Source organism: Saccopteryx bilineata, chromosome 11 (genome assembly GCF_036850765.1).
Source record: "Saccopteryx bilineata isolate mSacBil1 chromosome 11, mSacBil1_pri_phased_curated, whole genome shotgun sequence".
In the NCBI taxonomy this organism is placed as follows: Eukaryota; Metazoa; Chordata; class Mammalia; order Chiroptera; family Emballonuridae; genus Saccopteryx; species Saccopteryx bilineata.
Window position 1 is genome coordinate 2,415,399 of NC_089500.1, and position 72,089 is coordinate 2,487,487.

Sequence of the window (72,089 nt, forward strand, 5' to 3'; positions counted from 1 at the left end):
GGAACCCCTCAAGAGGAAGGTCGCCTTTGCAACCGGGGACACGCATGTGAGCAGGAAGGACGCTGGAACCTGCCATCCTTCAAGACAAGTGCATTTCAGTAAGCTCCTTGCACTGGGAATGCCCTCCAGGCTGTGTGGGGAGGGCTTCTGCATCAGATTTCAATGGCAGGAATTGTTGGGTTGACCATCTGTCTCAGGGCAAGAGTTTAAGTTCCAGAAGTGCAGGGTTCAGTCTGACATCTTCATTGCTATACACCCCAGGCCAAAATAAAATAAAAACATATTAAAGACAATTGTGAATTAATTAGGTAGCTAATAAGGTTTTTAAAAAATGTTGAACCTATGAGAAAAACCTGATTAAAAAATATTCAAGAACTCCGGTTGGCTCAGTGGTAGAGCATTGGCCTGGCGTGCAGGAGTCCCGGGTTCAATTCCCGGCCAGGGCACACAGGAGAAGCGCCCATCTGCCTCTCCACCCTTCCCCCTCTCCTTCCTCTCTGTCTCTCTCTCTTCCCCTCCCGCAGCCAAGGCTCCACTGGAGCAAAGTTTGCCCGGGCACTGAGGATGGCTCTGTGGTATCTGCCTCAGGCACTAGAATGGCTCTGATTGCGGCAGAGTGACGCCCCAAGATGGGCAGAGCATCGCCCCCTGGTGGGCATGCTGGGTGGATCCCGGTCGGGCGCATGCAGGAGTCTGTCTGACTGCCTCTCCATTTCCAGCTTCGGAAAAATACAAAAAAAAAAAAAATACACACACACACACACACACACACACACACACACACACACACACACACACAAGAACTAGCAACAAATATCTTTTTAAACTTTCTATTGTAGGAAAATGTAATAAATATAGAAACTCAATAAAAAGACCCTCAGAAATAAGTTGATAAAAGATGTGAATGCAGGAACCCGAGGATATCATATCATCCCTTTGACTGTTTCCACATAGAATAATAGACATTATATGGAATAATTTTATATTAGCAACCCAGTGAGTACAAACAAATTTATCCTCAGTCCACACATGTTCAGATGGTTCAGCTGAGTTACAGTGATAAATTGTTGATGTCTGTTTTGGAAGGTGTTCTCAAAAATTGTAACATTTAATTAAACTAGTAAAACTTTCTCTTAAAATTTATGGTTTTATTACTAGATTACTGTCAGGACTGTAATATTCATCTTTGTTAATTTTATCTTGAACTTGCACATGGGACATGCTGGATCAGAGACAGATTTCAGATTAAATGTCTCATGGTAAATAAGCTCAAAGCTCCCCCGCCTTCCATTTTTTGTACCTAGTCCTCATCCCTAAGGCAATGCAACAAGAACTGATGGGAATTCTTCCTACACAAATGGCCAGACAGCCCAGGGGTGTGTGCGACCGATGGTTTTATGTGACAACGTGGCTAGACTGCAGTGCCCAGTTCTTCAGTGAGACACTAACTCAGGCATTGCTGTGAAGTTATTTTTCAGTTGGCTTTTTTTTTAATTTATTTTTATTTTTTTATTATTTTTTTTTACAGAGACAGAGAGTCAGAGAGAAGGATACACAGGGACAGACAGACAGGAACGGAGAGATGAGAAGCATCAGTCATTAGTTTTTCGTTGCACGTTGTGACACCTTAGTTGTTCATTGATTGCCTTTCCATATGTGCCTTGACCGTGGGGCTACAGCAGACTGAGTGACCCCTTGCTCGAGCCAGAGACCCTGGGTCCAAGCTGGTGAGCTTTGCTCAAACCAGATGAGCCCGCGCTCAAGCTGGTGACCTTGGAGTCTTGAACCTGGGTCCTCTGCATCCCAGTCCGACACTCTATCCACTGCGCCACCGCCTGGTCAGTCGGCTTTCAGTAAAGGAGATCACCCTCAATAACGTAGGTGGGCATTATCCAATCAGATGAAAATAATTTAGAAGCGATACTGAGGTTTCCTTGAGGAAAATAAAAATTCTACTTGTGGATTACAGTGTCAGTTCTGACTGAGTTTTCTGCCTGGTGCTGACATGGGTTTCTGACTTGTTAAGGCAGTCTTATCTTTCTGTCTAACAGTTTGTCTATCTCTCTGTCTGCTCCAATCTGTCCATCCATCCATCCATCATCCATCCAACTATTCATCTATAAAAATAATATTCTCTACTTTCTTATTTATTTTGTTGTTGTTAACAAATCTGCTTCCCTTCTGTTCTTAGGCATATGTAAGTGACCTCTCTTTTTTCTCTGGCAGACCTCAGGGTTTTTATCTTCAAGGATTTCAGTTTTATTTGAATGTATTGAGAATAGGTTTCTTTTCAGATGTATAGTCTTTGTTTCCATTGTGCTTTCTCCATCAGTGGTTCTCTTTTATTCATTTCAGCAAAATATTGATTCTTTTTTTTTCTCCAAATAATGTCTCTTCTCCATTACCTCTAGTCTTCTGTCCATGACCACACTTTTGACTTCATCCTAGCTCACTTCCCTTCGTGCTTTCATATTTCCAACTGTCTTTTCTCTGTGTGGTGTGTTCAGGGTAACTTCCTGTCCAACTTTCAGTTCAATACTACTCTGTGTCTGTTCTAGGTTTAAGCCATCTAGTGAGGTTTAAGCCATCTAGTGAGGTTTTAACCTCAAAGGTTCACTTTTTCAATTCTAAAACATCGACTTAGTTTTTATTTTTTCCAAGAGTTCTAGGATATAGCCTGTTGTCTCTGATTCCTTTTTAAATTGTATTAATTCTCCTATCTCCTTAATCACGTCATACTTTTCTGTTCCCTGCTGACTCCTCCCAGAGATCCGAAGGCTCTAGAGGTCTATAGACTGTGCTTTCTGAAGCCACACTGTATTGTACGTGGTGCATAGAACTCCCAAATTTATTACAATTTCCTGGCAAGAATTATAAAGCAAAGCCTCAGATTAACTGGCCAAACACTCTGCTGCCTTCCTTAAATTGAGCATTATTTTCTATTTTAACAGGCAGAACTTGTTCGAAGTGAAGATGTTTTCCTTTTCTATCCACCTGTGTCATCCCACCACCATATTTTCATGTGTCTTCGAAGCAGGATTCAGGTGGCTCTATCTTATTTTTTTAAAATGGCATCGAGCTCTTCCGAGCAGAGCGATGTGATGGAGGTGCAGTAGGATGGGCACCCTCAAATGGGCTGTGGTCACTAACGCAGTGCGGGACGGCGGGGGAACACTGAGCGCTGTGGGGGACAGATGCGTTCATGTCTTCAGGCAATAAAGTGTAACAAAAGCCAGAAATGGACGCTTGTCATAAAAACTTGAGGGAACCCGGTCATTCGGTCCTTTTCTTCTACTAAGAAATAACTTCAGTTGTTGGTTGTTATTGGGAGGTATGTGGTTTCTTTTTTATTTTATTTTATTTTTAATTTTCCTCTCCTTTCAATTTGATTTGCTTGTGGCTGCGGAGTGTTTTGCCCGGTGAAGGATAGGTATTTCGGGAAATGACCCACATCGGTATTATATTTATTACTTCATAATATGGCTATTGAAGTTCCAATGTGCACACTCCAACGAGCTCGCTGCGAAGACTTCTGCCTGTCCGAGAAATATGAGGGAGCTGAAAGCCGTCCACAGGCGCCTGGCGATATAAGCCTCCCAGAAACGGGACACAACAGATGTCTTCTTTTTCTTTTCTTTTCTTAAAAAAAAAATATTTAATTTACTAGGATGACATTGGTTAATAAAATTCTATAGGTTTGAAGTGTATAATTCTATAATCTATCATCTGTATATTGTTTTTTAAAGACTTTATTTAATTTTTTTTCAGAGAGGAAAGAGAGAGAGAGAGAAAGAAAGAGAAAGAGAGAGAGAGAGAGAAAGAGAGAGAGAAAGGGGGGAGGAGCAGGAAGCATCATCTCCCATATGTGCCTTGACCAGGCAAGCCCAGGGTTTCAAACTGGCGACCTCAGTGTTCCAGGTTGACGCTTTATCCCACTGCGCCACCACAGGTCAGGCATGTATATTGTATTGTGTGCTCGCCACCCAAAGTTAAGTCTCTTTCCTCAAGATTTATTCCCCCTTAACCTTCTTCCACCTCTTTTTCCTCTGGTAATCGCCAGACTATTGTGCATGTCTATGAGATTTTTCTTTTTATTTTGGGTTTTTGTTGTTGTTGTTGCTTAATCACTTTGCCTTTTTTCAAGCAGTCCCCAGCTTCCCTCCCCAAATACACAAACAAAATAGAAACAGACTCCTAGGTACAGATGTCTTCTTGTTTCAGGAAATGCCTTCTTTATCTGTCCTCTCATGCAATGGTCAGGACACTGTTACAAAGTGATGGGTTCGGGAGAAACCTCATTTAGCCTGGTGTTGTCACGATGCTGGTGGCCATGCTGTGGCGAGGTTCGCATGAACAGAGGACAGCCATGCTGTCTCCGGAGGAGCTGGGGACTTCCGAGACTGTCGCTGTGACTAGCTGCTGCCGGCTTCTCGCCGGCTGCTATAATTGCTCCAGCAACTCTGCAAGGAGTCGACGTTCCTGGTGACGGGGGAAGTGTAGGGCCATGGGCTTATGAAAACTTAGGATTCTTGTGATGCCATGGAGATCAAATTAAAGAAAAAGGAAAGTTGAGAACCTGTTGCAACAGGACTTCATTAACTAAACATTGATTTAGAAAATACTGTGGAACTGACATATTTAAAGGTAGACTGCATGCTAGAAATGGTTGGCAGAGATAGCATGCCAAGTTGGTTAAAAAGTGATCATTTCAAATGTGGGTAATTTTAAGGTGAGTCTGCCTCTCTAAAATATTGGGGTAGGTGATAGCTCACAATGAACAGGAACAGCCTTCACCAGTAATTACTGTATTTTTTTCTGACTCTTTTTTCTTCTTCTATACTGTGCTGAGTGAGAGGGAAAAACTAGCGGCGACCACAAGAAAGGGTCATTTTTCAGCATTGTGACCCAAATAGGAGACGAGGCCCCACCTGAGCATGTGTCCTGAGCAAGGTCCGGTGAGCTGCCTCATTTTCTCCTTGCTCATTTTCTTCCCCTCCCCAGAACACGGTTTAACCTTGGCCTCCTTTTCCTTCTGTGTCTAAGGGCATGTTTCTGTCTTCCCCAGAAGAACTAGGACTGAGATTTCCTGGTAGAGAGACACTTTAAAGATCGCCCGTCTTCAAGCACCAGCTGGATATGCCCTGAATTATGAATCCCAGCCTTAGCTAACCCAGCGTTAGCTGGTTGACTAAGTGGCCTGCGGACCCTCCAGTGCTCCCTGGAGCCCAAACGCTTCCAGAAAGGGGCTGTTGTGTCAGTATCCGGCAGGTGCCTGCCATTCTTCTGCCTGGGTTGGCAGTCTTGTTTTTCTCCTATCAGCTAGACACCTGATCTTGACCCCTAAGTTGTCCTTGCAATTTGGAAGTCAAAAAAGCTATTTACCTTACGAAGAAGTAGGAAGTTAGTGGTTTACGCTATAACAGCTACCCACAAATTATTTTTAAAGCTATGCACACATCATCATTATTCAGATTCTCGTCCTAAATAACTGTCAGATTCCCCCCTTAGGAATCATAAAAAACAACCTCTGTGTTTGAAGTTTTCTTATATTTCAATTATGGCAACACTTTTATTTTCTTTCCTCTGTAAAGACCTAATGATTAAGAACTTTGAGGGGGAAGTGCACTTTTATAAACAGAAGAAAATAACATTTAAAACTCTATCTCCCTGTGAAAAATGCGCAAAGATTTTCTTTTCTCTTTTGATTCGTTTAATAGACCTTTTGACAGTGATTCTGCTCTGTCTTCTTTCAATCCAGGAAAATAACCTCAAACTAAGGACTTTTACTCTGCACAGTATAAACAACCAGTATTTGGAGATGCTTCTCTTAATTTATTTCTTTATTTAAAGTTATATATATACCTAGTAAAAGCTAATTCCAGCCATACATAAAATAATTAAATTGAAAAATGAACACCTTTCCATTTTCAATTCAGATTCAAAACATTTTATCTTCCGTTATTCTGGGGGCCAAAACCATAATTTAAATTAGATGCCTTCATAGACGGAATGTTTGGTTCCCTTAACGTTCGTATGGTGAATCCCTCACACCCCGTGAGATTGTATTTGGAGGTCGGGTTGAGCATTCTGAGCTGCTGTAATCCCTCCATCTCCAAAATTGGAGGGTGAGCCCATGACATTTTTATTAAGTATTATGATATTTGCATTCTTCCAATCCATCCCTGGGTTCTCTGTAAAAAAAAAAAAACCCCACAACTGAATAAGATGATAACAAACCTCACAGTTTGAATTATATAATTTTGTGTATTTCAAAATCAAATAGTCAGGACTGGTGGGGAAATAAAAAAAAGTGAACCTATTTCACTAAATCTGAGCCCCTTGAAGGAGAATGTTTAGAAAATCAAGGTCAAATTGATTTTTTCTCTCTGTGTCATTAGTTGTTTAAAGCGTGCCGTATTTCACTGTATGGAAAACGCGCCACGGTACCTATCGGCAGTGCTGTGAGAGCTGTGTGTGTGTTAACTCGTGCAGGGCTGTTAGTAAACCTATCTTCCAGATGAGAACAAGACACAGAGCAGGTAAACAACCGGCCAGGGATCCCACAGCTCTTCCTGAGAGCCGGAATTCAGACACAAGCAGGCTGGTCTCCAGGTCGGGGTTTTTAAACCATCATGTCGATACCAGGACCATGATTTCTTTGATGGCTTTTTGTAGGATTTCGAATTGCTTGACATGCTTCTTGTGAACTGAAACAACAACAACAACAAAAACTACAAGCATCCTCCTATCTCATGATGGCTTTCCAGATTCTTTCTCAGAACAATTCAATTTATGAAATCTATTTATCCCTTCAAGGCATTCCTTTCAAAACCCGGCTATGTGCTTTTTCCTATTTGGGCCAGAAGACAACACAGGCTTCCAAAGGGAAGTAGAATTCAATTCCAGATCACTGGAACGCTGATGCCCAGCCAGCCTAGAAAGCATTTAGACCGAGGGAGCATTTCTTAAGCCCCTCAAACATTAGCCATGAAGGCAAGACCGATAGATTTTTACACATCCATTTGAAATATCTATTTTTTCCCCCATGAAGGATACTAAGCATGAGGTCCACACTCTCCTCCATCCAGCTCTGTGCTCTGTGACACTAGTCCTCAAGGACTACATCTCCACATTCCTTAGTTCTCGACCAACCTGTAGATCCCTATAAGACACAGTGCCGGCAGGAAATGGGGTGGGAAGGTAAAGCTGGTGTGTGTTCCTTCCTCTCTCTTCTTTCTGGTGGACCACGAGCTGGCTGGCAGGCCAATACAGGAGTAAAAAGTAGACGTTGTTTTTCAAGAACATTTTTGCAAGCTAACTAACGTTCAAAGATCTCTGTAAAACCAGAGCTCTGGAATGCTGCAAGGAGTTTGAGCCACCTGAGCCCTGTGTGGTCAAATCTGTGCATTCACTCTTCTAACAGATATGTTCAATGGGTGATGTGTGTCCTCTCTGCCGTCATGATCCATCCAGTCGGAAACAAAGATGCCGATACCTGCAAGGGTTGCAAGTGTCAACCGGAAGGGGCGGTAACATGTCCTAAAAGGAAGCATTAATGACATCAGCTAGTGATCTTTTTTTTCTTAAAATGTATAAATGGGCTAAAGTTTTGTATAAACTATACAGCATAGCTCAAGTTAGTCATTTTAAAATCAAGTGTATTTAGTTATAATTCACAAAAGAGAAATTCTTCTTTTTAGTGGGAACTCTTATTAGTTTTATAAAAATGCAAACAGCCCTAAAAGCACTATTACAATCAATGTACAGAGTACTTCCTTCTGTCCTAAAGGTTCCTCTTGTCCCTTTGTGGTGAACCCCTCACCCCAGCCCCAACCCCTGGCAAACACTAAACTATTTATAGAATTTATATTTTCCAGAATGCTGTATAATATGCAGTCTTTTGGGTCTGGTTTCTTTCACTTAGCAAATGTGTTTAGGATTCATTCGTATCTTGGGCATAAGTAGTTTCTCTTCTTTATTGCTGAGCAGTATTTTCTAGTATGGAGTTCCATGGTTCGGTTATCCACCCATGGAAGCCTATTTGGGTGTGTCCAGTTCAAGGGATCAGGAACAACTGTGCTCTCGACATTTGTGTGAATCTTATCTTCTTTTCTCCAAGATAACGTCTAGGAGTGGGATTCTGGATTATAAAGAAACTGCATCCCTACCAACATAGGAAACCAGCAAAATGTTTTTCAGAGTTTCTGTGCCAATTAGCATTCCCACCTGCAATAAATAAAAGTTGTGAATTTTCAGTTTTTTCAGGGTTTTTTGTTTGTTTGTTTTGATTGTAACATTGTGGTGATGACTTCCATGCTCTTTATTGTCCTGGAGCTGTGACTGGAAGCTTAATTATAACTTGGGATTTACTTTTTCTTTCTTTTAGGTTTCTGAGATTTTCTTTATGTATTTTGAAGTTCTGTTGTTAGAGGCATACATATTTAAGATTGTTATGTTTTTAGGGTAAATTAACCCTTTTAGCATTATGGATTTCCCCTCTTTAACCTTATAAATATTCCTTCTTTTGAAGTTTACTTTGTATGATATTAAGGTAGCTACACTTTGTTTCCATCAGTGTCCATGTGGAATAACTCATTCATGCTTTTTTTAAAATTTAACCTTCCTATATTCTTACATTTAAAGTGGATACGCCACAGACAGCATATACCTGACTATTGTATATCTTTTTCAAGCTATCTGAATTTAAGAAGCCAAGAACTGGAATGGAAAAATGATACTGCATTCAAACCTCACGAACAGTCCACCACTCGGGCTTTCAGAGTCTGGGCCTTCAAGGGGTGCACAGCACATGTGGTTCTGAGCTGCACACCAATGTGCCCTCTGAGGTGCTTATAATGGCACTGCTCTCTAAAAAACAGGGCATCTTCCTTCATCTGGAGACTGCTTTGGGCTATGTCAGGAGAAGCTACTTGAGAATTGTAGGTGGAAATCCTCCTGAGCAATGCTCTGAACTCCACCAAACTTCAAACTTCAGCAGGGATGTTGGTTCAGCTTAAAAAAAAAAAGTGTATCCAAGTTCTGTGTTAGCAATGAACTTCTGAGGGTGAAAATGTTGTGTGCGTGCGTTTCTTTTTCTAATGTGTTTACCGAACCCCTGTGTGTTTCCAAGTAACAAGCTGGACAGACCACAGAGGGTTTTCTTTCTCCCCACCCTTCTTCATGAATCAAGTCCCTCGTATGAAACAAATCATTGCAACAAGGAGAGACAGTCTGACAGTCACGTTGGGGATTAGTGGAAATGACAGCCAGCCAATGGCAGGGTGTCTGTCTGAATGGCAATGTGTGCTTCGATGAATAACCGGGAAACTCAGAAAGTCCTGGAGAAAGAGGAAGAACAAAATCAAATGTACATTTCTATCCATCCCACAGTTCCCTGAAGTAATAGACAAGTTGAAGGAAAGCAGTGTTCACAAGTTTTCTCCTTCTTACTTAAATTCCACTTCTTGACACACCCAAAGGGTTTAAAAAATCAAACCAATAGAAAAGAAGCTAAAAAAAAAAATCTTTCTATTTTCCTCGTACAAGGCTTGGTACATGGTATGCTGCCCGCCTAATTATTTTACATTTGATTCCAGAGAGTTTCTCTCTTGGTATTGTCTAGAGGACAGAATAAAATCCAGCTCAACTAGAAGTATAACTTTAAAAAGTTACAATACAGTCCATAAGCTTAGATATTCTGTTTTGTATACCTCAAGGGTTTGTTGGGGTTTCTTTCTTTTTTTATTATTATTATTTTCAGAAAATTATATTCATATTTCTAGTAGATAGTTGTTCAAGTATTTTTCCAAAACTTCAATAGTTTCCCCTCCTTTTTCCTCCTGGAATTATGCCCGTTGGTGCTCTAGTAACTAGGAAGTTAGATGTTGAACTGCTGATTCACAGTAATCAGATCATAGTGCTGACTAAGGAACTGAATCCCGGACTTCTCGGGACTTTTGGAGGGGTTCAAGGGGTGGCCATCAGGGAGAGATCCGGACCAAGCGCCTGGAGAGCATGGGGCCAGTGGGGAGGGGGCCCTACTCATGCTGCTGGGTGTGCTAGATAGAGGTTGACGTGGAAATACGGATTGCGCACATAGCTCATGGGATGTTTATTTTTATTTTGGCTAACGTGGAAGCTAACCAATGCAACTACCATGTAACCTGAAAGAAAGCTGAGCAAGCCAGCTGCCTCAAACCTGGGTTCCCCAAAGCTCCCATGCCTCCTGTGAGCTGCGCTCCAAGATAGACAGAAATATTAGAGGCGCAGTTCCTGTTAAAGGGGAATGAAAGACTCCAGTTCAACTTCATATCCTGTGCAGAGCTACCAAAATATGTTTCCATTGGTGCAAGGCCGGGCACAGCTGGCTTGAAGTCATCACATTACCTGCATATCAAGCTGGAGTCCCAGTTCAAGGGTGAACAGATTTGGGAAATTTTCTCGCTCTCGCTCTTCTCTCTGTTTATTGGAACTAATGAAGAGTTTCCTAATTCAGAGAGAGAACACTGTCCAGAAGAAAAACACAAAAACAACTCTTCAAAAACTTTAATAATGCCTTGAGCATGCAAGAGTCCTGCCAAAATGTTGGTAAATGGAAGTTCAGAGTTCAACAAAAAAGTTGTATCAACTTTTTGTACTGGGAACAGAGTTGTGGCTTACAAAGACCTAACATCTCAGACATCTTCAGGGAATAGAACATCACAGCATTCATAAGTCCAGGGGGTCCTGTTATTTACCCCCCCCCAAACAGGAGAAGTTGTGTTTTTCTCTGAGTGGTCTGCAGGCAGTCATACATTGCCTTGACAGGGATAATGAGAGGTTCTCTCTTCCCGGCGATGGTGGAGAGTCTGCCACGATTCATCAGCTGTATGACTGTTACTCATTTCTGCTGATTCATGGGAGACTAAATGAGAGAACTTAAAAAATCTTGGAACGTATCTTTATTGACTTTGAAAGAGGAAAAGGGATGTAGAATATTTTTGCCTAGATTAAAAATAAAAACAAAAACGTGTATCTTTTATCCTGAGTTACTGTTTAGGATGGGTTCATAGCAAGTGGACAATGTGCATCATACAGAGACATAAAGAAAGAGTGAGAATTTGATCATCAGGGCTCTAACTTGACTGTGCAGTGTGGGTTTGAAGTTGGATCTTGTGCTGGAAATAAAAGACAGGTATGACAGGCATGAAGAAAAATAATGGAAGAGATTCTAAGGGATAAAATAATGATGGTAAGGAAGAACTGGTGAAAGTTTAAGTACAAAGTTTAAATTAAATGAATTTTAGCACAGCAAGGTATATACTGTCTTATAGATCTCACACAAGTCTATGCGGAAGGGTTCATAATTAGAGGAAGACTACTAAAAAGCAATGATCCCAGTAGGCGAAGAAGGGAAGAGTATATTTAATGTCATTGCAGGTGTCTGTGAGCTCAGATTAGGGGGATTGAAGGCATTCCCAAGGAAGGCTGTTCTGAGAAGGACCTTTGATCTTAAGGGCAAATTCTAATCCATCTCCACCCACTGCGTGTCTAAAGGAAAGTGATCTAGCCTATGTGATGGGTTTATAGCACCTGATGTACCTGATGGCGGTCATTAAGTGAATAAACTGTATAAACATATCTAGCATGGTTCCTGGTACATAGTAGGAACCCAAGAATCTACCTGGGAGGATTAAACCAGGGAAGATTAGAGCACCCTGTTCTGAGAGAACTCAAAATGTCGGCTGTGCTGTTTGCTATTTTGGGGGTTGCTTCCAACCCCAGGTCATCTAATGTTCTCAGTTCAGGGTATGGTTCTGCCTGCTTCTCTAGCCCCATCACAAAGCTCTGGTGCACCCTAAACTGAAAAGCAGTCTGCTTTCTGTGATCGTTAAGATGTCCAAAGGGTTCTAAAGGAATGTTATGGGTGCAAGAGTTTCTCTTTAGCAAGCTGAGGAGTAAAACCAAATAGCTGTGGTCGGAGAGAGGAATTGCTGAAAACAAGAGCTTTGGGTTCCGGATGCAAAGAGTGGCTCTTCCTACAAGTCGTTGTAACTGAGTAGCAACTAACTTTGTCCAAGCTGAAGATTTCAAGAAACTAAGAGGCAGAGATATTGTCAAAGTCAGTGCAAAAATAAAAGGTGTTGCTCCTAAGAGCTCCCGTGAGGGTCATGTGGCCTCAGCAAAAAGGCTGTTGGAAATGCCAAAAGGCTACTGCATACCCTAGAGTCATTCCCCTTACATAACAGTTGAAATGACAGGAGTATTGTAAAAGGGAGACTTGTGGTTTTCAGGCTTAGGAATGGGGTGGGAGGGACATGCCTGGGCTTATAAAAGGGCAATGTAGGGTCCTAGTCATGAAACTTGTGTGTTTCCAGAGGTGTCAGTCACACAGACCTACACATGAAGTATGACTGCACAAAACCAAGTGAGTGCACACACATGCGTGCATGCACACACACAGACAGTTGAATGAATACAGATAAACTGGCAAAATCCGAGTTACGCTGGTACAACAGATTGTATAAATGTCCATTTCCTGGTTGTGATATTGTGCTGTAGTCTGCAAGGTGTTCCTCCTTGGGGGAACTAGTGAGGTGTACACAGGACCTCACACTATTCTTTTACTTAAAGTGGAGTGTGATCATACAATTAAGTCAAAATAAAAAATTGTGGAAATGTAAAGAAAACATCGCAGGAGAGAAGCTTGCACAGAAGACAGGCGGGAAGTCTACAATACAGGGCACGAGGGCAGTGCCCACCCCTCTCCCAGACAGAGAACATGGGAGAAAGTTATGTGGGAACACAGGGCACAGACGGGCAGAATAGTGTTCTGGGGGTGAAAGGGGGAATCCATCTATTCTGACGTCTGATGAGAAATCTCATGCTCCTAAAAAAGAAAATACTTTATTTACCATGCTAACTATTTATTACTCTGGAGGGGAAAAAATCCTGGAAGAATAATGAGAGAAGCTTTTTCTAGAGGTTTAATTCTACAAATAATAAATAATTGTTGCAACACAGAAGTGATCGGAACCTCAAGAGGAAGCAATGTTGCAATCTATAAATTTGAAAAACAACAACAACAACAAAGAAGTGAAATGTAAGCACAGGTATATTTATAGCGTAAACTATAGAAAGGTCTATATCAAAATTTTCCGATGAAGCACTTCTTAGCTATAAAAAGAAACACATAGAGTTCTAAACACAAGGATAAAACAATGTCAAATTACCCAGATAATGAAAACAGGTAACGTGAATGCACTGTATATTCACAATAGATATAATAATTGCAAATGATAACTTAAAATTATTGAGCTTTGCAGAAGGCTCCTTGCTAACCTGTGTGCCTTACGTACTCTTTCCTCCTTTTCTCTCCTTCTCTTTTATGCTTGGAATAAACTTAATCTTGTCAACCAAAAATTAAACCACTGGACATGAAAATGATTTTCCCATTGGCAGTCCTAGTTTAACCTAGAAACCCCATATCACAATTTAATAAGCCCATATGTGTCTCCCTCACAAAAGAGCAGTGGGTACATTCTCAAAAAAAAGGGGGGGGAGTGTTTGCTGAAGCAGTCACGTGATGAGGGCTGTGTTTCTATCTGCTTGTAGAAGAATTGTGATTTTCTGTTTTATTTATTTTTAATAGCTTTTTCTGGCAGGAGCAAGAATCTTATTTGTAAATACCATGTGGGGCTTTCTGGAAACCCGTGGGACATCACTTTCTTGTCTCTCCCTTGTCCCAGGGAATGATTGGCATGGAGACGCCAAGCAGCTGCCGTTGGCCCCTCGGGCGGTGAGGGTTCCCAGCTGAACCGGAATCCCATTCTCCTGCCTTCACACAACAAACACCTCCTTGCTTCCAGGAAATCTTTTCTTTCTGGGTGTATTTTTTTTCTGTTTGTCAACATAAATTCTAAGCTAAAACAGACAAAACATGGAAAGACCATGGCCCATCTGTCACCATGAAAGTCTGCTTCCTGCTTGGTTCCCTCCACACTGTCAGCCAATCAGAAGACAGGCTGAAGCCACCTGGTTTGCGCACCGCGGTGGTCAGTGGTTGGGGACCAGTCTTCTTCAGATGCTGAAATTTTGCTGTGAAGATGGGGGGACGGGGTAGGTGGTAAAAGAAAGAAGTGTCTGAGATTTAAGGTGACAGGAGATACTCAGTTAAGTTACCTGGGTGTCTTGGCTCTAAGGACAATTCAAACACCTGTGTTTGCACCGAAAAGCTCGGTGTCCTGCTCCTTCTCTGACAGCATCCCTGGGTCCTCTCCGACCCTGTGTCACAGAACAGCAGCTGAGCCAACAGTGACCCAAATCACTCATACATGTAGCCAGGGCTCAAGGTGGCCAGAGATGCAATGACATGAGAGGAAGAGGAAAATCCAACATGATACCTTCAAAAAAAAATACAGCTCACACATGACAGGATTCTACCTAGAATGCCAACAAGGCAGTCATCCTTAGACAGACACAGGGTCACCTGGGAAGACAACGGAATGCGTCATCCCATCTCTGAAGCCTAGAAACCACAAGTCTCCCCTTTACAATACTCTTGCCAATTCAACTGTTACATAAGGGGGCATGCTTCAAGTCAGTCCCAGATTTTTCCAGTGTGATTTACTCAAACTTATTACAAAATACCCACCGCCTCCCCTGGCTCTTATTCACAGACACTGAGGTACCCATCTCAAACAAGGTGCTGGATTATTACTACTTTATAGTATTTCTGACCAATGCCTACAATGCTCATCCTGTAGGAGGGCCAGGTTTCGCCAGGACTCTGGGGAATAAGGACAGAGGAGCAGGGGTGAGCGGGCAGCCCCATACAGGTGCTCAGAAACTGTCTGTCTTGGTGTCAACACCGTTCCCTTTACCTTCCTTTCCCACTTTCCACCATTAATTGTATCCTACCTGCCTTCTGATCATTTAGATGTTTGTCTGATTCTTTTAAATAGCAGGTTCATGAAATAAATTGACCAAATCAATTAATCCATCAATTAAAGGGTCCGTCCATTTTTCAGCATGTGGAAAAGCTTGGCCTGCCAGAAAAAAATAATGTATGATGAAAGAGAAAGGTGGGTGCACCCCCTATAGACTCCATCATCCACATCACAGCTCAAGGCTGCCGGTGCCCCTGGGATGACAGCAGAGCTTTGTGATGGGTCCTGCAGTATTTGAACAAGACCATGCTAAACTTCATTTTCTTGGTGACACCTTAGTTCATCGTAGCTGCAGCTGCCTGTGTCAGGGTAAACGCCCTGGGCCATCCATCCTAAAAACATTCAAAAAGGGTCAAGAATGATCACAGTGGTAAATATAAAATGTTCATAACTAAAAGGAACAAAGTACTACCTATCAAATTTGCATGATTTTGCTTAACACCATATTTAGAGAAATGCACGATCTTAAAATTTTATGTTATGAAAGAACTGAATATTTATTCCATTCAATTAAAAAAAGAAAGACATTAAATGTGAACAGGATAAATGTCATGAGAATAAAAGGATAAAAAATAAAGAGCCAAACCAATAAAGAGGGAACATTACGGAATATTGTGGAATGAGTCCACAAAGCCAAAACCTGGCTTCATTAAAAAGTTATAAAACGCACAAAATTATCCAGACTTACCAGGAGGTAGGGGACACATAAACAATATTAGGCATAAAAAGAGGGTCATCATCGCAGAAATAGCAGATACTTTAAAAACTCAAGAGAAGATTATGAAGCTTTGTATGTCGACCTGTTTGAAAGTTGATAGACAAAACAAACCATTTCTCACAACAGCATAAATAAGAGGAAAATTTTTTAAAAATCTTCCTTCTATTATGTTTTTAGAAATCAAGTCAATACTTTCCTATTCCTTTATAAAGGAGATCATATCAGTCTTGACAATTTTTTACCAAACTTTGGAGAAATGTCACTCTCACACAAGGCCCTGTCAACAAAGGGCCCCCGTGCGCTCAGATGTGAAACAAGATAACACTATCAGAGGAAAAGAACGTGCTGGTCCACCTGGAAATGCAGAGGGAAAAGAGCGTGCCGGTCCACCTGGAAATGCAGAGGGAAAAGAGCGTGCCGGTCCACCTGGAAATGCAGAGGGAAAAGAGCGTGCCGGTCCACCTGGAAATGCAGAGGGAAAAGAGCGTGCCGGTCCACCTGGAAATGCAGAGGGACAAGAACGTGCCGGTCCACCTGGAAATGCAGAGGGAAAAGAGCGTGCCGGTCCACCTGGAAATGCAGAGGGAAAAGAACGTGCCGGTCCACCTGGAAATGCAGAGGGACAAGAACGTGCCGGTCCACCTGGAAATGCAGAGGGAAAAGAGCGTGCCGGTCCACCTGGAAATGCAGAGGGAAAAGAGCGTGCCGGTCCACCTGGAAATGCAGAGGGAAAAGAGCGTGCCGGTCCACCTGGAAATGCAGAGGGAAAAGAGCGTGCCGGTCCACCTGGAAATGCAGAGGGAAAAGAGCGTGCCGGTCCACCTGGAAATGCAGAGGGAAAAGAGCGTGCCGGTCCACCTGGAAATGCAGAGGGAAAAGAGCGTGCCGGTCCACCTGGAAATGCAGAGGGAAAGAACGTGCCGGTCCACCGGAAATGCAGAGGGAAAAGAGCGTGCCGGTCCACCTGGAAATGCAGAGGGAAAAGAGCGTGCCGGTCCACCTGGAAATGCAGAGGGAAAAGAGCGTGCCGGTCCACCTGGAAATGCAGAGGGAAAGAACGTGCTGGTCCACCGGAAATGTTTTCAGCGAAATTAAAGCAAATGCCATGCAGAGTGCATGAAACACCATAATAGATTATGCTCAAACGAAGTCTGTCTGGAAATGCCGGATTCTTTACCAGGCAGAAATCTATTAAGGTAATACACCGTATTAACATATCAAATGAGCCTATCCCCGTGATCATCTTGAGAGATGCAGGGAGAGTGTCTGATAAAATAATGACATTAATACATTTAATCCAAGCATGCCCGGCACTCATCTGAGCCTTTACATGTATCAATTCAATTAGTCTTCCTAACAACCCCCAGGAGATAGTGACTTCTATCACGTACCTCATTTTACAGCTGAAAACACAAAGGCACACACACACACACACACACACACGCACACGCACACAGTGGGGGTCACTTGCCCAAGGTCAAGCATAAACAAATGGCAGGGATTGGGTTTCCAATCAGGCTCTACATTAGCGACAGCAAATATTTCAATAAATCCACGCGGAAGTATGCACAAAAGCAGTCGCCGAATGATGGGAGATGTGGTTCAGAATGACACTTGTGGTTTGGCTGGTAAGTTCATTCTCTGATCCCCACAGAGCTTTGTCAGGACGTTTCAATCAGTTGTGGGACTGAATGAATACATTTCTCCTTTCCACTGACAGAAGAGTAGGCTTCTAGGACCAAATAGGATTAAATGATAATACACTTAAACATCCTCAACAATAATATTCTTTTAGCTTATTTCACCATACTGTGTCACCTTGTTTCCATAAAGGAGTGTTTCCAACTTCAATGGAGCATGACACTGATATCCTGCTTACTCCCCATGAAACTAACTGGGCAGGTCCCATAGCACTCTCAACCTAAAGGGCCCGAAATTAGGCCTGTGAGCTGTTCATTTAAAAGGATAAAGAAAGGACAAAAATAATCACAAATTTATTTGTATGTCTTGAGCATTGCTGTGATCTTCATGTCCAAAATAATAATAATAATAATAATATCTAATTTTAGTGCCTGTAGCTCCTTCTTTACTAGATAAATCGGATCCCAAATTTTATCTTACAGAATTGACATTGGAGAGGTGCTCAAAAATATTTCTGGAATGAACAAGTTGTCAAAGGAAGTGTTTCCAGCTCCTTCTGGACTTACCTTTTGCTTTTTGGCCTCTATTTCACAGCTGCTGTCCTGACTTGACCACATTTCCCCGGAGTCTCCAGACCTATGTCTCCTGTTTCCATTTGCATGGGGTACTTAATTCTTGCCTTTGTTTTTTTGCCATTTCTGCTGTTCCTCTCACTGTGTCTGTCACATGCACTGCTCCAAGCAACAGAGCTCATTGGCATGAGCTGAGGTCAGAGTCTGCCCACTGAGTGGCCAGCAGGAACATGGGGACAACCCCACAGGATTTGATTGTGGTTTGGGCTGCACTGTTCCAAAACCACCAATCTGATCCCAGGGCTAAGCTCTAGTTTAATCAACACTTTGAAAATAAAACAGCTGCATAATAATAATGTCATGTTGACCAAATCCTCAAAGACATGGTGGACTTGTTCACTGCCCCATGGACTGGACTCAGGTAGGGATTTCCGGCTTATGTCAGCCAAGTGATCAGCTTGGCAGTGCCCACTTTACACCTCGGCGAGCCGTCCTGCCAGCCACCCTCCTTGCTCTGTGACAATCCCATTGGCAAAAAGGAGTTTGTGTATGCCCAAGTCTCATTTCATTAACATGTGGCCATTAGCATCCATGATGAACTTCCAGGTGTTCATTCTCTGAGTGTAAAGAACACATGTAAGGCTGATGGCTACAGGGACCACCGATGCACATGGCAGAGAGACAGGACAATCATGGAGTGGCCGATACTATCCAAAGAAAGCCAAACACTCAGGCATTGTGGGCAAGGGACAAAAAGCTGTGCACACGACGGACCCAAGCCAGAAGTGTGGATGGGTGATGCCAGACCCTTTCGTGGGAGCCTCTGCCTGACCCATTGCGTGCACTATGCTTGAGAAAACTGGCACCTTCTGCAGTCTAAGCTGGGGATGATGGAAGAGAGATGGGTACATTGAAAAAGATGAGAATAAACCAGGTGATGCCAGTCTGTGGTGCACGTACCCTCTCGAACTCAGGAACTCCCATCTGATGGAGAAGCCACGCTTCCCAGCTTCCATGGAATGATTATGCAATTCGATTGCTGGCTTTTTTGCCTCTTTCCTCACACTGTTCCTTACAGACACGGTTAATCTTTATTGTCTGAACCGCAAAGGTTATATATGACCTACACAGCTCCTAAAGCAATAAAATCATTCAAAAGGAAAGCTAACTATCTCTGCTTCACTTCTCCATTTCCTTCCCCGAACCCTTCGCTCCGCCACTGCCAGCATTGCTGTCTGGCATGGTCCTCCGCGATCCTCTCAGGTAAATGTGAACTTCTCCAAAAAATGTGGGATCGTATCATTTGCTAATTCCACTTAAAAACACGTGACCTGGCATCATGGTAGCTCCTTCTGCAATGGTTGCACGGCGCTCTGTAGTGTGTCCGACTCGGACACAATACACGTAACTGGTTTCCATTAATAAAACTGTAACACGGTGATTTCCAACCGGTGCCACAGGCATTTTTAAAACATGCAATACCTGACTATTTAGTCAGGGGCACAGATCTCTTTTCCTTAAAATTGTCAAAAAAAGACCAGTCAACGCAATACCTGTCCAGTGTGAATGAGTCAAAATCACACCTATTATTTTTTTTATTGTCAGATTGGCAAAATACATGTTTCTTTGTTTTTTGGTGTGTCGCAGAATTTTAGTAATCAGGCGTGCCGTGAGAGGAAAGGGGTTAAAAATCACGGCTGTGGCACAATGCATTTTTAAACATTTCTCTTTTGATTTGTGTCTTTTTTTTTTCTAACAGAAATAATGTTGTCCTCAATCATTTTAGGAATACGTCCATAGGTGCTAATGCTATTACCTGTTTTCCTGTAGGATTCCTGGAATGGAATTGCCAAGCTCAAGAGTGTCGATATTTTTAATTTTAAGACGTACTCCCCTAACCTCTTTTGGGAATGTCTGTCCCTCCGTCATAGTGCCAACCCCTCCCGGCTGTCCGAGAGCGCCCTCTTTCTTGCCCTGAACAGCGTCAGAAGTTAGCGTTTTCCCTCAATAATTTCGTGCTGGTCAGATTTCAGGATGGCTTTAATTTCCACTTTCCTGACTCTCGGGAAAATTTACATTTTTCTATATGTTTATTGGCCCTCATGAATTGCCTGCTTACATGAACAGTTTCTTTAGATTATTTGTAATGTGTAAATCAATGTCAGGACATTCTTAGAGATGGGGATGTCCACCTTTTTTGTTAGAAACACCTTCAGCCTTCTAATTCTCTTGATCTCTGTTTATCATTCTTCATTGCACAGCAGGGGTTTATCTCTCTATGATGGAAAATTCCAAGTTATTCTTTTGTTTTTTTCTCTCACACACATTAAGTATTTAATTTACATGCTCTTTCTCACCACCTTAGTTTGCCAAAGGCTGACTGGTATTTTAAAGGACATAAAGTTGTCATTGTTCTCTAAAGCCTTAGGTAGATTCAGATGGCTGAGGAATGAGTCTCATCTATTTTAGTTGGGTTTATTTTCCGTTTCTCATTTCACAGCCTTTATGTATCAAATCTGCCAAGTCTATGAGGATGATTGTTTGGGAAAAAGTTCATCTGGAAAGTGAAAATAGACTAGAACATACAGAAGGTAAACTTTTCAGTTTCCCACTGAGTGAGGTAATTTTGAATCTGGGTCCCTGTTGCCTTGCACTTGACTTCCACTTCCGGGACAAAATCGTTAGAGTGCCCTGCGAGCCTCATTTCTCCAAAATCTGGCAGAAATCTATTCTCTTTCTCCTCCAGCTGCAGAGTCTCAGAAACATGGGCCCATGGAATGGGAGTCGCTGGGAGGAAACTGTGATTGACATAATTAGCAGAAGAATGACAATGTGTTGAGGGGGGAAGTGGAATGCTATTCTGTATAATATGAGGAAAATTTTCGTTTCTGTTGAGAGGAATGTATGTATATTCAACCTTGGTAGTGTTAAATAATTTAAATGTGATTTTGGTATGAATAGTAACAGTTATTTTATAACTATTGCTAATTATAGAAAGCACACTAGGATTCTTATATTTTCTTCTCAAGTGGCCCAGGTATCACACTGAAAGGTAGTGGAAAAGGTTGATAGGTAGGTAGATAGATAGATAGATAAAGATTAAAACAGTAAAGAAAAAGGAAATTATAAAACTCCTCTCTTTAAGACTGGCCTGATAAATTTCTGCCCATTCATATAAATGGTATAGCAATTTACCAAAAGCAAACCTCTTCACACACAAAGCTAGTTAAAATGAAATTAGTGGAAATAATGACAAGTTCATCAAAGAGACCATGGACTGAGTCAGAGATGCTGCTCCTGTTAGGATGACTTGGCCCACAGGGGCCACAGAACTGGAACGAGGAACGGACAGGGCTGGGCGTGTGGGTTCCCAGGTTCCTTCACAGGCATCCTGGGTCCTCACAGCCCTGCTCTGCGTGATTGCCCAGTGTGACTTCCCATCACCTCTCTCTGAACAGGTGGCCCTTGGCATGTTGTTTATTTTGATATTCCCAAATAAATACTTTTGTAGAATTTTTCTATCTTAAAAGTTAGAAACAGCCTCACCTAAAGACTATGGTTAACATGGAAGACTTCTAATCACTTTGAAATAAAACACTATCTACATGATGAGCCAATTGATTATTGTCCCTTCCCAGATGACGCGGTCCTCATGAGCAGCTGTTAGCGTTCCAGCTTTACGTCCCCCCTCCCCCGGTAGATTTTATTTCCCCTTCCTATTCTCATTATAATTATTTATGTTTATTTGTATCGTTTTTGCTTAATTACGTGTTGTGTTTCATAGATCTCGTGCTATTTCTGAAAAATGGCATTTAATGAAGTTAAAGTAAACAGGTAACTGTCAAGAAGAAATGACAGTCTGTTAATTTATGTGAAGTCATTGCCACCCAGATGTTCTAGGGAAACACTTCAGTCAGAAATAAAGAATTCTATGAACGCAATACTGTTGGGTTGCATGTTGTGATGAAAATAGGTTTTTTCGGGGCTTCTGGAGGTCAGTCTAGACCCCAGGAAGTCCGGGGCAGGAGTGGCAGGTGCAGGAGCCTTGAACCAGGTGGGTCCCTTAGGGGCTGGTGAGTCCAGGCAGGGGAATGTGGACAGGGGAGAGGGACCACTAGCTCGTCAGCCCTGCTCCCAGCATTGGTAAGGCTCAGCGTCTGTGAAGATCTGACCTGATACACGTAGTTGCTGTCCTACACAGAGAGCTTTCAGATTCCAGACTCTTGTAGACCTAGAGTGGACTCTATTTTTATCATCAGCAACTGGTATTTGTCTAACACGTACAGTGCATGCACAGCGTGGGAAAGAGGACAGACCCTGACTGCTGGCCTTTACTCCTTTGTAAATGGCACGTCACACTTCTGCATTGCTATGTCCTTGCTGAGTTCATGATTATAAAGTTTATTGTCCTTGTCAAATTTCTTCTGGTGTTAGCTGTACATTCTTCCTCTCAGATTATTCCTGGTAAGTTCATAACAAAATTCAGAAACCAATAGGTGGACCTCAAATTTGCAGTTCTGGTTGTAGGATTCGAATAGTTCAGTTAGCACCACTCCTAAGGGATTTTAACTCATTCCATTGTAACTAGAATCTTGGTTTCTTTGAAAAAAGAAAAATGCCAACAAAAAAAACAACAACAAAACAATAAATGAAACTTGCATTTTTGGTAAGAAGGTAAGTAGGCCGAGAACAATCGGTGACTTCCACTGCTTCTTCCACTCACAGTGTCTAGAGATTTGCTAATGAAGACCTGGTCATCACCACCAGAACTTGACAAATGAGTCAGTTTTTAATGGTCAGATGTAGAGTTCTTGATTGTTACTGTGCATTTTCTATGGCATTCCAATCTTCTGCATGCAAGGTCATTTACAGGTGGGCTTGAAAGACGGCCCACACTCACTAATAAGAAACATACAGCTACGTGTACTCTTGTCTTACGTTTACTCAGACTCTTTCTCTCTTTCTTTCTTTCTCTCTCTCTCTTTCTTTCTCTCTCTCTCTTTCTTTCTTTCTCTCTCTCTCTCTTTCTTTCTTTTTATAAATTATTCTTTCAAATACAATGGTGCCACTCTTCCAGTACAGAGATTTTTGGACCCTCACTGAAGTGATTGAGCAAGGCCTCGTTCTGTTGGAATGTCCCAGGCCTTCATATCAGGTTCCACAGCGTATGTATACCATGAGGAAAGGGTTGCGGCACATCTATATGCAAATGGTCACATCAGCAGCCTCTCTTGTCGAGATTGGTCATGTCACAATTATTAGCACAAGTCCCACTTTGCTGCTGGGAGTTTTACATTCATGACAGCTACGTGAAGATGAATTCTCTTTTCCCTTTCTCTCTCTCTCTCTCTCTCTCTCTCTCTCTCTCTCTCTCTCTCTTTTTCTCCAGGCATATGGTTTACCTTGGTCCAGCAGATGAGCCATTATAGACTAACTTACCCTCACAAGAAGATGAGGTACGATGGTAACAATGCCACTCAGTGATGAATATTTTAGAAGACATTTAAAGAAAGGTGCCTTGGAAGGAAAACCCAGAGCTGCTTGCTCCTGGCCAGCCAGCATGCCTTACCTCTTTGGTGGTGTCTCTCTCTGCCTGAGGTGACACACTGATAACTCTGAGATCAACAATGTCTAAGTCCCACACCGACACAGGAGGTGGCTGCCATGGGCAGAGCCTGCGTAGACCAGCAGTTGGTTGTTCCCTTCTAGGTGGTAATGACAGAGAGCAGGGGAGATGTAGCACCTGGTGTGTTTCCTCCCACAGTTCATACAGAAATAGTTCTTTAAATGAGCGTCACCTGTGACCTTAGCATCATTACTGAGCAATTGCATATCCCAGGGACAACATGGGTGAAGAGCAGAACGAGTTTCAAAGACGACACTTAGTTTCCTTGTGAATTTTTCTTCATTTCTACACACTTTGTTTATTTAAGCAGATTGATAGGACTATACATATTTTATAGATAGGTCTGTACACAATAAAATGCTTCTTTATTTCAAATTGATATGATTCTGGGTTCTTCTTGGCCCCTGACTTGAACACTACCTTTTCTAGATGTTTTCTTGGGTCCAAATGTGAACTTATTATTGATACTAGTCTTCTGTCTTTCTTTTTTTAAGCATCCATTTTTCTCTTTTACCCTTTGTCTAAGTGATATTGCTTTGAATTTGTCTCAGCCTAGTTTCCTAACTTAACCCACAGTTAGAAAGACATTGTGTTTTATGGAGCAGTATATATTTACGTGTAAAATAAAACTAAATTGAAGTTCACTTACCGTAAATATGATATAATATATTCTGACAGTTTCTATTCTATTCTGTCATCTCTCTTACTATTCTTTACTGTTCTGTTTTCTAACAAGAAAGAATTAGTCTCAACCCACAACCCACATTGTTGTGTTCAAAGCCCACTCTCGAGCTTATGGGGAGGAAGAAGAGGCAGAGGACACTGTGATGTTCCTGGGCTAGGGCTTCCAAAACCACAGCCACACAATAACATCTGTTGTTGGCATGTGGGTGGCAACATGTTTTAAGTAATCAAAGTCAAGAAGAGGGTTGAGGGAAATTACTTAGAGACTTCTGGCAAAAGGGCCATTTTCTCTCAAGTATTACAATAACAGACAGGGTTTGAAAGATTCTAAATATGGTAAAGATGGATGAACTCTTGATAGGGGATTGACATCTCACTGTTAATCAGCCACCTTTGTCTTGAGAGTGTGTGTGGTGATGGGATGATATCTGAACTATGACCTCAAGGAGTGGGCTAAGACTGAGTAAGACAGTTTCGATTTGAATCCTGACTCCACCACATACTGGATGTGTGACTTTGGCAAGTTTATCTGGATTTTCAGAGGGAGTATGGATTTTTCTGGATGTGACTGTCCCTTAGGGGTGGTGCCAGGAAATGCCAGCATCTCCTCAGGGAAAATACACTTGCTCAGTTCTAGATAGTTCTTTCTGGCCCTCATTCTACATTGATCACAGATTTTTTTACTCTGACCTCTAACAACCCAGATTCATCATAATTTAGTGAACTTTAGAGATCACCTGGCCAAATTTCGATTTTAGAGTTCAGTAAGCTGATTTTGTTGCTAAGTAGACTGAGGTTAAGTAACTTTCTCATTGGGAAGTTCCATTTTTAACCTCATGTACTAGGTATAAAAATATAGATTTCTTAGCATAAGAAAAACTAAGGGTTGAAATTTTCACAAAGTTCCCAATTAATATGATGGCTTCTGAATGTCCAATTTATTTTGCCATTCTACTGCGTAAGTTTTCCATATTTGGAAATTCCTCTTACGGTTCCCTCCTTGATGATCATGACCATCACTCTTTTCTATGTATAATTATTTTTTCTTCCAGATTCATATCTCAATTAAAGTGATTTGAAAAAAGATTGCAAAGAATTACTATCAACCAAATGAGACAATGTAATATGTAGTGAAAATATAGACAAAGAAGTTATACTGGATGTTGCTTTTTATCTAACCCTCTAAGGAAATCTGCTCTTACTATTTGAACACATTTTTCTTTCTATTTAATGGGCACCTTCTTGTACCGCTTTATATTTTTAGGTAACTGAAATTTCTATGGCCTTCCATTCTAGATTCTAAGGAAATTGTTTTCATTAGCCTAGGAAGACCAATCTGAGGATGGATTATGCTCTACTGTCTAAAACATTTTATTCCCAAATGTTGGTGAGGACCAAGCATTCTTAGTTCATAAAGCAGAAGAGACCAAGGAACAAATGAGCATGAAAACAAAAAGCTAAATGCCTGTCAGAATGGGGTTGGATTCACATCTTAGGCAAATACACAGAAAAGGAAGTCTACCTGAGGAAACAGCTGTCAGAACATCTTGACAGCAGGTGAATGGAAGTTTTATCAAGTGCTCACAGATAATCCACACATGTTCTACAACAAAATCGATGCCTTGGATTCACAAACTAGAACTACCTGAGCAAGACTAAAACTTGCCACGTTTTACTGTGGCTGGACCGTAACCCCCTTTGTGTATACATCAACAGTGTCATCTCCCTTTCTTCCCGTCCTTGGGCATGCATCCTTAATCCCTTCTGTCCAAAAACTAAAGTTTGGTTTGTTATTCACTAGTGCTTCTTGACCTGGGTGTGATTTGTTATGGCTAATAGACTATACTGGAGACACTAGGGTCATATACTTTGTGTAGCTTTATTGTTGTTACTGTTGTCATTGTTTTAGTTCTTTCCTTCCTGGATTGGAAATAAAGATAATGGCTTCTACTTTAAAAAAAATTCCTTCCACCATCTTATTTGTTGAGAAATAAACATGATCATCAATAATAAGTGACCTTGAATTAGCCACAAGTTTCTGACCTCACCAGTCCTTTAATACTTGGCAGTTCTTTTATGGTCAATTAAAAAAAAATACTAGCCTTTAAGATGTAATGTCTCATTTTGTTAACTGGGGTGGGAGGTAGAAGCAAAGAACAAGCTTAGGCTCCTGAAGTTTATGTCGAACGAAAAGGAAGCATGAGAATCTCTCTTCTTCTTTGTCTTGTATTAGCATGTTTACATTTAAAGATGTTTATGCATAAATTACCTTTCTAGCTACAAATCCAGTGTAAAGAGCACTATTATAGGATTTGTTTATCTAATTCATCCTATGACCCTCAGGAAACCAATGTATTTCATAAGCTTTCTCTGCAAAATCGGATGCAAGCCTAAAGGTCATGTCAACCAATGCCTGACTCTCAACATCCACAAATTTCGTCTTACTGCTCGGTTTACCTTTTCCTTTCTTTCTTCTATTTAGGTTAGGATCAATCAACTAAGATGGTTGAAATCTACTTGATAGTTGTTTTATTTTAATACTCAATCACTAGTTTCTGAGAACTTGCTTCTTTTGTGTTGAGCTTTTAGACTTTTTGTTCAGGCAGATGTTGTTATTTGCTAAGTGACTACAAATGGAAATCATGAAAAGTGCTTAATAATGTTAGTTCTACTTCTCTATGAATCAGTACCCCATCCACCGTTGTCAATATTTGTCTTCAACACTAATGGATGAGGGTTGTATGGTGCGCCCAAAGGAGAAGGATGTTCGACTTGTGTGCGCGATCTCCCCTCTTTCACCGCACTGTTTCTCAGCTGGCAATGAATGTTTTGTTTTTTTGGGTGTTTTTTTTTTTTTTTTACTGAACTCTGACTTTCTATGGCCAGGCCTTTGGGTAGATTAGCCCTTTCCTCAGACTCTGAGGTGACCTGCTGCCAATAACACTTCAGACCTTGTCGAAGGACTGGCTTCCTCGAACGGAGAAATATGACCGTTGGCTCAGAAAGGAGAGTGCTCTGTTGTTAGCACGGGCACCAAGGGAGTCAGAGCAGCATCAAAGTGCAGTACTTCTAAGTCACCCCTCAGAGTTAGGCTTTGGACAAGGTGTAGAACAAATCATTTATAAACACAGAGGATTATTGAGATATGTCGCTCTGTCGATGAAAATGTATTTATCGATTCTGAAGTCCATTCTGGGCCACTGGTAGAAACAGACATCCAAATGTCTTTCAATTGTTACTCAGATTTGGTATTGAAAGCCTCACCCTAACTATTGACTTGTATATTTGGATGTTAATGGTGAAGAGTTAGAGGAAGCGACTAGCCCTGGTCTCATCATCCTAAAATGCTGAAAACCTGGACTTGTTGGTGTTCTAATGGTGCCTCTCTGCCCGCGTCCAATCTGCTCCTCGTCTGGGGATGCTCATCCTTGCCCCTCCAAACCGCTTTCTTCTGCTTTCGCCAGAATCTCTGGGTCTCTACCAAGTGCTTCTAGCTTCTCTGCCCAGATCTCCTGCGCTCCAGGGAACCCACACCCCCTTGATGCTCCGTGGGGCTGGGGTCCTACGGAATCCAACGTCAGGCACCATCTGCTCTCCAGAGCCGAAAACAGGAGCATCTGAGAAGACATCAGGTGTCGTGAACGATATTCCTCCAAGACTGTCCGGTGGAAAGCGCCTGTAAGGCGGTCCAGAGCCCTGTTCTGTGTCACCCTTAGGCTGCCGGATGCAAAGCTGTCGTTTAGGTTAGTACGGTCCATTCCCAGTAAAACGGATCCTGGGAACCTTTCCCGTACTTCAGTCATGGAACAAGAGAAACAATTGTAATGACGTACGCCTCAAAAGCATGAAGCAAATTATAAAAACATGGATCTGGAAGAGGCTTTCCCATTTTAGAGGGAAAAAAATGTCATGTGCGCCCAAAGGAGAAGGGTGCTTGACCTGTGTGTACGATTTCCCCCCTTTCACCGCTCTGTTTCTCAGCCGGCAATGAATCTTTTGGTTGTTTTTTGTTTTTTTACTAAAATCTGACTTTCTATGGTCAGGACTTTGGGTAAACTAGCCCTTTCCTATTGCAACAGCTGGCTCTCATTTTTGCTCGACACGCTATGTTCACGCAAGTAGAGCACTCTCACAACCATGGTTAATGGTGAGAGCAAGGGCTCATTCTATCTTGGGGGGCTTTTATCTCCACCCCTGGCCCCCCACCAACATTTACGGGCTGGAGAAGACTATGTGGACAATATGTACTTGTTAAGAATGCGACCACCGAAATGATTGAAGTTATGTTTATTCAGATGATTTACGTAATTGCTTGTCATTAATGTTGGGTTTATGTTATGTTTGAAATAAAAAGTAATAAAATAAAATTAAAAAGCTCCCCTCCCTCACTTACAGGGCTAAGTGCTCACGATATTTCAGTTTCTTTTTAATTGCTCCATTTCCTCCTGACTTTTATTAGGAAAGGAAAAGGCACCCAGCTGCAGGAGAACAACACCTGCTTCCCTGCACACTCAGGACCTCTTCCAGTAGAGCACCATCCCGAGCGAAGCCTGTGCATCAAGTTTCAGTGCAATGTGCTGTTGGCTGTGCGTCTCTCCAGGTCAAATGCAGGGCCACACGCGGAATCCCAGGTCTAGGAGCCAGGGGACTGCCTTCACCGTCACCACAGAGCCTGACAATCGTTCAGCTTTATTCCACACAGTTTTTGCATAGAAGATAGTAACACAAAATAACCTACCATCTGTTTTTGTCACTAGAGTCACTCATGTCTACATCCTCATTTCCTGGACCCTGCCTTCCCACGGTGTAAGGTCCCCATCCTTCCCCAGCCGAGAGTGCATGTGACCTGTCCCTCGTGATTGTGCTTTCTCCAGGAGGGGCAAGGGCTGGACCTTGCTGGTCACATACTGTTTGTTATGTTAGAGGCTGTGTCTTTGCCTCTAAGATGGGCATGTTCAGAAGCTCTGCATTCCGAGGGTTAGGGGACTCTGTGGACACAGGATTTCCAAACACACCCATGCATCTTTTCTGTCTGATCTGAAGCTCAAGGTCCTGCTCTCTCCCGGTCAGGGCCCTGACTCAGACCCAGGAGATCTGCCTGGCTTGGAGTTCTGTTTTCTCTGGACTCCTCTCCCAGATCCTCAGCGTCTCTACCCAGCAGCGGCAGGACACGAGAGTCTTCTGAGGCTGCCAAGGAGGCCTCTTGCTTTTTGCACAGAGCCTTAATTGCCCTCAGACTCTTAGTGTCATTTTCCAGGTACCCACTACACCCAGCTATACCTGTCCGGTTCCCCTGCCCTAACCTTCACTCTTTCCCCATGTTTATCAAGTACGCGGTGGGCTTGCCCAACCTTTGCGTTTCCTTCACCCGCGACAGCTTTCCACTCACCACCACCTGTGCCCAGGCTGCCCCGGAGTCAGATTTGAGGTTCTCATGGCCAGCCCCTTGGGCTAGCAGACACACTGGCTCAGAAAACTGCTCAAAGCCTCTCTAACCTGGAGGCTGGTAGCAGGAAGTAGTTCATTACAGGTGTCCCAGGGCCTGTGTCTGTGGGGAAGGGAGGAGGCAGGTTGAGGACTGGGCCATCAGGCTGCCAGGCACTCTCTACAAAGTCTCAGACAGTCTGTGGGTGTTGCTGAGGACTGGGCAGCTCCCGCCAGGGGTCCCAGGTGAGGCAAGGAGGCCGGACCTTTGTCCCTCTGCAGATGCCAGAGATGGAGCAAAGCCTCAAGCTTCAGGCAAGCCACTTCTTCTCAGCTGATGGCACTTTTTGGAGACGGCTGTCAGTGGCAGCCCTCCAAGTGGCTCAGGAAGGCAATGCCTCCTCCAGGAAGGGACTTCGGCAGCAGTGACAGCAGGCAAAGCAGACGCAGGGCCACAGCTGACTGCCAGCCGTGAACCAGTCAGGCTTCCATCACAGAGAAGCCAGGGAATCGCCGGCCGACTGGAACAGAGGCGGAGGGAGGGGCGCCCAGACTGCGGGAAATCTAGACACTAGGATGTGGAGCTCTCCGCAGCACATTTGTGTCATTTGAAATGCCCACCAGGAAAGAGAAAATGAATGGGGAGTTTATAATACAGGGCGAGGGAGGCCCAGGATGGTGGGGTGACGTGAAGAGTCCACAGTACCAGGTGTTGTGGATTGAATTGTGTTCTCTCCTCCAAATTACAGTGATGCCCTAACCGCCAAGAACTCAGAATGTGACCTTATTTGGAAACAGGATTATTGCAGATATCATTAGTTAAAATGAAGGAATATAAGAGTAGGATGGGACCCTAGACAATATGACCAGTGTCCTTGCAAGAAGACGACCATGTGACATCAGAGGCACACAGAGAGAACGCCACACGAGGGTGACAGGAGAGATTGGAGGGATGCTCCTGAGAGCCAGAGGTCGCCACAGTGACACCAAGGATGCCGGTGACACCAAGAGCTGGAAAGGAAGGAGGACCCCTCCCCAGAGGTGTCAGAGGGAACGTGGCCTGGCTATCAACTTGATTTCAGACTCCTGGTCCCCAGAACAGTGACACCAACCGGCTCAGTTGTCTGACACCACCCTGCCTGGGGCACTGTGCGGTGGCAGCCCTAGGAAGGAACACAGAAAACCACCAGGGTGGCCCAGCAAGAGATGGGTCCCCAGCTCAGGAGCAGGCAAAGGGACTCATGGAGTCAGAGGCTGGCTGTCACAGAGAGTCAGGGAGTCCCGGCCGGGGGACCACGTGGAAGAGCCACAGCAGTGCCCACAGCCTGAGAAGCCATGGGAGGCACTAGCGAGCAGGAGGCCACCCGGGAAAACATGGGGGCCCGTGGGTTTGTTTTTTAAAAAATCTATCTGACAGGCTAATCAGAAAGTCAATAGGTATCAATCAGGCGGTGTAAATGGATTGGAAAAGCAGCCCTCTGTTCCGTTTCCTGAGAGCCGCCCTATCGCATCTGTGATCCAACAGGCCCGAGCTGACATTTATTCCTTTCCTTTTAAAATGGAGCCTATATCTACTTAAAACAATATTAGTCTTGGCATCGCTTAGCTCTTGTGTACGTTCTTGTCAAATATGTGAGGGAGACAGAGTGCGCCTTTGGCTCAGACTGCAACTGATTTATGTGACAAAAATCCGTATCTGCCAATGTGTGCCAGAGGAATGCTACAAGCTTGACTCACTCCACGCAATTTATAAACACATTTAAATGAAAAAGAAAGTGCTTCCCTTGGACTCCGCGTAGTGAATAGATTTGTGTCTGAATTTAGAAGACAGGAAACAGCTCACCCCAAGGAACAGCACTGAAGAGCAGGCCTGGCATCCCCTTTTCCCAGGGTTATCAAAGAACTTGTCTCTGGTTTTAAGGTATGCAAATTAGAGACACCTATTAAACTATGTTTTTTTTAAATAATGGGGGCACAAAACGATGCAATCTGCAGTTCAAATGACATGGGGATGTTCAGCTGCTGAAACTCATGGACTCTTATTGATCAGTGTCACCCCCTGAAATGTAATTTTTAGATAAAAAACAATAACAACCCACCCAATAAAGAAGAGATATTTCTTTACAAAAAAAAAAAAAAAGCTGTAATGTAACGTTTCTATGAGTAACAACAAAATACAGTTATAACTAAATGTGATGTAATAAGATGTATTTAGGTTTTCTATATTTATTATATATACTCATAAAATAAATATTTCTAATAAATAAAAACCTTTCATAGCCCAAGGTCCTGCAGAATTCTGAAAAAACTTCAAAGGCCTAAGCTGTGTCACAGATTCAAAGTCCTTCCTCCCAGATGTGGCAGCCACCCTGAGCTCCCTTTGCCTCTCGGTGTCCCTTAAAGCCCATATGACTCATTGAAATGTTGGAGTTCCGCAGGACCAGGGTACAGCAGCCAGCATGACCCTGGAATGTTTTCAAACATTCATCATTCAAATCAATTAGGTTCATCATAGACTAGCTATATATACATCCTTCGATCAAATGTCACAGAAACTTAATAATTGACAAGTGCTAATAAAAAGTCATCTTATTTTTTCTGTGTTCCTTCCCCTTCCACCCCCCCCCCACCCCAGCCCCATGATAATTATCAATATTATTATGGCTGTCTGGTACCATAATATCAGGCATTTAGCTGGAGCTCTGTTTTGGAAATATACTTGTTGGCAGCTGTCTGGTTATCTTATGTACATAGATTCTTCTGCATGTGAAGGTATGTTTTCTGGGTCCTTTCCCAGAATGAGATAGATGGCTCATGTAGGACAAAGAAAGGAAAAGTTTTGCACTGAGCATTTCTGAGATCCGAGAAGCTCATGGCGTGCTTCGTTCTTGGAAGACATGTTGAAATACAGTGTCCTGGCCTCTGAGACAGCTTTCGACACAGTGAATTCCGCTGTGCAGGGACTATGCACCCGAAGAGACTGCTGTTCACGCTCCTCATTGGGGATGGTTCCTAGAGTGTATGATGTCACACTAGGAGATTCGGTGTTTAAACATCTCTTCCTTTTTTACCTGCTGTCCAAAGTCCATGGCAATATTTAATAAGTTTTAAAGTTCATGAGCAAACAATAACTTACTGCTTAATCCTTGACAGTTATCATGGCTGATTTATACATTATGAAGGACAGTCTTAGTTCATTTTTCCAGATGATGTTCAGGGAGTTTAGGTGATTCCCTTAGATGTAGAATTATTAAGGGAAGATCCAATCCCAGCGTGATAGATCTCAACCATGGCAGCGCAGACGTATCACGTCAGGGGATATTTAAAAATAAATGCCAGTGCCCTGACCCTCTCCCCACCAAGTCAACTTCATAGAAACATCAGGCGTGGGGCTTAGGCTCCTACGTCTTTTCAAAGTTCCCCTGGTGAGTCATCATGGATCTAGAGTTGAGAAGTTTGCTCTGGCAGATGGGAATTCTCAGCCTTTGCCCCCAGTTCCTAGAATAATATATAATGCATAAATATAAATTATTACCTATCAAGCTTAAAACCTTATAGTGTGGTCATGAGGATTAAGTAAATGAATACATGTGGAGTGTTTAAAACAGTGCCTGTGTTACACATGGCAAGTGCTCTAGACAGGTAATTAATTCATCATCACCATCGCCATCATAACCATCATCACCATCATCATCATCACTATCACCATCATCACCATCACCATCATCAATATCATCACCATCATCATCATCATCACCATCACCATCATCACCATTGCCATCATCGCCATCATCACCATCACCATCATCACTATCACCATCATCACCATCACCATCATCAATATCATCACCATCATCATCATCATCACCATCACCATCATCACCATTGCCATCATCGCCATCATCACCATCACCATCATCACCATCATCACCATCACCATCATCACCATTGCCATCATCACCATCATCACCATTGCCATCATCACCATCATCACCATCAAGAAGGACATCTTTGGATGATTTGACTCTGTTCTTCAATTATAAGATAGTTAAATGTGGCTCATGACATTTCCAGATGCCAGTATCTTTTGTCAACACAAAAGAAAGTAATATGGAGCTAGGAAAGTTGATGATAAAAGAGACATGGAATCATAAAAACTTAGCTCCTTAATGGAACTTTTATTTCTCACTGTGGTAAAATTGTAACCTGTGACCTCATTGAAATACCCAATTAGCTAGATTTTAAAAATGAGATCTAAATGAAACAACATGACTAATAAAAACATGAATTTATCTCACAAAAGGGAACATGATTAGGGAACTTCAATATATTTAGTTTGTGGAAAATAATATTGTTAAATATATATATCTATATATCTATATCTATATCTATATCTATATCTATATCTATATCTATATCTATATCTATATATTTCCTTCCTACATATATAATGTAAAACATTGAAGTCAGTGGTCCCCAACCTTTTTTGGGCCACGGGTTTAATGTCAGAAAATATTTTCACAGACTGGCCTTTAGGGTGGGACGGATAAATGCACAAAATAAAATTATGCGACTGGCATAAAAACTGAGGTATTTTAAAATATAATTGTCGAACTTACAAGACAAGCTTCAAGAGTGAGTCTTAGACGGATGTAACAGAGGGAATCTGCTCATTTTTTAAAAATAAGACATCGTTCAGACTTAAATATAAATAAAACAGAAATAATGTAAGTTATTTATTCTTTCTCTGCAGACCGGTACCAAATGGCCCACAGACCGGTACTGGTCTGCAGCCCGGGGGTTGGGGACCACTGATCTAAGTGAACCAAACCTTTCCCAATCAATCATTGGTAGCAATATTAGGTAGTTTTTGCAGACAAATTTGTCATAATCATACAAAGCCTCCTAATGTGCTTGAACTGTAAAATCTGGAAGGTTAAAGAAATTTTGGCTCCTTTGGCAAGTGCTCTATTTTATCTGCCTTTTAGACTTTGTTAAAGAAATTAGATAATGATTCCTTAATAACGGATTCCTTATTAATGATTCCTTAATATCAAGAAAATTCCATGATAATCCTATGGAAATTAGCATAAGCACTAACAAATGTGGTTTCCTTCCTATGCTGAGTGAACTGTTAGACAAACCAGAGGCCCTTCCCTGTCGAATTCCTGTGCCCCAGAAATCAGATGGAAACAGTCGATGTCATTCTGACTTAGCAAGCCTTTGTGCAGACCCTTAACAATAAAAGATGCATGAACAGCTGAGGCATTAAAACATTGCATCATTACTTATCAGAGAAATAGAAATTAATACCACAGCAAAACACGCTACCCCACCACCCACAAGAATGGTTACAATAAAAGGGTAGGTGATGGCAAACATTGGCAAGGTTGGGGGATGCTGCTTTCTATGCTGGTAGAGAGACAGGGGAATGGGGAGATCACCTTGTTTTGCAACTTCTTGCAAAGGCAAACTTACCTCTGCATCCCAGTCATTCCATTCCTAAGTCTTTACCCAAAATAAGTGAAAGTGAACCCAAACTGGAAGCAACCAAAATGCCCATCAGGAAAAGAATGAATAAATTGTGGTATGTTCATGCAACAGAATACCACTTACTCATAAAAAGGCACCAGCCACTGACACACGCAACACCACAGCTGAATCTCAGTAAGGGTGTTCTGAGTGAGAGGAACCATCACGAAACATACGTGCTGTTTGTTTTCATGTAGATGAAGAATAAGACATATACCTGATCAGCGAGGACATTGCTCAGGCAAGTGGATATCTGCGGTGGAGAGGTGTGCATGGAGTATTCCTGGAAAGGAACACAAAGAAATTTTCTTAGTGGTGGAGGTATTTTGTGCCGTGTTTTGCTTGGTAGCTGCGCCAGTGCATGCACTTGTCAAGATTCAGCACACTGAACACATAAGATGTGTACCTTCTATTGCATGGAAATCACAATGTAATTTTTTTAAAATGTAAAGGACACCTTCATCAGTCACCTGACGATGTTGCCAAAGGCCGCATCTGCTTGGAAGGGAAGTTCTCCCTCTGCCTGCCGGCATGAGTCCTGTTGTTTTGCAGGTGGCCCTGTGCCCACAGCGTCCTTCCATGAACACCCATTGTGGCCATGCCTCTTCTAATGAGGTGCGCCATCTTTCCTAAATGCTTAATTCCTGTGTGCACTCAGGAAACATTTATTGAGACTTTATTATGTGCCAATCGCTACGACTGACCTCAAGGACCCAGTGGAGAAGGAAGCAGACAGATGCCTCTGCCCTCGGGAGGTTGCCGTGGAAGGGAGAGATGTGATGAGCTGGACAACTTTGCTGATTTCATGGGCTGACAGGAAAGCCACTTCCCATTCTGAGACTGATGAATTAGCACTTCTGTTAGGTCTGGAGGTTTCCATTAAAATGATGAATAAATACACCCCAGGCCTTGTTCTAAAAAGCCTTTTCAGAAAACCTTTATAAATAAATGCCTGCATATTTCTAAATTATATTTAAATTTTACTATTGCTTTTTAATAGAAAATAATACAAAACCACCATTAAAAAACATACTAGTAATGCAGTGTCTTTAAGAGAAGAAATTTTCAATGTTTTATTTATTTTTCCATTATGTCCATTTCTTACTCAAAGTATGTGATGAAAGAAAGAGAGGAAGGAAGGAAGGAAGGAAGGAAGGAAGGAAGGAAGGAAGGAAGGAAGGAAGGGAGGGAGGGAGGGAGGGAGGGAGGGAGGGAGGGAGGGAGGGAGGAAGGAAGGAAGAAAGGAAGGAAGGAAGGAGGGAGGGAGGGAGGGAGGGAGGAAGAAAGAAAAAGAAAGAAAGGAAAGAAGGAAGGAAGGAAGGAAGGAAGGAAGGAAGGAAGGAAGGAAGGAAGGAAGAAAGAAAGAAAGAAAGAAAGAAAGAAAGAAAGAAAGAAAGAAAGAAAGAGAAAGGAAAGACAGGCTAGCATTTATGATTTTCTTCCTTAGACAGATTAATTAGAAACTTTAAATTTCTCCAAGCTTTTTTCACTATATATTTTTTCTTTCCTCTATAAATGATTGTAACTAAAATTAGAGTACTTAATGTCTCAAATCATGACTATTTTTTTCCTTTCCTTTGCTTTGGTATGGTGAATAGTAATGATGACCTTACAAAAACACATATTGATATGAAACAGGCAAAGAAGTATGAATTTAAAAAGTGTATTTTCCATAAAAGTCATACTGCCTATACCACGCACATTTTAAAGCATTTTAAAATCCCCTTGAGTCCTATAAATCAAGTTTAAGATAAAACAAGATTGGATAAATTACCCAGCTCTTTTTGAAATCTGTTTTTTTCTTTCCACCTAATTTTAGTTTGCATTATCTAATTGAGGATTTGCCGTATAACGTGATGCCTGTTTTTTAAAGAAAATTTCTAACGCATAGCAGACTTGCAAAAGAAAAAAAAGAAAGTGAGAGTTTCTATGTTAGACTATTCTGAGGCAATCTATTAACTAAATAACTAAACAGCAAGAGTTAACTAAGCTGTTATAAAGAAGCAGAATCTGAAATGTTCTCAGACAAAAGAGACTCACTATTGAAGCAAATAGAAAATGTGCTTGAAAATATCTACACTGCATGACATGATATAATTTGAATTTGGGGATAAAGGTTATATTTTCCCATAGTATGCCTAGCACCTTGCAAGTTGGCTAATAAGAGAAGCTCACTAGATGTTGGTTAAGGGCATATTGAGTGAATTTTTTTTTCATAAAAACATAATTCCAGAAGAGATCTTAGAAATATCCGATCAACTTCCCAATAATTGCAAGTCCTTATCTAACTTGCTTTCTCTTCAGAGTGCCCCACAGTCACACTGCTTTCCCTTGTCCATCCATGTGCCTCTTTTTCCAAAGGATTTATTCCAGAAGTTCTGGAAATGTCTAGTCTATTCCAACTCTGAGCTGGTGACTATGTGTCTTATTTCTCCCATGCCCAACATGGCAGCTTGGTATTCTGGCTTGCCCATGGTGACCAGAGAAGTTCAGAGTCACATCTGCACAGCATACCATCCTGGGAAACAAAGCAACTTCCCTTCTTATCTTATCTCAGAAGCAAAAAAACTCTTCTCAACCCACCCCCGCTCCCCATTAGGGAGACGTTTCTCTGGCCGGACATGGTTGACTGAATTTACTGAACTCGGACTGAGACGGTGTGGATCCCAGGATAGGTGCAGACTGAGCGGAATCTCTCTGCAGCTGGCAGGGGAGGTGACTACCCCACACCTGTGCAAGAGCCCAGACACGTCCCCCTGGGCAGGAGTGAGGACACAGTGAACGTGTGGTGGACAGACGACAGTACCTGCTGTGAGTGACCCATTAATGGCAGGGTGATATTAACCTTTCTTTTTTAGTGTCCAGCTAGCAAATGGACATCAGGGATCAGACCAGGCCCACCACTTGGCTGTATCTGTATGTATAGTAAGTCAATGAGAGACTAAGTCTTAGATAATTTTGGATAAAAATGGCCATAAAACTCCAAAGTGTATCTTAAAGCAGCTTAATCATATGTATATAGCTATATATGTCTATACACACACATCACACATATATAAAATATTTATTCTATATTTATATATTATATATAATTTAATTTAATATAATATAACTTAATTACATGTTAATGTATTAAATATATTCTAAATTTTATATACTAGACATAGAATTACATATAAATATTATACATAATATATGTATATAATATAATAAGTATTTCTATATAATTTAAAATTAAATTCAGGTCAGTTGAACAGCATTAAAATCAATGTGTATAAAATGATACAGAGGCATCACACTTAAAAAAGACAATATCTCTTGAATGTCTTAATAAATGCTTGAGCACTACTGGAAAAACCTGGTAAAAAAGAAGTTGTCTCCATCCAGGTGATGTGTAGATATTAGCATTTTTCAAAGTCTTCATATAGGTTTTACATATGCTCCGAAATTTTCATTTTCATTCATGGAAAGAGATTCATCCTCACAATTTTATTTTATTTTTTAGATAATCAGAAATCCCCACAGTTTGCCATTTCTTTAATAAATGTGAAAAAAATGAACTAGTTAAGAATTTTTAGAAATTCAAACCTGCATTAGGACAGAATTAGAATAAGATAGAGCCTGACCTGTGGTTGCTCAGTGGATAAAGCGTCGACCTGGAAATGCTGAGGTTGCTGGTTCGAAACCCTGGGCTTGCCTGGTCAAGGCACATATGGGAGTTGATGCTTCCAGCTCCTCCCCCCTTCTCTCTCTCTGTCTCTCCTCTCTCTTTCTCTGTCTCTCCTTCTCCTCTCTAAAATGAATAAATAAATAAATTAAAAAAAAAAGAATAAGATAGAAATAATTATCAACTGAAAATCTATGTCATCAGTGTACAAAATATAACCGTCATAACAGATTTTAACAAGACATTTATACATGACTTGGGTCTTGAGCATATATGTTGAGAAATAGAACAATTTGTGAACATGGTAAATTTGGGGAAACTTAGTGTATAAGGTATTTGAAGAATGTCTTTGCTCTTTCAATAGGAGATAGAATTTGTATATTGCCTTCTTTCTCCCCCTCTTTGAATTCTAGGAATAGCACGCCCCTAGGCAATGGAGGGAGGGGAGAGACATTGGAAGAATCTGTGAAATGTATGTCTTGTGAATCCCCACCTGTATGTAATTGTAAGCTTGTGTCATGATGCTATGCCTCCCCCAACCTGTATGTGGTCACAGAGTATATAAGCAGCCTCTGAGAGGTAATCAGGGTAGGATTTGGGTAGGAGGGTTGCCCAGTGTATGCCACTGGCTTTTCATAATAAAACTCCTCAAAGTACATATTGGACTTGGTGTCTCTACATGAACCCGCAGAAATGAGGTACAGTACTTTATAACATTTGGGGCTTGTCCGGGATGCGGTATTTTGTGTTACCGTGAGTAGAGACACTTGGATCGGCTGACCTCTCAGGGGGGCTGCCTGACCCCACTGGCTTACTAGGAGGGTGCCCCCTAAAACATTTCAGGGCTCTGGTTCTCCAGTGGGTTCAGACAGTCTCTCGGCAGACACCATTTCTGGTCCCTAAATTCAACAATTTGGCAAAGAAATCAAGGAGTGTGAAATTTTGGACTTTGGAGATTGTAGGCAGGGTTGGTTTTTTTTACTTTGCTGATTTGGGACTCTGAGAGTTTTTGTTTTGGGACTAGTCATCTTGGCCCAGTGTGTAGAAGATTGGACGCAGTCACACTCTCATATTGGGCCCCTCAAAGACCCAGGTGTTGGTGGGGGGTTTTAGGTCTTGCTTTGGACTTCCCTGGGGGATGTCTGGTTGTGCTTTGGGAAAAAAAGGAGGGGAGATTTTTGTCTTTCCCAGGATTTCCAGAGGCATCTAGATGCGCTCTTAGAGGAACCAGGTTAATTGATCTTGCCACGGACTCCCAGACATATCTTCTTTGTTTTCATCAGGTGTTTGTGGAGATCTCAGTCTTTGTTAATTAGTGTGTGAGTGGAAAGCAGCCTGCAAACACCTGAGAGGTCTCTGAGTGATTGGTTTGTTGTGTGAATGGGAATCTCTGGTGTCTAAGCTCTGGGAACGTGGCTAGCAGAATGTGGGTGGAGCACAGAGCGCATTCCTAGCAGCTGTGGCTGATGCAATGCTGTGAGAATACTCCAGCTCCCAGAAGCCTCCTGGGCACACCCAGAAAGGAAGCTTGTCTGCTATAAGGAAGTGACTTAGCGCCAACCATGCAGCTCCCTGATCTTTTCAGTCATTGGCTATGAAGGACACACTGTAACATCCTATAGGCTGAACCTGTGTATATAAGCTAGTTTACTTCCTGAATAAAGTGGATCTGCGTCACTGAACCTGGTCCCCAGAGTTGGGTCTTTGCATCTCTGTTGTCCTCACCCTCAGCAGGACTTGTCCACGACTGGTGTCCAACGTGGAGCAGGGACCTAACCGGCATCCAAGGGATGGGTGAGTGACCCTCTGCAATGGGAAACCTTCTCCCCCACTCTCGAGCCCCACATACCCTATTGCAGAGTAGGTGAGTTAAAATTAGTGAGAAGGATCTTTGTATCTACTGGGAGGTCCTCTTTGGTTTCAATCCTTAACTCCGGGACACGCCTCTTTGGGACCCCAATACTTGGGCCCAAGCTTTCTGGAGCGTCCGTTTGGCCGAAGTACATGAGGGACAAACCTTCCCTTTCGGCCTCATTCCTGCCCTGCTAGTGATACATGCCTACCTGACCAGTGCTCTTCCTGGGGACCCTCTGCCAGTGCCAAAAATATTGCAGGCTGCCTTTCTTTCTGGGGAGCCCCCAGCTTCCTATTTGTCCCCCTACACTGAGGAAGAAAGTAGTTTAGCCACCAAGTTTGATGGACTTGCAGCTGAGTGCACAGAAATGAAACCAACCAAAATGCTAACTGTGCCATCAGCTCTGCTGCTGGAAAAAGCAGAAGTCGCTTCTTCCACATTCCCTGCTGGGGCTCATTGCCCCACCCCAGCCTCTCAGATGCCATTTTCTACCCCAGCTTTAACTCCAACAGGTGTTCCTGCTGCAGACCCATAGGCCAACCTATATGCCCCCATGTGTCTTTTTTCTTTCTGTCTGTCTGTCTTGTCTATTTTTCTGTATCTCTTGCTCTCTTTCTCTCTCCCCTGCCCCTCTCTCTGAAATGACACTGGAAGGACCCAGCCATGGCACAATGGTGGGGATCACACCCTCTTCTAATGCAAGGGAGAGGTTATGCTTGTGTTTTTCAGCCAATTTGGATCCCAGGAACCCCCCAACCTGCTTGACAGGGTTTCTTGGGCACCCACTAAGTGGTTCAGTCTTCACCAGTCCAAAGCCACAGCCCTGGCCTTCTCCACACCAACTATGCCTGAGGGGAGGAGGTCCTCAGTGCTCCAGAAGAAGACCTCGCAGCCTGCATGCATGCCCCATCACCTGGGGGGATGTGGAGTCTTTGGCAGGGAGGACCCAGAGAATTGCCCCTGACAGGTCCCCAGGCCCTAATGCTCTGTTCTTGATTATATGTGCTATAGTAACCACTGACTCCCAGATGCAGGCATTAGCAGCCCAGGGCTCGAGCCCGGCAGTTCAAGTTCATCTTTGAAGGATGAGGTGAATTGGGCCGGAGTTGCAATTTTCAGTCTCCAGAAAGTAAACAGCAGCAGCTGTGGCAAGAGGATGAACAGAAGCTAGGCTTGCATCGCCGAGTGGCTGCTGGAACAGCAGGGAGTGCCTTCTAAGCTGCTGGTGGGTTTGCTGACATTTTGGGACATAGAAGTGGCTGCCATCATGCTCTTCAGAGCAGAGATGGAAATGCTGACTGCCATTGCCACATGCTCCTTTTTAGAACAGTGTAAGACCCGCCAGGATGGCAGGGGTGATGGGGGAGGCTGAGGCCTCATGTGCATGAACTGATTTCCTGGACTACGACCGGAGTGAGCACTGGCTCCTTTGTTGGATGGACTTATGAATTTTGGACAATGTGAAATGCCCTGGTGGGGGTGGGGGCGGCTTTGCTGGAGGCCCTTCCCCTGCCCTGGGAAGCTTTTTCCATGGCTAGAAAGAAGGCCGAGGACATTTTGTGCTTTTGGCAAAGTGCTCAGAGACTACTGAAATGTACCTTTGTAATTGTTGAAATTGTATGATTTGTCATGTTGCTGTAATTTGTGTAATGTGCCTTGCAACCATATGCAGTATGCAGCCCATGGCAAGCCATCCATTCCATTTTTGGACTCTAGGACCTTTCTGGGAAGGGGTGTGCATGGACCTACGTCCATTTTCTACAATCAAAATGGAACTGTGTTTAATGGCACCTAGAAGGTCTCTGTAACACAATGGGAGGGAAATGACATCCCGACCCCTAGAAGGAATCCCCTATTTAAGACCCCCGTTCTATTTCCTAGCTAGTCAAACATTACAGAAGCTTACCTCATTGTTTAATCCAGCTAATCTATTAGCATATAGTATAATAGGTATTATAGTTGTTTTAGTTCCACTAGGGTTTTGTTGCATAATGCCTAGCATTCAGAGGCTAAAACAACAGCAAGCTATCATTCATCAAGTCCAATTGGCCTTAATTAAAAGAGAAGGGGGAGCTGTGGGTGGAGCGCAGAGCACATTCCTAGCAGCTGAGGCTGATGCAATGCTGCGAGAATACTCCAGCTCCCAGAAGCCTCCTGGGCACACCCAGGAAGGATGCTCGCCTGCTATAAGGAAGTGACTTAGTGCCAACCACGCAGCTCCCTGATCTTTTCAGCCATTGGCTATGAAGGACACGCTGTAACACCCTATAGGCTGAACCTGTGCATATAAGCTAGTTTACTTCCTGAATAAAGTGGATCTGAGTCAATGAACCTGGTCCCCGAAGTCGGGTCTTTGCATCTCCGTAGTCCTCACCCCCGGCAGGACTTGTTCACAGCAGAACACTTGAAAAACCCCTGAAAGTTGAACACTTTCCCTTGTCTATTGAACTGTGTATTGGTTTTGTGTGTGTGTGTGTGTGTGTGTGTGTGTGTGATTTGTGTATGTGCAGTCTTTGTTTAATGTGTAATTGTATAAGGCCTAAATTTTTATGCATGCAAAATTGGAAATTCCCAAATTAAAATTAAATTGGAAATTTCTGCAAAAAAGTAAAAGGAAATTTATAAGCTTATTATTAGATTAGTGGCTATCTGTCAGAGCTCTCAAAATATAAAATCTCTTTTCTTGCTTTTATTGGTGTGCTAATTTCTGCATTTTTTGGACAGTTTGAATTTTGTATATCAGTGGCTTGAACTATTAAACATGGGAGGAGGGCCCAGTACACAAAAGACTCCCTTAGGCTGTCTCATAAAGCACTTTGAAGAAACTTATGGAGACTACCGTGGGTACGGAATTAAATGGTCAAAAAGAAGACTTCACACTCTCTGTGAATTAGAATGGCCCACCTTTGGGGTAGCATGGCCATCAGCCGGGACTTTTAACCTCCAGCTAGTAAGGGCACTTTGGAACATCATAACTGAGGATCCAGGCCACCCTGAGCAGTTTTCATATATTGACCAATGGCTAAATTTAACAATGAATCCTTCACAACAGCTAAAATCTTGCTCCATACAGAAGGGGTGCTATGTCTTCCTAGTCAGGCCGGATTTGAGTCTAGAAAAGAGAGGAGATAAAAAGGAAGCCTCAGGACTTCCTGCCCTTACAGAGTCTCCTGAGGAAATTGAGCTACCAACCTCTTATAGGTCAAAAGCTAAAGCCCCTAATCCTACACAGCAGCTACAAGAGGTTATAACTTCCAATGTTACATCCCCACCTCACACTCGGAGTGGATCTGAGTATGGGCAGAGAAGGGATCCTATCTTGCCACTCAGAGAAGCACCCCCTTTGGGAACTGACCCCGACCTTGAGGAATGGCCCTTCCTTGTTATGACCCATTCTCCACCAGTGACTTATATAATTGGAAAAGCCAAAATCCCCCCATTCTCGGAAAAACCTCAAACTCTGATAGGGCTCATAGAAACTACCCTACAAACTCATAGACCTACCTGGGAAGACTGCCAGCAACTTTTAAATACTCTCTTCACTTCGGAAGCGAGGGATAGAATTAGGCAGGAAGGTAAAAAGGCAGTTCTAGGGCTGGGAGGGGGATCAATAGAGGAAAATAGGGACTACATCAAGGCAGCTTTCTCCTCCACTAGACCTCAGTGGGTCACAACTCCCGGGAAGGGAGAGTCTCATTGGACATTTTTCACCAGTATCTTTTAGCGGCCTAAAGGCTGTGGCCCAGAAGCCCACCAACCTCTTGAAGGTTTCTGGAATTTCCCAAGACCCGCAGAAATCCCCTGCTACATTTTTTGAACACCTTTGCGAAGCATGCTGGGTGTATACACCCATAGACCCAGATGCTATTGAAAATGGCGTGGCTATTAATTTGGCTTTCGTGTCACAGTCAGCCCCCAATATTAAAAAGAAACTCCAAAAGCTAGAAGGGTTTGAAGGCATGAGTAGGTCCAGTTAATTTCAATAGCTCAGGAAGTTTTTCACAATAGAGAGACAATTGAGGTAAAACAGGATAAAAGAGTAGCTAAAGTAGTTGTAGCAGCACTCCAAGAGACGAGCTCTTTTAAGGAGAGGGGACCCTTAATGGAGCGAGATATAGAAATTCGAGGGGGACTAGGACTTGGCTAGGAAACAATCAGTGCACATATTGCAGGGAAGAGGGGCACTGGAAAAACAGATGCCCCCAACTATAAGCAGCTAAGACAAGTTCTAACGTTCTGAACCTTGAGGACTGCCGGGTCAAGGCTCCTTTTTATTGAACCCTCGGGAGCCTATGGTAACAGCAGAAATAGGGAGAAACTGTGGACTTTTTAATAGACACTCAAGCAACACATTCAGTTTTAACCAAGCCTCTAGGGCTCATTACTACACATAAAACTTCAATACAAGGGGCCACTGGAAAAATTGCCTACTAGCCATGGACCATGCAGCGGACAGTCAATCTAGGACAAGGAATGGTCACCCATTCTTTCTTGGTCATACTGGAATGCCCCTATCCCCTGACAGGGTGGGACTTATTACAAAAACTCCAAGCCACAATCTCCTTTAAGGGAGGAAATACCACCTTAACTATAGGAGCCAATAAGAGAACTCCAGATGCTGGGTTACAGCTACTCCTAACCTGCCCCCTCTCCGAAGAATACCTTTTACAGGAATCAGCTGAACCAGAAGAAGCCTGTAGCCCATTGCTACTCCAACAGCTTCAGGAGGGTTTTCCAGAAGTATGGGCTGAAACCAACCCTCCCGGACTAGCAGCCCACCAGCCGCCTGTGGTCATACAGTTGCTATTCACTGTGACTCCACTAGTGGTAAGACAATATCCAGTGAGTCTGGAAGCTAAGGAGGGAATAGCTGTCCACATATGGCATCTTCAGGGAGCAGGAATCTTGGTGCCCTGCCAATCCCCATGGAACACTCCCTTATTACCAGTCCTAAAGCCTGGAAGAAAAGATTACCAACCGGTACAGGACCTTCTGGAAGTTAATAAATGTGCAGAAACCATACACCCTACAGTCCCTAACCCATACACATTGATAGAGACCATATACCCTATAGTCCCTAACCCAGGGGTTCCCAAACTACGGCCCGTGGGCCACATGCGGCCCCCTGAAGCCATTTATCCGGCCCCCGCTGCACTTCTGGAAGGGACACCTCTTTCATTGGTGCTCAGTGAGAGGAGCATATTGACCATCTCATTAGCCAAAAGCAGGCCCATAGTTCCCATTGAAATACTAGTCAGTTTGTTAATTTAAATTTACTTGTTCTTTATTTTAAGTATTGTATTTGTTCCATTTTGTTTTTTTTTTTTACTTTAAAATAAGATATGTGCAGTGTGCATAGGGATTTGTTCATAGTTTTTTTTTATAGTCCAGCCCTCCTACGGTCTGAGGGACAGTGAACTGACCCCCTGTGTAAAAAGTTTGGGGACCCCTGCCCTAACCTGTACACATTGCTAGAAACCATACACCCTCCAGTCCTTAACCCATACATGTTGCTTAGCCTCCTGAATCCTGAGCATTAGGCCTATACAGTCCTAGACCTTAAAGATGCCTTCTTCAGCATCCTGCTAGCTCCTAAAAGCCAGCCTGTTTTGCCTTTGAGTGGATAGACCGGCAGGAGAATTCTCTGGCCAACTAACACGGACTAGACAGCCTCGAGGCTTCAAGAACACTCCCACCATCGTTGATGAATCCCTGAGTGCTGACCTGGCAACCTTCCGGCAGGAACATCAAGACTGTACCCTACTCCAGTACGTAGATGACCTATTACTGGCGGCATCCACGGAGGAGTGCTGTCTCGAGGCCACTCGAGATCTCCTAGCCTCACTACAAGTATTAGGGTACCGAGTGTCAGCCAAAAAGGCTCAACTCTGCTCTCCAGAGGTTACTTATTTAGGCTATAGGGTCAAAGAAGGAAAAAGAACTGTCCTATGAACGCATCAAGGCCATACTCCGAGTCCCCACTCCAACAACTAAAAGGCATTAAGGGAATTCCTCGGGGCTGTGGGATATTGCAGACTACGGATTCTGGGTTTTGCCAAACTAGCAAAGCCTCTCTATGCCTGTACGGACAGGTCACAACCTCTACACTGGACTGAGACAGAACAAAAAGCCTTTGAAAGCTTTAAGAGGGCTTTAGCATTGGCCCTGCTCTTGTCCTACCTGACATCTCAAAGCCATTCCAGCTCTCATTCATGAGGCTCAGGGAATCACAAAAGGGGTTTTGGTGCAGCTTTTGGGACCATGGAAATGACCGGTTGCATATCTGTCCAAACGACTGGACCCGATAGCAGCAGGATGGCCTGCCTGCCTGAGGGCCGTAGCAGCAACCGCAATCCTAGTTAAAGAAGCTGACAAGCTCGCATTAGTTCAAAAGTTAACTCTAACAGCACCTCATGCAGTGGAAGCACTCCTAAGGGGAGCTCCAGAGAGATACATGTCTAACACCCGAGTAACCCAGGTCCAAGCTTTACTCCTAGATCAGCCCAGGATAAGGTTTCAGAAAACAACTGCCATCAACCCCACAAGCCTACTCCCGGATGACGACCTGAACACCCCGCCACATGACTGCACGGAGGTCACCAGCATCATACAGACTGCACGGAGGTCACCAGCAATCATACAGACTGCACGGAGGTCACCAGCATCATACAGACTGCACGGAGGTCATCAACATCATACAGACTGCACGGAGGTCATCAACATCATACAGACTGCACGGAGGTCACCAGCATCATACAGACTGCACGGAGGTCATCAACATCATACAGACTGCACGGAGGTCACCAGCATCATACAGACTGCACGGAGGTCACCAGCATCATACAGACTGCACGGAGGTCATCAACATCATACAGACTGCACGGAGGTCACCAGCATCATACAGACTGCACGGAGGTCACCAGCATCATACAGACTGCACGGAGGTCATCAACATCATACAGACTGCACGGAGGTCATCAACATCATACAGACTGCACGGAGGTCACCAGCATCATACAGACTGCACGGAGGTAATCAACATCATACAGACTGCACGGAGGTAATCAACATCATACAGACTGCACGGAGGTCACCAGCATCATACAGACTGCACGGAGGTAATCAACATCATACAGACTGCACGGAGGTCATCAACATCATACAGACTGCACGGAGGTCACCAGCATCATACAGACTGCACGGAGGTCACCAGCATCATACAGACTGCACGGAGGTCACCAGCATCATACAGACTGCACGGAGGTCACCAGCATCATACAGACTGCACGGAGGTCACCAGCATCATACAGACTGCACGGAGGTCACCAGCATCATACAGACTGCACGGAGGTCACCAGCAATCATACAGACTGCACGGAGGTCACCAGCATCATACAGACTGCACGGAGGTCATCAACATCATACAGACTGCACGGAGGTCATCAACATCATACAGACTGCACGGAGGTCACCAGCATCATACAGACTGCACGGAGGTAATCAACATCATACAGACTGCACGGAGGTAATCAACATCATACAGACTGCACGGAGGTCACCAGCATCATACAGACTGCACGGAGGTAATCAACATCATACAGACTGCACGGAGGTCATCAACATCATACAGACTGCACGGAGGTCACCAGCATCATACAGACTGCACGGAGGTCACCAGCATCATACAGACTGCACGGAGGTAATCAACATCATACAGACTGCACGGAGGTCACCAGCATCATACAGACTGCACGGAGGTCACCAGCATCATACAGACTGCACGGAGGTCACCAGCATCATACAGACTGCACGGAGGTCACCAGCATCATACAGACTGCACGGAGGTCACCAGCATCATACAGACTGCACGGAGGTCACCAGCATCATACAGACTGCACGGAGGTCATCAACATCATACAGACTGCACAGAGGTCACCAGCATCATATAGACTGCACGGAGGTAATCAACATCATACAGACTGCACGGAGGTCACCAGCATCATACAGACTGCACGGAGGTCACCAGCATCATACAGACTGCACGGAGGTAATCAACATCATACAGACTGCACGGAGGTCACCAGCATCATACAGACTGCACGGAGGTCATCAACATCATACAGACTGCACGGAGGTCACCAGCATCATACAGACTGCACGGAGGTCACCAGCATCATACAGACTGCACGGAGGTCACCAGCATCATACAGACTGCACGGAGGTCACCAGCAATCATACAGACTGCACGGAGGTCACCAGCATCATACAGACTGCACGGAGGTCACCAGCATCATACAGACTGCACGGAGGTCACCAGCATCATACAGACTGCACGGAGGTCATCAACATCATACAGACTGCACAGAGGTCACCAGCATCATATAGACTGCACGGAGGTAATCAACATCATACAGACTGCACGGAGGTCACCAGCATCATACAGACTGCACGGAGGTCACCAGCATCATACAGACTGCACGGAGGTAATCAACATCATACAGACTGCACGGAGGTCACCAGCATCATACAGACTGCACGGAGGTCATCAACATCATACAGACTGCACGGAGGTCATCAACATCATACAGACTGCACGGAGGTCACCAGCATCATACAGACTGCACGGAGGTAATCAACATCATACAGACTGCACGGAGGTCACCAGCATCATACAGACTGCACGGAGGTCATCAACATCATACAGACTGCACGGAGGTCATCAACATCATACAGACTGCACGGAGGTCACCAGCATCATACAGACTGCACGGAGGTCATCAACATCATACAGACTGCACGGAGGTCACCAGCATCATACAGACTGCACGGAGGTCACCAGCATCATACAGACTGCACGGAGGTAATCAACATCATACAGACTGCACGGAGGTCACCAGCATCATACAGACTGCACGGAGGTCATCAACATCATACAGACTGCACGGAGGTCACCAGCATCATACAGACTGCACGGAGGTAATCAACATCATACAGACTGCACGGAGGTCACCAGCATCATACAGACTGCACGGAGGTCACCAGCATCATACAGACTGCACGGAGGTAATCAACATCATACAGACTGCACGGAGGTAATCAACATCATACAGACTGCACGGAGGTAATCAACATCATACAGACTGCACGGAGGTCACCAGCATCATACAGACTGCACGGAGGTCACCAGCATCATACAGACTGCACGGAGGTAATCAACATCATACAGACTGCACGGAGGTCATCAACATCATACAGACTGCACGGAGGTAATCAACATCATACAGACTGCACGGAGGTCACCAGCATCATACAGACTGCACGGAGGTCACCAGCATCATACAGACTGCACGGCCCGACTTAGAGGACTCTGAGCTGCCTGATGCTGCTGAGGAACTGTACACAGACGGGAGCAGCTACACACAGGACGGCATCAGGTACGCGGGGCTGCGGTAGTAACCCTACATTGGGTTATCTGGTCGCAGGTGCTGAGCCAGAGAACGTCAGCACAGAAGGCAGAACTAATAGCCCTTATCCAGGCCCTCAGATGGGGAGAAGGAAAAGCCGTTTCCATTTATTCGGACAGTAGGTATGCTTTTGCTACGGCACACGTATGCAGTGCCATTTATAAAGAGAGAGGGCTACTAACCTTGGCTGGGAAGGACATCAAAAATAAAGAAGAAATCTTAGCCTTACTAGAAGCTATCAAACTCCCCTCAACTGTAGCGATTATTCACTGTAAAGGGCACCAAACAGGAGAATCAAAGGTAGCCCGAGGGAACCGAATTGCAGACCTAGAGGCCCAGACAGTAGCCACAAAACCAGTGGGGCCTCTCCAAGTTTTAGTGACTTTGCCTCTGCCTGAGTTGCCCAACACCCCTCACTGCTCTCAGGAGGAAACTACCTTAGCTGAAGAGAAAAGAGCTACCAAAAGTGCCGATAGTTGGTGGAGCCTACCAGATGAAAGAATTTTGATCCCAGAGACATTAGGGCGGACAATAACCCTCCAGATACACCAAGCATCCCACCTCAGAACGTCCAAAATGACTGAATTGCTCCAATCCAGGTATTTCATACCGCGCCTGGACCAGATACTACGTAGCATTATAGGATGTTGCCAGGCCTGCGCACGAGTGAATGTGAAACAAGGTAGGAGAACACCCTTAGGAGTTAGAGAAAAGGGAACTATGCCAGGGGAACATTGGGAAATTGATTTTACTGAAATAAAGCCACCTCATGCAGGGTACAGGTATCTCCTAGTCTATGTAGACACTTTCTCCAGGTGGGTGGAAGCCTTCCCCACTAGGTCAGAGACTGCTACCACAGTACTTAGGAAATTACTCCATGAAATAATTCCACAATACAGTCTCCCCACAACCGTGGGTTCTGACAATGGGCCGGCATTCATTGCCAAGATATCTCAGGACTTAGCTAAAACTTTAAATATTAAGTGAAAATTACACTGTGCATACAGGCCCCAAAGTTCAGGGCAGGTGGAGCATATCAATCAAACCTTAAAAGAAACTCTAATCAAATTTGTTCTTGAAACCGGTGAAAAGTGGCCCACTTTACTCCCCTTAGCCCTCCTCAGGGCAAGGTGTACCCCTTATAAAAAAGGACTTATGCCTTTTGAAATAATGTTTGGAAGATCCCCTCCATTACTGTCAAAACTCAGAGAAGCAATAAAAGCTGAATGAAGTAACCACTCCTTCCTTAAGTACTTGCAGGGTTTACAGGTTACACAGCAGGCTGCTCACAGGACTATTCAAGAGGGACTTTCAGCGATGCCAGGAGAGCCAGTGCATCCTTTTCAGCCTGGGGACTCAGTCTGGGTAAAGAAGTACATCACCCAAGGACTGACTCCCACGTGGATGGGCCCACACACCGTAATCCTGACCACTCCCACTGCTGCCAAGGTGGAAGGCATGCCCTCCTGGGTCCACCAAAGCCGGTTGAAGCCTGCAGTTCCAGCAGAGACACCCTCGTGGACAGCAGAGACTGATTCCACCAATCCTTGTAAATTAACCATAAGAAGGACAGCATGTCCTGCTCCAGCCGAAAACCAAAAGCTGGTTGGTATACGTATGATTAATGCCAAAAGGAACTCAATAAGGACTCCCTTTTAATCAGACTTCAGGGTAAAGGAAAGCCAGCTTGGCTGTCACCAAGGGTTAAGGTTGTTTCTTTAAGAAATTCAGACTAAAAGAGGAATTGTATAATTTTAGTAACTAAAAATATAAGATATAGAAATACTTTTTGAGAGAGAAAGGAAAAAGTAAATTGTTATGAAAGCCAGTTAGTTTTTGTAAATTGCAGAATGTTTGTACAAGTTATAAAAATTAATCAATGGCATTTATTGAATTGTATTGTCAAATATCTATTACAGTCTCATGCTCTTCAGTAAAATAAGTCAAGGATTTGACTTATGATATAAGATCAGGGGGGAATGTAGTAAGGTATTTGAAGAACTTCCTTGCTCTTTCAATAGGAGATAGAATTTGTATATTGCTTTCTTTCTCTCCCTCTTTGAATCCTAGGAATAGCATGCCCCTAGACAATGGAGGGAGGGGAGAGACATTGGAAGAATCTGTGAAATCTTATGTCTTGTGAATCCCCACCTGTATGTAGATGCAAGCTTGTGTCATGATGCTATGCCTCCCCCCACCTGTATGTGGTCACAGAGTATATAAGCAGCCTCTGAGAGGTAGTCAGGGTAGGATTTGGGTAGGAGGGTTGCCCCGTGTATGCCACTGGCTTTTCATAATAAAACTCCTCAAAGTACATATTGGACTTGATGTCTCTACATAAACCTGCAGAAATGAGGTATACAGTACTTTATAACAATAGTATACTTTAAAATACAAAGGATCATGCTAATATTTTTGTGCAAGATACATGTCCCTTTTTTCTCTGATTCCCCCTTTATATTATGAGCCCTCCCCCCTTCCCCAAATAATGATAGGTTTCAGAAAAGAGTCAAGAATCTAAGATAAAAAAATAAAACGGGCTTCAAGGTAAAAGCCAAAATGCAAATGACAAAAAGGGGCTGGGTCTTTGCTTTTTATTGACATTTTCTACCCTTGCAATGTTATTAGCAGTATCTGCTGAAACATATTTCTCAGCTGTGACCACGGGACCCAGAGCTGCCATCACAGAAACCCTTCGTGGGCAAGTCTTCAGCCCGGCATTACCCTCTGCTACAGACTTGAAGAGTTAGCAAGGATGTGAATGCTGTTCATCTTCAAGTTACGCACCACTCAGACTGCGCTACCTGCCTCTCGGGGCCCCTCTGGATACTGCTAGTGAGCAAACAAACCTGGTGTCATCTTTCACTGGACAAAGAGCAGAAATCACAGTTGACCGAGCCAGCCACTTGTCCCTACCTCTCTCTGTTGCTCCTGACATATCTCTAGTGGGTGACGCATGGCGTGTGTACATATCTCACCGCATAACTCACATAAGGACAGAAATTCACATCCTAATAGTTCCTTGAGTGATTTGTTTGTAGATCTTTTTTGACACAAATTGGTTTTTCTTTAAGGTAAATTTACAAATTCACAGCAGTCCATCCTGCATTAAACCTGACTGATCAATTTTAATGAAATGCCCTAAGTCATAATAATAATTTAAAAAAAACACACACACACACACAACAACCCTGTTTCATATTAAAACAACAAAGAGGTATTTATTTGTTGCCCCCAGGTTTCAGCCTCTACCTGCTCCTATATAAAGAAAACGTGGTGTAATAACAGTGACATTTTTAATTACGCTGCTGTTCTTTGAAATCCCGGTTTGTGGATTATGATTAGACGAGGTCATAACAAGTATCCTGGTGACATGCGAACCTCAGGACCCAGAGCTCCCGGCTTCCTCCCGGAGACCAGGGGAGAGGAGGTTACGACAGCCTGCAGGCTTACCATTCTTTATTTTTAATTATTAATAAAAACCATTGAGAATCCTCCCTTGACCCTGTGGCTACTGCCACTTTTGACCTTTCTTCCGCTTCCTGAGACAGTGGCTTGTACCTGCTGCTGTCCCTGCCTCATTCTCTCCATCCAACTTCACACATCACCTTTTTCCTGTTTTTCCTTTTCAAGACTCTCATGGGCCTTCTGGTTCCCGCTTTTCAATGTTATCATTTACCTCTCACGGCACATTACCCCTCTGAGTACCCAGACCCTGCTTTCCTCCCCGTAACAACCCCCACCCGCACACACGTGCACGCGCACACACACACACGCTTCCTACAGCTCGCTCTTCCCTGGGCTCAGGCACAGTACACTCTATAGTCTCGTTTCCTGTCCCATGTCCATTGCCCTGGTCAGGGGCCCGTGCACGTGCTCAACACGTAATGCAGAAGTGACCCCTTCCCTGTGCCTGAGAGTCGGAGCCGATGTCACAGTAAGGAAGTGCCCTTCGATGTCTCAGCTGCTGTGACAGAGCCAGGAGCTTACCCAACACGTAGGGACGCCCATCCGGAATGGGCTTCCTCCCAGGAAAATAACAGGGCGACATCTGTGTGTCAGGAAGAAGCCCAGGGCAGGGCGGCAGAGGCCAGCCCCAACGGCACAGGACTGGAGGCAGAGAGCAGAGAGCAGGCCACAGAATGCCCCAACAGGGGATGGCGATGGTGAACAACAGAGGCACTGTGGCTGCAAAATGAAAAGCGGAGAGGGGCAGGTGGAAATTGGGCCTGTGCGAGGGGGCAGGACCCCAAAAGCCCTGGCTCAGAGGGAGGGGGTGCAGGCTGCGAGGAGGGGAGACATCACTGATGGCCCGTTCCCTCCCTGCGGTCACCTTCACGTCCACCAGACAGGAGAGGACGGAGGAGTGTTTCAGGTGGCAGCGGGCACAGGCAGGCTCTCAGTTCCTGCGGCTGCAACAAGCACCACAGCCTGCAGGCTTCAACCGCACACGTTGGTTTCTCAGGCTTCCAAGGCTGGGAGGCCCCAGTGCAGGCATAGCACCCTCGAGCCTGGTAGGGGTCCTCCCGGTTCCCACACCCCATCTGTGTGTCCTCACCTGGTGGAAGAGGCAAGGCCACTCTGGGAGGTGTCTCCTTATCAGGGCACAGATCCCATGGTTTGGGCTCCACCCTGAAGCCCTAGTTACCTCCTGAAGGCCCCACGTCCCAGTGCCATCACCTTGGGAGGGAAGGTTTCAACTGATGGATCCTGGGGGGGGGGGGGGACACAGCCAGCCCGTAAGAGGACAGAGATGGATGCCATGTGAGCGTTCTCAGGGCAGCAGCCTCCTCGTCTGCCTCTCCTGTGCCCAAGAGAGGTTCTAAACTTTGAACCCCCGGCTTCAGTGCAGTAGGTGGTGAGAAACTTTCCGTCCGGGCTGAGGTTTCAGACAAAGTGTCCTAGGGGAAGGGGAGAAAGTGTGTGTGCGCTGGAGACAGAAGGAAATGGGTGTGGGCACAGAGAAACCGTGAGAATGGAGGGCACGACTGCACCATCCTGGGAGGAGGGAGGCAGAACCCCACAGGGGAGACTAGTAGATGTTCACGTTGGAAACGCGGTTGGGCCAGCTCTGGTACGGGTGGTGCGAGACCTTCGGATGTCCCCGTGGCTCTCCAAAGGGGCCTTCACGGCTTCTGTTACCCAACGCTACGGGCCAGGCATGCCTCACAGATGCTCACACCCGGCCCAGATCGCTCCTATTAGCTCCAAATGTGTCCATTTACAAGACGGTTGAAGAGCTTCTGTTTGAAGCTCATTAAGGCTATGAGTCTTTCTTTGGGATCTTTATAATACTCAGGTTGGCCTTTTACATGGCCAGTAAGCATTTGAAAAGCAAGTGGGAATCTAGATTTGGGTAAACTTACCTTTGACCTGGATTTGATAACATATTTTTTCATTCCTTTCTACACTGTTGAAATTAGGTAACAGCTTCTGGCTAACATTCCCCCTTTGTCCCTAACACCTCCACCTTTTAGAGCACATAAAGATGCATCTCCAAACTTCACGAAAGTCTTGATTGTAATTAAAAGGAAACTGTGGAGCCTTGGGCAATAAGGCCCACAGTCCACAGTTGAATTTCATTTCCATATAATCAGTGACACTGTTGGCCATGTTTCAGAGGCTAAAAAATTCCAGATTTGGAACAGCAATCAGGTAATGGGGGCAGCGTCCATGGGTTCGGGGTTCAACTAGAGACTCAAAAGATTTATTTCAGCATTTATTGTTTTTCCCTCCAGGCAATGAGACCTGCTGCTCCAGATTTTAAAATAACAGAGATTGATCTGAGTTTCATTTCCATAAATATGCTGGGCACACAGGAAACACTAGAAGGCACTCACTTCTGGTTGAAATGTGGCGGCAGAGGCCCAGGGAGCCGTCGACGCTCATTGTGAAATTTCCCATGAATACTAACGCTTCAGCCGTTTCTTCAAAAAGGACTTCAGTCAACAGATTTGTACTGAAATAAACTTCTCGAGTTGACATGAGCTTAATTAAAAAGTGATAAATCTCCCTTGCCTCATCTATCAGCTATTTAAAAAAGAGAGGAACTTTAGGCTCTCGCTATTGAGTCAGACCAGTGGGCACCTATGAAAACAATTTCCATGATATGTTTTATATTCGAGGAGTGAGGAGACCATGCATTTTTCTTTCTAGAGGTGTTCAGTAGCTTCTCATATGGTGTTTTTTGTTTTGTTTTTTATCATTTATTTTGTTCACTTCCAGGAAAGATCTTTCTGATAAGTTGATGTTATAATTGCAGATGTTAAGTTGTATGTTCTTTTACATGCAATAAATAAGGCACTATGACTTGAGAACCCTAATTTCCAAAAATCTATGTACAGAACAATGTGTGTGCCTCAATGCGCTAATTAGAATGCTAGCATCTTTTATGACTATCGATGGACGTCTGAATCCATGTCAAGATTTTAGATTCTGACTTCATCTGAAATAAATCTTTGTATGTGGGAAGACTCTCACATACAGCTCCTTAGTATTTATGCAAATGCAGGAAGATCCATTTATATTGGTGAGAAGCCTCCAGAAAGCAGACTCTATTGTGAATGGTTTTATAAAGTATGTAACTATCTTTTTTATCCTAGCAACACCATGATTTTTTTTTTTAGTGTGAAAGGGATGGCATGAATTAAAGAATGTTGTTTACATGATCAGAGACATAAAAACAGGTCCTGGTTCAAGCTCTTAGGGTTGGCTTTTTATGTTACGAGAAAGCTGGAGGTGAGCTCTCTCTATTTTTTCTCCACCCCTGTCATACCTCGCCCTACTGGGGTTTTCAACCCTTTGAAGAAGCAGATACCAAGAACTGTCTGGATCTCTTCTAAAGAATCTCATTCTCTAAGTCTCCTCCATGACACAAAGAATGTGCTAGCTCTTCATCATGTGGCACTTAGACCATCCACACGGAGCTACTGCATACGTTCTTTCTCTTGAGATTTTCAAGGGAAGCTGTAAAGAAAGGAAGACAAGTATAAGAACAATTATTATCCCTATCAGGTGTTGTTTCTTTCAGTGGAAGGCCATCAAGAGTTATTTTGTGGTCTCAAAGCTCAGAAACTGAGCCTTTGTTCTGCTGGGTGTTTTTGTGATCCCTCTTTGAGGAGCAGGTATCTCGGTCTCATGATCTAGTCTCATGAAGGAAAGGATCAAAATAAATGACCCTTTAAAAAACAACTATAGCCTGACCAGGCAGTGGCACAGTGGATAGAGCGTTGGACTGGAGGACCCAGATTTGAAACCCCGAGGTCGCCAGTTTGAGCGCGGGCTCATAGGTTGGGTTTGAGCAAATCCCACCAGCTTGGGCCCAAGGTTGCTGGCTTGAGCAAGGGGCTACTCCATCTGCTGTAGCCCTTCAGTCAAGGCACTTATGAGAAAGCAATCAGTGAACAACTAAAGTGCCACAACAAAAAAAAAAATTGATGCTTCTCATCTCCCTTCCTGTCTATCCGTCCCTATCTGTCCCTCTCTCTGACTGTCTATGTCAAAACAAACGAACAAAAAAAAACCCAACTACAAGCTTGACCAGGTGGTGGCACAGTGGATAGAATGTCAGACTGGGACATGGAGGACCCAGGTTTGAAACCTTGAGGTTGCAGGCTTGAGTCCTGGTTCATCTGGTTTGAGCAAGGCTCATCAGCTTGAGCCCAAGGTTTCTGGCTTGAGCAAGGGCTCACTTGGTCTGCTGTAGCACCCTTGGTCAAGGCACATATGAGAAAGCAATCAATGAACAACTAAAGTGCTGCAATGCAAAATTGATGCTTCTCATCTCTCTCCCTTCCTGTCTGTCTGTTCCTATATGTCCCTCCCTCTGTCTCTCCATCTGACTATGTCACAAAATAATAATAAATAAATAAAAATAAAAAACAACTACAAAAGAAAACCTTGCCAATATTTCAAAATATCAGACTATTCTGAGTAAATTTACATGCCAGAGAGCAAGAAGATGTTAATGTACTATAGACCCAGGCAACCCTGAATAGCCAGGCCAAACTCTCATAAATTTGTATAAGATCAAGAATCCCTCCAGCCATTATCTTCCCCCTTTCGAGTATCTGAAATCTATGTGTTTTATCACTTTGGAGGAGTTCCATTACTTTTCTCTCACTTTGACATTGCAAGGAAAGAAAAAACGAAAGACCCTGATTTCAGGGTCAGTTCCCAACTCTCTGAGTTCTTCTCTTCCTGGTGCATTATCTCCAGTTGGATTTACTATATATCTGAAAACAATCTCAAGTCATGGAGTCTAACAAAACATTCTTATGATTTTTCTTGTATAAAATGTCTACTATGAACACCTATAAAAGTTTTAGTTGTTCTTACTATGCAGCAGATGAATTGCACTTACTGAGAATTCATTGAAAATGCAATGCAATTCTGTGGTGTGTAGTGGCTTTTCCTCCAGTAACATTCTATCATGTTTTAGAATACAACTCTATCTTCCCTCTCTACTCTCCCTCCAGGTCAGCATCAGAATAAGAATCATGTTATATACTATGAGGCAGGTTTTAATCCCTCTTGTATCTCAACAGACTTCAAAAAATATACATGAAAGAAGAAGATAAAACCTGTGTGTCCGATAAGTCACTCAGTTTCTTAAGATGGCATACTTTATGGTTTCTGTATACTTGTGAGAAAGAAGAAAATATTGGCCCATTTTGTCTTCCTGGATAGTGGGTGGGGCTGAGTGAAAAGTAGTTTCAATCTTCCCAGGCATGCTGATGAAAAATGAAAAATTACTTTCCCATTCAAAGAATGAGTGAGTTCCTAGGATGCTAGAAGGTGTTAGGACACCAGGATGCTTTGACACACAAAGCAAATAATTATGGTGATGTGCAGATATGTGACCTGGAGAAAACCCTGAGGAAGGATGTTTAGTAGAAACGGACAAATAATAGTCATCCCCTCCCTCTAGTTGATAGAATAAAAGTCACTTAAAATCTAATTTTGATAAATAGAATTCTGGCAATGTCAATGTGAAGAGGTTGACACATCATCTGCCACACAAATAAGGATGAACAAGTACAAAGAAACTTTGTTAGGGCTGTGGAGATGGGTCCAAGTTGAACAACAAATTGACAAGTTGTTTTTTTGTTTGGTTGTTGTTGTTTTTAAATCATGAAGCATTACTGAAACTGGATCAAAACAGTCAGAGTATCTGGCCCTCTTGCCTGAGATTGAGTCTATGGCCACATCCCCACTCAGCTAATGACATGGTACTTTCACAAGGGCAGACATGGCCTTGAGAACCATCAGCTTTCCCATCATAGGGGAAGAGAAGAATGAAGGGTGAAAACTGAAGATGGCATTGCCAGTCAATGCAACAAAGGTCTTAGGCAATGAATAGGGGAAACCCATGGCATTTTTATTCCCATATTGCAGACACACTTAGAACAGGGCAAGCAGGAATTTAGTGGTGAGGTCCTAGAAATGAGGAAGGCCATGGAAGAGAAGAGATAAGCACTCTGCATGTGTCCAGTCGACTGTTATCTACATCCATGTGTGACAGAGAACTGAGATGGCTGAGAATAAAAGCAAAAGACAAGACATATCAGAGAAGGAGCTGAACTCGGCGTGCGCTTTCCAGCTCACACACAGATTGATTTACAAGTTTGGAAGCCATCACAGGTACAAGGCATTTGAGTACAACTTTTGCCCAACTCATTGGCTGATCATTAAAGCTATGCAGACACAAGTGGAATCCCATAGAAGACCTCCTAAACTGAAATAAGTAAAAACTCAAAAGAATTAATGGATACGCATCACAAAGGAGACTACAATAATTTGTATAAATTATTTATAAGAAAAAAAACCCTGAGGGGATTATAAAAATTAGAAACCAGCCTAACAAAAATCTGCTTTCTAAAATGTCTTCTATTTTAGAAAATTATACAAGACCTTAAAAACACACACACACACACACACACAAAGTGTGACCCATACTCAAAGTAAAAAATGTAACAATAGAAATTGACGTTGAATAGGCCCAGATGTCAACACTAGCAAACACTTCAAAGTAGATATTTTAAGCATATGCAATGAATTTTTAAAATATCTTTAAAGACTGAAATCACAACAAAGAGGCAGATAGTTTTTAAAAGAACCAAAGTGGAAATTCTACAGTCAAAAAATGTAACAATTGAAATGAGAAAGTCACTAAATGGGCTCAACAACAGACTTGAGATGCTAGAAGAAAGAATCAAAGGAAACTTGAAGATAAATGAAGAGAAATAGTGTGATCCAAAGAACAGAAAGAACAAAAGTGTAAGAAAAGTAAACAGAGCTTTAAAAACTTTGGAACAACATCAAATATACTAACACCTGTGTGTTATTATATTCTTTGGGACTTCCCAAAGAAAAGTTAGACAAAGAAACAGAAAAAAAATTAAAGAAACAATAATGCAAAACTTTCCAAATTTAATTAATAAACTATGGATCTAGGAAGCTCCACAGATTCAAATCAGATGAACCAAACAGACCTACGTCTACAGAAATCATAGTTATAGTGCTACAAGCCAAAGACAAATAAAACAATCTTGAAAGCAGCAAAAAAAAAAAAGACTTACAATATACAGGAAACAATAATACAACAAATAACTAGCATGTGATGATAAAATGAAAGCCAGAAGCAGTAGGATGATGTATCAAAATGTTTAGAGAAAGAAAAACCTGTTAAATCAGAATTCTATATGCAAAAAGAAAATAAATAAACAAACAACAAAATAGACAAAATAGAGCATAGCCAGATTTAAAAAATAAAACAAGAGAATTTATTGCTAGAAGATTTGTTCTTCAATAAATTTTTAAAGACTCCAAGATGAAAAGAAATGACACACGATAACAACATGTTATTTTATTGATCAATTTCAGAGAGAGATAAGAAGGGAGAAGGAGGAACATTAAACTGTTAGTGTATCAGGATGATATTCCAACCAACTGAGCTACCTAGATAGGGCACAAGATAACATTGTGAATCCTTAGGAAGAAATAAAGAACATCTGAAATTGCAAAGATGTGAGTAAATTGTATACAGTATATACATGACATAAATATATTTTTCTCTTCAAAAAAATCTTTAAAAAACATAAAATTTCGCCTGACCTGTGGTGGTGCAGTGGATAAAGTGTCGACCTGGAAATGCTGAGATCTCCGGTTCAAAACCCTGGGCTTGCCTGGTCAAGGCACATATAGGAGTTGATGCTTCCAGCTCCTCTCCTCCTTCTCTCTCTCTGTCTCTCTTCTCTCTCTCTCCCTCTGTCTATCCCTCTCCTCTCCGAAAATGAATAAAAAAACAACAACAAAATTTCATCAGATAATACCATAATACTGGGTTTATAGCTTACATAGATGAAATATATATGGAAATAATAACCCAAATGAGGGCAGGAAATAAAGCTATGTTGGAGTCAAGTTGCTATATTTTATCAGAATTAAGTCACTGTTACCCTTCAGTAGACTGGGATAAATTAATGAAATTTCTAGTGTAATCACTAAAGTAAAACAAATAACAAAAATAAATAGTTTGAAAAATAAAAAAAGAATTAAGCTAATAAGATAAAAAAAGTAACTCAAAAGGATGTGGTAAAAAAAAGAAGGTACAGAGAAATAAAAAAGACACAAAACAGAAAAGATCAAAATGGTTGATGTATATTTAATCTTTTAAAAAACTACATTGAGCCTGACCTGTGGTGGCGCAGTGGATAAAGCATCAACCTGGAAATGCTGAGGTCGCCGGTTCGAAACCCTGGGCTTGCCTAGTCAAGGCACATATGGGAGTTGATGCTTCCAGTTCCTTCCCCTTCTCTCTCTCTGTCTCTCTTTCTCCTCTCTAAAAATGAATAAATAAAATTTAAAAAAAAAACAACTACATTAAATATGGCTGCTCTAAGTACTCCATTAAAAAGGCAGAGATTTTCAGACATAGATAAAAAAAGAAGTCTTCCAACTTGATATTATTTAAATCAAATCTCGATTTCTTTCAAACAAATTTGAAAGCAGAAAGTGTTTTGTATTCATAAATGATCAGAACATGAAGACATTGTTTTGGAAAGGTAGAAGATTACTGTAAATGTGTAAAACATTCTGAGCTAACAACACTGTATACCAAAGGCAAAGATACTGCCTCAATGGAGACTTATGTGATCATATGATCCCATTTTTCTGACTGCCAATTTTAGGGTTATTTCACTTATTTTTTTTACACAGAATTTAGAGGGTTCAAGTTTTTAGAAATGTTGAAAATGATCAATTTATCTGAAAATACATCACAAATTTCCAGTGGCTGTTCTTTCTTTTTTTTTTTTTTACAGAGACAGAGAGAGTCAGAGAAAGGGATAGATAGGGACAGACAGGAACAGAGAGATGAGAAGCATCAATCATCAGTTTTTTGTTGCGACACCTTAGTTGTTCATTGATTGCCTTCTCATATGTGCCATGACCAGGGGGCTACAGTAGACTGAGTGACCCCTTGCTCAAGCCAGCGACCTTGGGTCCAAGTTGGTGAGCTTTGCTCAAACCAGATGAGCCAGTGTTCAAGTTGGTGACCTCAGGGTCTCGAACCTGAGTCCTTCATGTTCCAGTCTGATGCTCTATCTACTGTGCCACCACCTGGTTAGGCCCAGGGGCTGTTCTTGATGTGCATTTTAATGGACTTGCCTTTCATCTGGAATTAAAAGATATATAGTTTTCCATTTTCATATTTATATATACAAGCTAAAAATGGCAGGACAAACTTCTGATCATCTTAAGGATATGTAGACCAACCAGCTCAGGTACTAACTGTTTTTCATGTATCATTCCTATAAATAAAAGCCAAAACAATGAACATCTAATGCAAACATCTCAATTTATTACTTCTTTACATTCCCCAAAACTGTGATATAGATGAGACAAATTTAGCAGCTATTAAACATTTTTAATATTCTCAAATGTTTTCTTTTCAATGTTGAATATAACCTACTCATTCTTTCAATACTAATTTCTTTTAGTTGTGACTCATAAATATGACTTACAAAGTTTAGAATTTTGAGTGCATTCTACACACAAGGAAAACAAGGCAGAAATTAATGTGAATGACTTGACAACTTCCATATGTGTAAGTACTGACAAAGTTGAACCAGAATTAAAGTCTCCTCAACTACCCATTCTAAGTTTAACTTCCTAAATGTGACAAAATCAGTTCTGCACAGCTTCCAGCCATCTCTAAAGAACTTGGCTAGAACAGAGTCATATTGTAATAGAATCACATGGAAAAGCCAAAAAGTAAAATAAAATGTAATGATGGAACTTAATTGCTTAAGCTAGTGACTTTTGATTACAGTGTGAATGACTTGTAAAGGAGAGAAATGCACTTACTTTCTCTTGTTCAGCATTTTTAATTGGATGAGGTAAGACTGGATAGATTAGGATTGAAATGGAATGGAATGGAATGGAAAAGATCAAAATGCATCCCATATGTTATGTATTACTTCATGAAATTCTATGTATGTGTTTTGATGACATTGCACAACATCTTTCTTATTGTGAATTGAAGTGAAAATATTGGAAAAGGAGTCACCTAAAGTACCATTAGTCTCAGGCTTTCTCTGTCTTCCACGTCACCCTTAAATCGTTTTATTTCTTTATGATGCAAACTTACTTCACATTGGCAAAAATCAAGGGAAGAAAAATACTCAGTAATTACATAGGTGTGTAATACATCACTTTAAAGAGAGTTGTTAAGATTTATTTTGAGATAGCATGCTGAAAAGGCACAACAGAAAGGGTAGCATAAGAGAAAACCTAGTCACACATTAATACATTATTTTTATTTCAATCTTTTTATTCGTAGTTTGGATCACCTGATAGATTGATGGATTTGCTTCATTTTCATCATATTAGTCACATTTGCCACACCCACCTGACTAAAAATAGAAACATCAGAATCCAGGTGTTCAGGAGAAATATAATGTTGCCTTTTGGGTCTAACCATTACCTGCCAAGCATCTATGGGTTGATGACCAGGGTTCTAAATGCCTCATGAAGAAATTCGCTACTTCTTCTTTTTGTGATATGCACACTTTTCTCTGTGCATGTACGTTGCCTGTGTGTGATGGACATGCATGTCTGTTAGAGATTTTTAAAGGAAGAAGAAGAAAAAAAGAAGGCAGTCATGCCAAGAGAGGAGTCTCAACCACTGTGGATAAATCAATCCATCAAGAAAAATAAATAATAACCCACAATTCCACCATGAAACTTAATCACTAAAGGTCATGTTGGGGAGTAAGAACAGATTAAATTAGCATAGTATTAGATATGGAAAATTATTTCTGTCAAAATCATCTTTACCACAATTATAATATGTTAATTATGTATTTCATTAAGGAAGTTGATTATGGCTCACAGCTGAAATCATGCCTTCACCGACACCTGGGAGGAGGCGGAGGAGCCTGACCCCACATCCCCTCCATCTCCCACTTCCCCTCATTTTCCCCATCCCCTTCTATCTCTCTCTGACTCTCTGTCCACATTTCTTCCCTACCCCCTTTTCCATTCTCTTCCTCGCCAGCCCCTCATTTGATCCCATCAGCCTTCATGAAATGTTTCCATCGTAATTCAATCTCATTCAGGAGACTCTGGGTCATGCTCTTAAGGGACCATTGGTTGTTGGCGTGGCCTCATTAGTATGATATTATGGCATGGCCTCGTGAGTATGATATGGCGTGGCCTCGTGAGTATGATATGGCGTGGCCTCGTGAGTATGATATGGCGTGGCCTCGTGAGTATGATATGGCGTGGCCTCGTGAGTATGATATGGCGTGGCCTCGTGAGTATGACATGGTCAGAGTAATTGAATGGTGAGAAGCCAAACCCAGGGAGACTCTTCTAGGTTGCTCCTTCTTCTTCTTTTTTTTAAATGGAATTTATTGGGGTGACAGTGTTTCATAAAACCATACAAGTTTCAAGTGTACAACTCAGCAAAACATCATCTGCTCATGACATCAGTGCTCAGCACCACAAGAAAAGTCTATTTTCCCACCCTTCTGCTCTGCCCCCCTCTACCGAGCCCCACCCTTTTTCCCTCTGGCTATCACTACACTGTTTTATATTTTTATTTATATATACGTTTTTTGGCTCTTCTCTTCACTTCCCTTCATCCAGTCCCCCAAACCCCTCCCCTCTGAAGGCTGCCAATCTGTCCCAGGTATCTGTGCCCCTGTTTCTGTTTTGTTTATCAGTGCATTTTGTTTCTGAGATTTCCCATGTAAGTGAGATCAGATGGCACTTGTCTTTCTCTGACTGGCTTATTTCACTTAGCGTGATACCCTCCAGGGCCATCCATGCTGTCGCAAAAGGTCCTTCTTAACATTCAGTGTTACTCTCTCTAAGACCCCTTTTCCTCCTATCCCCACTTCCTCCTCCTCACAGCCCGCCTCCCCCCACACTCTCCTCCCAGCCCTGACTGCTGCCCACCCACGGAACCCTAGCGGTGACTGCCTGCAGGGGCCGTGCTGCCTCCCACAGTGGCCTGTGACAGGCCTGCTGGGGTTATGCTGACCATTTGCTAGAGGCTGGTCTGTCCTTGGAGGTTGCACTGTCAACAGCACCTCGTAATTCTGTCTTGGGAAGTGGCCACAATGAAGACAGCAGTGAGGGCGGGGACCAAAGGAGGCAACATGGTCCCTGAGATCTGCAGGCCAATCATTAGAGTTAATAATCGAAGGGCCTTTTCTTCTGGGATCATCCACCCATTGCTTTATGACATTAATTCTAGAAGTGTTTAGAACTGCAGAGTTTCATGATGTGCCTCCTGTGGCCACTGTTCATATATCTTCTAGATCCAAGGAGCGGACATCCAGGATTGCACGTGGGTAGTCCCCTTCAGTGACACCTTTCTGCATTTAGAAACATCATGTCCAGTGTAGATGAGGGAGGTTGGAGAGGAACAGAAAGATGTCATGTTACATTTCACACACACATCGTATATAGTCATGTGAGCCCAGTCTCTGCCCAGACTGCCACCTGAGCAATAGACAGGGTGGGTGACCACAGGGAGGGGCTTGTTCCTGCCCCTAAGGGAAGGTCCTGGGAGGGACCTGACTGCATATCTGTCAAATATAACACAATGACCTCTTTCTAATATTTCCCTGCGAGTGAGAAAGCATCAACGCCCACATGCCCTTGCCAGGGTGAATTTTGCCACCCAGAACAATCACTGCTGGAATTCAGCACAGTTATCAGGAAAGGGCTTGGTCACCACGAGAAAAAGAGTGTCTTGTACAACCATCCCTTTGCTTTTCTAAAAGTAATTACTTTTGTAATTAATCTCTGTCATTTAACTGTATTACATTTTGAAAAGAGAAAATGGAAGAAAGACTGGCTTCAAGCTCATTTACATCACAGTTTAAAATCCCAGAATTGGGGGAAGCAAATGTCACATTTAGCCCATTCATGTGTGCTGAGACAGTCTCAGCTGGAGTCACCTCGTCCCGAATGGGCCCAAGGTTCAAAGGCAGTGCTGCTTGCGAAGAAGCTTCATTGAAATCCCCCGGGCTTGTTCCAAGGCGCTCAGAGATACGATGAATAAACCCACAGAGGAGCACAGCAGGAAACCAATTCTGTCCCGAGATCCCTCGTGCTGCTTGTCACGTCAGCTGCCCATCCTGCAGCCCAAGGATCGGTTAATGACATCATCATACAACCAGTGGAGAAATTTGTCCTGGAGATCTCCACTAAGGCCTCCTCACCTCATTTCATCCCTCCAAATTAACTTGTTTGACCTTGTTTATTGTACACCTCATTATACTTAATTTCCAAAGAAGCAATTTTAATATACTGAGATTTTCCTCCATTTCTTATCTTTGCATTTATTTTTACTATTAGTGAGAGCCTAACTATTACCTTTCTTCTGCAGAGCAACCTTTATGAATAACATATTTTTTATCATAGAATGTGCAAAACTTTAGAGTATGTTTTTAAATAAAAACTTTAGAGTATTTTTTTAAATAAAAAATCGGATTTACTTCATATATAATCGAGGTATGCCGGTAGCTTGTTCAAATAGAACTTTTCTCTCAGACATAATCATCCGAAATAAACTTGTAAACAAAACCATCCCCATCGAGAGCGATGCTGGAATGCCTGTGCCTCTGCCTCCCCGTTCCAGGGAAGCCCAACAGCCATCACACCAGCGGGAGGACAGAGGGAGCATCCAGGCATTTTCTGAGAAATCATTGGCTAATGCCTACCTTCTATGTGGTGAATGAACGAACGTGCAATTATTGGTCTCAAAAGGCAGATGAGAAAGGGACCCGCTTTTCTTTTTCCCACCAACGCACAGCACCAATGCCCATGGCGGTTCTGGCATTCAGTATTCAGCAAGCCTGGTCTCTTCCCCTCAACACTGGCTGTTCCTATTTCTGTCGCCAGGGGAAGTCACGGGGAGAAAAGGAGCATCACTGAAGTGTGTGGAGTGGGAGGAGGTGTGCAAGGCTTGTGTGTGGGCAGAGAGGGTCACAGCCAAGTGCAGGAGGGGGAAGGGAGAGGGAAACGAGGTGGAAGGGGTGGGGAGAGGGGAGAAGAAATGAAACAACAGGGATGGTGGTACCAGCATGTCTGGTCCATCACAAAGGACGTCTCTGGGGCCCGACCCGCACAGCCATCTCTGACCCACAGACACATGAGGCCACAGGCAGGTGGTGGGACTGGTCTGCTGGCCCGGCCGAGTGAGCTTGGTTCCTCATGGAGAAAGGATGTGGTGTAGTGTGGGATGGTGCTCATGGCACCTGCACCTCCGTTTGTGGTCAGATGTTCGGATTCACTATACTTTGACTTGGCGACGATGCGACAGGACGTCAGTAAGACAGCCCAGGTCCTTCCGGTTGAACTCACTGCACAATCTAGCAGCTCTAACATCGGGTTTCAGGTTCCTTAGAAAGTCTTCACTGCTTTCTGGCAAAAAATTAAAAGAGAGAGAGAGCTAGAAGCAGGTATTTATATAGACCCAGTACCTCCTGACTAGAGAAGGCTACGGTCCACACACATAAATATGGGGACGATTAAGGCAAAGGAAAAGCCTCTTGCCAATTGACCCGCTAAGTGAACAGACATCAGGGCACAGTAAGTAGAAAGGCTAGGAGCTTCTGGTTAACGAGAACTGACAGATACTCAGAAGCTAGTCCCCTCCGCACCCCACCCCACCTTCCCCAGACAGCGCGCGCCCCTCCTGGGCTGGACAGTGCCACCACGGTCTCTCTCCTTTCCTCCCCAAATCAGAGATCAAAGCCTGCATTTGTAAAGCAAATAGTTGGAGAGTTACAGCTCAGTTTGATGAAAACCCACTCCAGGCCTCTTGGGAGATATTACCTTCCTCATTATTCCACTGATTGGCCTTATTTCATCCAAGGATTACTGCACATTCTCCTGACGGCTGATGAGCCTTCATGAATATACAAAATAATCCGGCGGCACTGGGCCAGCACTGATTATTATTGTGCAACTGGAAGGAGCGGCTTCAAACGAGCTGCTGGAGACGGTGGAAGCCTTCCTCCCCGTTTTCCATCTGATTTTACCACAAGGATCCTTATTAGGCTATTTTTCACATGTCAGTATGGGAAAGAGAAAGAGAGAGCAGAGAGAGATTGCATCTAGTTAAAAATGATCAGGGAATTCTGGGTACCAGATGTTTTTTGCTTAATATTGCAAAATGCCTTTTATTAGATTACACTGAGCACTTACTAACTACAGTTAAACGGCTTTGCAGAGAAACCCGATGGGAATGGTGCCCTAAATAGCTCTCTTAGATTTATTTATTTATTTCTCCTTTCTTTCTTTTTTTTTGTGCACACTCTCCAGTGTGCATATTCATGTGTGTGTGTGTGTGTGTGTGTGTGCGCGCGTGCAACTGGATCTGTCGGTTGGGAGAGAGGGACCATAGATACGGAATTATCAAGGACTATTACACCCCGGCCTGGAATAATTTAGCATCGCACTGAAATCCAGTCTCTGTGGCCAAAGCCCTCCGCCAAGGTGTTAATGAAACAGTAATGATCGGGACCAAAGGTGTTTATTTTCAGGTTCAGTCAGGCAGAAACAGCAGCGACACAAAGCAGCTCTGATGGCACCGATGTCCTCTGACGGACTCCAACTTGGATTGAGGCCGCAACAGGCCTAGAACCTTCCCTCTGTGCAGAGAGCCGCCTCCCGACCCACCCAGAAAGTGGCTCCTCCAGTAGACAAAGTTTGGATGGAACCAGGGGGAACCCTTCCATTTTGGTTCTAAAAACACTCCTCTTTCCAGGGTGCCAAACAAGCCCAGTGCCCCTCCGAGGGTCTTCTCTGTCCTCAGAACCAATCAGAACCCTTTATTTACAGCATTGCTAATTTCATATCTGATACATAGGGTCCTGTGATTGTCATTTATTTATATTTGGACATGCTTGTTTTTATTGACTGTGGATTGCTGAACTTCTCTGGGCAATGAATGTCTTACCTTGCACTATACAGTATGTCACAGGAAATAAATGACCGAAACTAGTGACTCTTGGTCTCTCCCCACCACATTGGCCAGAGAATTGCTCAGCCAGATATATTTCTGAGCACGGAGGAGAAATCTTCCCCCTCGTGGGTGGTGAACAAGTAACTTGCTCTGTTTCCTCTAAGAAAGGGCTGCCTCTGGGAGAAGACATCAGTTGTGACTGAGGTGAGTGACATCCAGTTCAGGGGTGGGGGTGGCCATGTGTCCTGGCACAGACTTCTTTTAGAGGATTGTTTGTGCTGCTTATGGGGCTGCGCCTCTCCCAACCATTCAACCCCAGAGCCAGAGCCGGTAAGGGGAGGTAATGTGTGAAAGCAACATGGACATGCAAAGTGTTATCACTCTAATTATTGATATATACACACCCTCTTTCTCCTCCTCATTATTATTGGAGAAAAAACTACCCATTGTCAATGCATACTGAGAACAAATCCTCTGTGAGTTTGCAGGGGCATGGATGGGTCAGGGTCTTCTGTCCTTTGAGGGTCTAGTAAAATTCTAGAGCCCCGGCCACGTTCTGGTCCACTCAGAAAAAAAAACGACAGACTTGCTCTTTGATACAGAGGCATCCTTGGGGTTGCTGTTGGGGGAACCTGTCAGCCAAAGACAGCGTGTCGGTGACCAAGCTGAGCCGCGCCGTCAACCAGGCTGCCCCTCGGAACCACCCCAGCCGTGATTTAATGAATCTACATTTCATGACTGACGTGATAAGGATGAAACATTTTAAAATAACCAAGAGGTAGATATACCAAAAAAATAAAAAAAAAAGCCTGATGAGACATTAAATGGATGTAGTGTAACACATTATCTTTGCTTCTGCACATCCAAAAAGCGCAATGAACTAAAACATTGCATTAGGCTGAGAATAAAGCTAAAAATTAAATTGGCTCAGAAAGATCGAGGGTAGTGGTTTATGCACTCTGAATGCAGTAAATTTGGTCGCTTAATCTCATTCTATCTCTGATGTGCACACTTACAAAGAATGCAGGGCTCCTGGGGAAATGGTGAGAGAGAGAAACAGGGCTACAATTTTGCCCTTAACTATTTACCTGAGGCCGGAAAGCAAGAGCTGAGTCTTATTAATGGTGATTTTTTTTTTACTGTAAAATTGCTTTCATTTTCCAACATTTAAGTGCAGCGAATGTCAACAAACATAAAATATGAGCAACTTTGTAAAAGATGGAAAACAGACCCAATAGAGAAGACATATTTAAAAATATAATACAGCCCCTTCAAATCAATAAATAAAGACAAGCATTTTATACACTAATGCATTTATCTATGACCATTATAAATTAGTCGCTTGCCAGAAAACACACTTCTTAGCACAAGTGCCATTATTTAAAGTTGTCTATTTAATGCATACTTAGTATATTTCCTCATCCAAAGCTCCTCTGCATAATTAGACAACATCCATTCTTAAAAACTAAAGTAGATGCCAAAAACGCAATACATAAAGCATGATGTTTTACAAATTTACATCTTCAAAAGTTATGTGTGGCTTCAGATTAAAAAAAAAAAAAAAGAAAAAGAAACATTGCAAAGAGATCACTCCATTACAGTGACTCTGGTTCCCACTGTGTGGACTCCCAGAGTGAGCTACAAACATAAGCCACAGAGCGGTCATTCTTCTTCAGTGTCAGTAAACAGTAAACAGGAAAACTGGAAAGTGGGCCTTTGATAATTTGCTGAATTGCATATGACCATGCTGTCTTGCGTCCTTAGGTCCTTTGGTTCTGAGGTCAGCATTCATGGGAAGTCTAGCATCACCAGGGCCTTTGCTGTCTCAAGTGCTCTAACTGATCACTCTGGTTCAACATTCTCTTGCAGGACCCCAGATGGGCTTTGAGGGGAAAGTCTGAGAACTGGTCCCTAAGTCTATACACCCTACTGTCTCCTTCCTTGTTTCTCACCTTTCTTTTACCAATGCCCCCTACTATTTTCCATGCTTCTTCTTTATCTTGTTCTTGAAGCCTAACATTGGTCTCTTCAACCCAACAGGCCCCTTTTAACCATCTGAAGATAGTAACTGGGAAAAGGGCTGAGGGATCACACACGCTCACTCATGAGTATAGTGAATATGCATTTTATGCTGTCTAATGCCATGATTTAAGTATTAAGGGATTTTACCAAGAGGGTCATTTTCTTCACTTCTGTTTCTGAGAAATTTCTACACTATTGGAACTAAATACCTACCCAAGAACCCCCTGAATCTTCCTTCTCTATGGAGTATAAGAAAGCTGTGGAACTAAAAAAAAGAGATTCATGATAGAGTATCTATTGAGTCTGTTTGGGTTGGTTCATATGGGGACAATCTCTCTGGTAAAACAAAGTGGGAAAATGAGAAGGATATTCCTGAATCATGAGGATCTTGGCAGATAGAATTTGTCAACCCAATCGCCAGTCATCCCGGCCACCATCATCCTGGCTAACGCAGACTCAAATTTTGTT